The sequence below is a fragment of the Urtica dioica genome, chromosome 4 (genome assembly GCF_054948205.1).
Source record: "Urtica dioica subsp. dioica isolate 48M chromosome 4, U.dioica_male_clone48M_v1_H2, whole genome shotgun sequence".
Lineage (NCBI taxonomy): Eukaryota > Viridiplantae > Streptophyta > Magnoliopsida > Rosales > Urticaceae > Urtica > Urtica dioica.
Window position 1 is genome coordinate 11,146,283 of NC_142759.1, and position 65,248 is coordinate 11,211,530.

Sequence of the window (65,248 nt, forward strand, 5' to 3'; positions counted from 1 at the left end):
AAGATTCATAAGATTGCATCTCAAATAAAATGTACATGCATGTTTGAATTTTTTTTTTTTTTTTTTTTTTTTGCGACAGGATATACTCGTTCGAGCTCATCAGACTCGAATATCATGTAAATATGAATGACGTTCGATCTGATCAGATCAAATAACTGCAAGATGAGCAGTTCACTTATTAAAATTTATTCATAATGCTCATTTACCTTATTAGTGTGATAACTTCAACCTCTCATTCTGTTTTTCTGATGTAATCGAATACCGTATCAATTATATTAAAAATTTAAACACAAATTAAAAAAAAAAAAAAACAATTTGTGGTAATAGAAGATATGACACCAAAATAAGTATGAGACGGAAAGCATGACAACGACTTAATAAATTCACAATCTAACGGATTATTTAATGAATCAAAATGAAGCTTTGTGATTTTTATTTTTTTTATGTTTTTAAAAACTTCCGTTGGGATCAGATGCCAAAAAAAGGGCATGAGAGTGAAAACATAACAAAAACATGTAAAAAGGTAATACAAAATAATGCCAATAATACAATTATGAAACTACAAACACACATGAATAAAAACAATGTGTATACGTATATATGTAATTCACGGCTACACGCTGAAGACTTTACCTTTAAACTTTAAGCAGTATTTTCTCCAGGGAAAAACAATCCCGGAATTAGCCTTGACCAATTTCTGCTCGGACACTTGGCGCGATGTCACAGGCCGAGGGAACTGGGCGGCGACGAATCGCTTAGATCCGCCGAGGAACATCGGAAATACCATGAAGTGTCGCTCGATGAGATGGGTAAGGGACACCAATTCGTACGAGTCGTACAACGGGCTGCCACAATCCCATACGGCCGACTCTACAACCTGCTCTTGATCACCATCGTCCATCTTCTGATCATCGCGATGAAGATCTACGGTGGTTGTTGGCGTCTTTTGTGGTGGTGGTGTTGAACTATTCTCATTGAGTTCAATTTTTTTCTTGATAGACTGGTTCAGCCAAAAACAAGAAACATGCATGTTTCGTTTTGTCTTCGTGTCCCAACTCAACTGACACACATAATTTGTCACTTTTTATTTTATCACTTATATTTGGGTTAGAGGCTGGCATTTCTTATCCTTTTTATTAATTTTATTTTTGTGCCCTTTTTGAAAGGAGGGAAGGAGATACATGCCCAACTCTCAAGCTTGGTCCAAGAAAACGACAGATCCAATTTACTTTTTAATATACATCTGATTCCAACTATCAATTAGTTTTTTTTTTAGACCCCATCTAAGTTAATTATTGGCATTAAAATTTAAAAGTATCTGGTTGATTTGTCTCACAAATATATATATATATATATATATATATATGTATATATTAATATATAATATATAAAAGCTAAGTCACAAATCTACATTTTTAAAAGAAATTATATATGTGCCAAGTTCAGTATTATGATATGACGTAAAATTCAATATCAATACATTTATTTTTACTAACTAATTTATGATTTGGTCTCCTTAAAAAAATTAATAGTTTGGTCAATAATTTTGAAAAATTAATTTATGGACAATTAATTTAATTTTTCTGATAAAAATTCTTTAGTCCAAAAAAATTATCTATGAGGAAATATAAATCTTTGCCCTAAAAAGAGGAAATATAAATCTTATACCTTTGTTTTATTTATTATTGATTTAAAATTAAAAAATTCTTTACATGTTCATATATCAAAATATTTTTTAAATTAAATAAAATTCAACTAATCATCAGGTCATGTAAAATATAGATAATATTTTAAGAAAAATTGAACGAACTAAGCCACAAGTCAACCAACGTCTAGATTGCAATTTAGCCAACGTGTCAAATATGTTTCAAATATAACAACAAAATCTGATGTGCCAAGTTATTTTCTGTTAACTTTTGTTATATTTGGATATTTGTATACTGTTAATTTTTATTGTAAAATTAATCAAATGTTGGCTATTTATCAAAATTTGAGTTTGTATATGGCTAATTAACTATAGAATCCATATTTTAAACCTAAAAATATGATACATTGATAATTTGTGTCGACCTATCATGTCGCGCATCAAACTCCTAGCCAACACGGGAGGGAATGTGGTGGTTCGAGGAAGTCAGTTTGAAGCTTGACCATCCTATATAGAGAAACATGAGTACTCCAACCAAGTCCTATATTTTTCGATGTTTAGTTTTTTTTTTCTTTTGTAACTTCGACGCCCATGCTTAGAGGAAGAATTGTTGCGAATTTTACGCGCGCAAGTGCACGTGTCGCCCAAGTAATATAGTGAATTTAAGTACGAGTGTCGATCCCACGAGGACAAGCTTAATTAACAAACAACTCACTAGCACGAATTGAACGTAAAGTAAAGATGGAAAGATGTCACAAATTAATGACAAGTTTTAAAGCAACTAAATAACAAAATACTTAAGCAGAAGTTGTAAGCAGAAGGAGAGGCTAAGGACCAAGGCTTCACGGGTTTATTCAACGGTTTGGATACATGACTGTCACGCACAAACAATAATCACTCACTACTATTTGCTAATCATACTCACAGAATGATATTGTTAAATCTCTCTCGAGCATCTAACCACCTATGTCAAAATTAGGAAAATCTTCTCTCGATCTCAATCCCTAACAAAAACATGCATTCATAACAAGAGCATTCACACGATTCTATGACATCCTAACTATTTCTAGCCTAGGCATGCAACATAGTAATTCAAACCAAATCGCTAACAACCTAATCTTTCTCAAGCATCAAGTTGAAGTATAAAATCATGAACAAGGTAGCTAAACTTGAACAAGCATTAAAATGGATTTGAATTAAGCAAAGTAGTAGAGAATGAGAATTGAACTTCAATATATTAAATAATATCCCAAAACCGAATCCTAAACCCGCTACGCCATAGTCCTTAATGGAATTAGTTCATGGCGTAGCGAGGAAACAAGAATAAAATAAAATAAAAGGAAGAACGAGAAAACATACTTGAAATACTAAATTGAAAATTAAAATAAGGGAGTTCAAGAGAAAAGAAAAGAATAAAACTGTAATTGGCGCCAAATTGATGAAGAACGGTTCTCCTCTTCTCTGCTATCTCTCCCAACACTAAGAAAAACAATGAAAAAGTGCCAAAAGTCCTTAACAAAAGTTTGAGAAGTGTATTTATAGGCTTAGGTCGAAATTAGGGTGTTTCCTCTAATTTTCGGAGTAGACTGGGTAACAAAACTTGATCTGACGGCCCAGATCGCTCCAGAAAACGCGTTTCCTTTTTTTGGATTCGCGCACCTCGCGGCGCGCGGTACTGGGGTCGCGGCGCGAGGTCGCATTTCTCAGGTGGTCGCGTTCCGCGCTTGACGCTCGGGGATTTTCTACTCTGACGTTCTTCAACCTCGCGGCGCGAGGTGAACAATCCCACACCTTCGCGGACCGCGCTAGACGCTCGGAGACGACTCGAGATGCGTTTTTCAAACCTCGCGGCGCGCGCTAGGTGGGTCGCGGCGCGAGGTCTGACGCCTTGGTGATTCCTTCTTCGTTCTAGCCTCGTTTTCGATCCCGAATGCCTCGATTCGTGCGGCTTTGCCCCAGATATCATAGAATTCCCATTTTTTACCTAAAAACCTTCAAAACACACGAAAAACCTCAAAACTACCCAAGAACAAGCTCGGATTTAGTTGGGATAATAGGAGTTTTCTACGTACGACACGCACCTATCAAGAATCACAAATAAAAACTTTTTATTCCCATGAGAAATCTCGATAGGGTTTTGTAATAAAATCGAAGGCCTTAAGATCTTCGACTAGACGGTCATGCATCCTAATGCGAGCCCTAATTCGACAATGAGTGGAACAAGGTCACGAGCACTACGCGTAGTTGTCCCAAAGGCGAAGACTGGGTCTAGGCGAAAAAAGCGACCAGACAACTAAGGTCGATAACATACACACAAATTCGTTTACCAATATCCGATAAAAATAACAACCAAAGATCACATAGCCTACCTAAAACAAACCTAAACAGAAAAACAAACCTAAAACATCGAAAGAAAGATTTATATATTGAAATCCGGAAAGTACATGTTACAAAAATACAGTAATTAGTCATTTTGAGCAAATTTTATGGATAATAGTTCATATTTTTCAATTTATAGTGAGCTATCTACACGAAAAGGCGACCGAACAACTAAGGTTGATAACATACACACAAATTCATTTACCAAGATCCGATCAAAAAACAACCAAAGATCACATAGCCTACCTAAAACAAACCTAAACAGAAAAACAAATTAACCTAAAACATTGAAAGCAAGATATATATATATATATATATATATATATATATATATATATATATGTATATATATATATATTGAAATCCGGTAAATACATGTTACAAAAAATAGTAAAAAAAATACAGTCATTAGTCATTTTGAGCAAATTTAATAGAAAACGGTTAATATTCTTCAATTTATAGTGAGCTAGCTACTTGGATGTGCTATTTTTAGGCTGATTCTGCGGTATGATAAAAATAAATATATAAAATTTCAGACTGATAATATATTTAAATTAAAGAGATTTATAAATACATTTGGGAGATATCTAATATTATATAATAATTCAAATGCTCCTTTTCTCATTGGAGACGCCCTCATAGAAACCGACATTCTTTGGCAGTATGATAAACAAACAAGAGATTTCGAGATATTTGATATTACTCTTCGATGCAAGTTTTTACACGCCTTTGCTGAGATGTATTAAGAAACGGTCGCTCGAAACTTATCATTTTTTATTGGATTATTAAGTTATATAGCCACACGGTTATAGTGAATTGGGATATAGTCCACTTTTGATTAATTTCTTGTAAATAGTCAAGTTAACTTATTAACAGATTAGTAAAAGACTTATTTAACTCAGTCAACACATATAAAAAAAAGTAGTTAATAGGCTGCCACGTATGCAAGTTGACTATTTATAAAGTATTTATTAAAGGTTGGTTAATTTACAATTCTTATAGTTTAGGTGACTTACGTAGCCAATTTTTTGTTTTTATTTTCACAGTTTGACACCAAATATTACCTTCATGATAGTTTCAGTGAGTATATAAATTTCCTGAACTTAAAAGATCATAAAGAATGCTTCTGATTTAGATAAGAACGAAAGTGAGTCATCAAGTGAGAGACTGAGATGAGAGGAAATCATTGTCACACTCCAATTAATTAGAAAAATACTTTAATCGTCTACCATATCCCCAGTATCCCACTATATATAAAAAGACAATTGACACATCACACATATAGGTTCAAAAAAATGTTAATGTTCGAGAGTTCCCACCAAACACTAGAGATGTGGACGAGCTTTTTAGACTCTCTCAAGTCAAATCCACTTCACTACAGTCTGAAGACATTTAAGTACTCTTTCAATTTTTCTTTTAGGCCCCCCCAACTACACATTTGTCTTCTAGAAACCTGTCACACTCTAAAACAAAACAAAAAATAACAACTCGAGAGATTAATGCTAGTACAGTTTATTTAATTTTTTTCCTTTGTTTGAATGAGCACAAAAGGATCAGATTGAACAACAACAACAACAAAAAAACGACAACAACATGATATGATGAAAGAAAGAAGTTTAATTAATAAGCGGCGCTACGATACGTGTCGACGACGTTAGCGCAGAGGATGTCGAGCACGGCGGCGTTGGCGGGCCCCACGCAGCGGGGCATCTTGAACTGGCTGACGGCGGCGCCGAGGGAGAGGTAGTGGTCCATGATCCTCTGGAACGTGCCGCGCCGTACGACGCGGAGCTCCAGCGGTCCGATGGAGTTGACTTTTCGGGACGAGACGTAGCCGGGGTCCACGAAGGCTGAGTCGAGGATGTCGCAGCACTCGGCGAGGGCTTCGCGGCCCGCGGCCGGGTCGCCGCTCAGCTCCCAGAAGACGACGTAGCGGCCCGGGTCGCACGACAGGTCAGCGCAGCTCGTGAAGTCAACCACCTCGAGCTTCTCGCCCGCCAGGTGGCGGGCCGCGGCGTCCACGGAGGCTTGGAGGTCCTTCTCCGTGTTCTTGTCGATGTTCACCGTCAGAAGGAGGTTTCGCCGGCACACGAACTTGAGCTCCGGCGTCGCGTTGTGGAACCGCTCCACCTTCACCACGTCGCCAAGCCTGTACCGGTACAATCCTGCACGGAAAATCCAGGGGTATTATTGTAATTAGTCAACAAATTGAAGATCCAGGCCTTCGGTATGTGAATAGTCGCAGATTAATCAAAATTATGTTGTGTCATTGATGCTGTATATAAGCAATTAATCACTTTCAAAAAAATTTAGTGATTCTAATGCGCCTGTAAATTTTTACTATTTTACTAATTTTAAGTGTTTAACCACTTTATAAATTCATTAATTTCGACTCTTTAGCAGGTCATAATTTATCAAGAGTCGATATAAAAAATGGGACAGGGCAATAAATCCGAGTGGTCAATACTACGTTTGGTTCCCATGTGTTATTCAACATTTTGGCATGAAATTTACGGTTTTCTGTGACCACCCACAATGATGAAATAAAGAAGACACCTTCTATGTACGAAAATCCTAGGACATATAATCTGATCTAATTATTGATACATGTGAATGCAAGTCATGGGTTTCTAATAAAAGAATACCTAACCTCCTTTTGTTTATTAATAATGTAGGACAAAATACCTTGAAAGTCCACTGGCCAAAAGGCTATATATTACCAGTCACCAATATCTTCCTAACCCTAACCAAGACCAAAAAGGCGAAGGCCTTTACCTAACCATTAACGGGCTTGACCTTAGCTTTAGCCTAACTATATCTCTGTATTAAAAATAATAAAAAAAATTAAAAAAAAAAAAAAGATGGGAGAAATTAAAGAGTGATATAGGACAGTATGGTGGTGGGAAACACTGCCCAAAAAGCACCATTCATAAGTCTTTGAGTTTGATGTTAAATTGTTTGTTGCAGCAGAGTAGTAGAAAAATTAGGATATAAAACGAATTTAGAGCAGAGCTCACATGTATATTCAGATGAAGACAAATAGTAGACGAATCTTCACTAGCACACTAATAAGTGTTTCGGGGGGGAAAAAAAAAAATCAGAGTCTAATAATTGGTTATAATCAATATTATCTTATCCAACAGGCTCAAAACGCGTACAGCTGATTAGTCCCATCAATTAACGAGCCATGAATCGACTTCCAAAAGAAAACAAAGGATGTTTATAAAATCAACAATTCCTTTAGGTTGGTAAGCATAACTCTAAATTAATAGGTAATAATTTATTAATAGAAAGAAAAAAAAAGTTTTAGAAGATTAAAAATACTACAAAATCAATCGTTTTAGGATTAATTTGCTAACAACTAAAAAAATGATCATGTACTAAACGTCACCAGCTGAGAGTAATTCTGCTTTAAAAAAAATTACTAAAACACAGACTTAACTTAGGACATGGAAACTCTTGTCCCCCAAAACTCATGAATCACATGGTTGGCAAAAGTGCAAATCATATCTTTATCCCTTATTTTAATAATAAAATAAAAAGATGAGCAAAGCAAAAGCATACCTGCATAATTGGTGACAAGAATCTCATACTCTTCCCCAACTTTAACCTCGGTGAGCCCCAAAGGCGTGGCATCGCCGGTCAAAGGAATAAACTCGAAATACCCGATATTGGGAAGCACCGCATAGGTGGCCATCTCGGGCGGCATCGTGGGGTCCACATTGGCCCCGACCCAGCCCTCGGAGGACCCGTAATCCGCGGTCACCAGCGGGACGTCCCCGGCGTAGTGCCTCAGCTTCTTCAAATACGGCTCCATCGACCCGGTCATGATCCCGTAGATATACTTGACGTTGGGGAAGAGCTCGGGGACGAGGCCGTACCAGTTGCTGAGCCCCGAGCATATCTTGCGGACGAGGTCGGCGAGGGCGGGGTCGGGACCGGGGACGAGCCTCGAGACCGCGGCCCGCACGGCCGGGGACGGGACCCGCGCGGCGCTGACGTGGCCGGAGCGGATGTCGGCCTCGAGATCCTCCCAGAGGGACTCGAAGGTGCGGAACGAGTGGACGATGCTGTGGGCGAAGGTGGAGGAGATCAGGGTTATCTGGTCGCGCTGCAGGAGGCCGCACAGGAAGTGGCAGTACAGAGACTGGCTGAAGTCCGACCCGAAGATCACCTCGTCCGGGCTGCAGCATGCCGAGCTCATCGACCGCATGCTGCGTTTGTAACGCGGGTTTCGGAATACGTTTGTTGTCGCCGTCCCGGCAGCCAGCCCCCCTTCCGTCTTGAACTGCTTGCTGCTGTATATGAACTGCAGCGCCTTCCCCTTCTCTATCGGAAATTCCCTTCAACAACGACAACAAAAAAGAGCATTTGTTTTAGATGATTTTGGGCTCTGTTTGGACTCTGATACCATGTTAATTAAGATTAAGTAAGGATGTTCTTTTCGGTTACTGGCTCTGTTGGACTCTGATACCATGTTAAATTAAGATTAAGGAGGTTCTTTTCGGTTATTGGGCTATGTTGGACTCTGATACCATGTTAATTAAGATTAAAGGTGTTCTTATCGGTTATTGAGCTGTGTTGGACTCTAATTCCATGTTAATTAACAATCTAGATCGTATGTCCGTCGAGATAGACTATGTCATCATTTTTGTTTTTTGTAATAATAATACATTGATGACCCGGCTTATTTTCGATGGAGGGACACCGAAGGAGACACAAAAAGACGATAGCCGATGAGGGTTCTTTAATTAGTTTTAAAAAGAAATTATTAAAAAAAAAAAAAAAAACTTCAGGACAAAAAATAAATGTTGTGGTGTAATCAAGGAAAAGAAAATTAAAACTTTACCAAATAAGGGCCCCCTAGGATAGGTGGGGAAAATAGTTTGAAAAAAAAATAGAGAGAGGGAGAGAAGAAGAACCTGTTTCTAAAGGCAAAAGAGGTTCTATAAATCTGCAAAGTAGAATCCATCAATTCATCATTGAAAGGAACAAACTTGGGCTTTCCTTGAGTAGTACCAGAGCTGCAATAATTGGAAAGACTTGTTAGTAACCAAGTAAACAAAAACAAACTTAAAATAATGTGATAAAAAAAAAGGTTTAAATTCAAGAGTTATATGAACCTACCTGAGTGAAATAGTGGTGATGGGCTTTCCAGTGAGGATAGGAGATGAATCACCATCAGCAATTCTGTGGATATAAGACTCCAAATCGCTATGGGTGACAATGGGGACACAAGCCTTGTAGCTCTCAGGGTCAGTTCTGCCACCGAGGCCTGACTTCTGCAAATACTCGGCCACGCCGTTGACTTCCAGAATCTCCCTCAGTGTCTCTCTCTGAACCCTCTCAGCGTCTTTAGTCAACGCCTCAAATTCCTCAATCACTCTGTCGCCGTCGAACACTTCCATTTTTTCCAACATCTTCAAAGGCTCTGAAGAGATAACAAAGAAAAAAAAAATTTAGGTGTCCTGTTATTTTTGCTTGAATTGGAAAAACTAAGAAGAAACAGTCAGTCAGAGTGCAAAAGAGTAAAATGAGCTTGAAAACGAAACAACCAGACGAAGTTTCAATGTTTTGTACTATTACTTACTGATCTGATACCAAATAAAGCCCTTTTATTAGTAAAATAAAGACAATCCGTACTTAAAAGGCGTTGTGTTGCAATAAATGAAAGCGCCAACTCATAGACTTGATGGCAGTGAGGTAACAAACGAACAAATTCACTGAATCCAAAGAAGAAGAAGAAGAAAATTTTGATTGAACAAGAGCAGACGATCTTTTTTTTTTTGTTGACGAAGGTCAACGCCGTCAACTTTCGTGAAGTTCCGGGGAAATTCTTCGAGTGAACTGAGTTCATAGAGAGTCAAACTTATTCAATTAAATTCCTCCCAGAGCATATAAGAAGGCTTCGACTTAATTTTTTGAGGAAATAGAGGAAATTAAAATCTACGCGAGAACATATTTTTTCTCTCTAAAAACGGAAATTGAATCATAAAAACGGACAAAGAAAAAAAAAACAAAAACAAAAAAAAAAAAAGCCTCTTTTCGAACGACAGAAAAGATAGTGGGCATAGAAAGAGTAAAAACTTGGTAAAGGAAAAAAAAAAAAAAAAAAAAAAACCCTGATTCAGAATTCGAAAGGGACAACGGAGCCAAGCATAATTGACATTCAAATGAATTACCATTGTTTGAATCGCTCTGAAAACCGACATACACGTAATAAGAAGAAAGAAGAAGATGAAGATGAAGAGCAGAGAGACAATATCATCAGTTACGTACTTGATACTTATAGAGAGAAAAAGAGAAAGAGAGAGCGTTACGATTGTGTGACACTAACTCCAATGCAACTCCAAAATCCAAACAGCAAAGCAAACTTCTTGTTCTCAGAGCAGAGAGAGTTTTTCTTTTTGTGCGTGTGTGTGTGCGTGTTTGTTTGTTTAACATAAATTTTATAATTTTAGGGAATAAAATAGTAGTATTTGGGAAAATGGATGAAGGCAAAAAATAAAGGAGGGAAGTGCGACGCGAAATGGTTGTGAGAGATTCCAGGAGCCAAAATGAGTTATTTATAATTATATGCATAAGTGGACTCTGAAAATCAGATATGTATCTTTGCTAGTGCCGTCCATGCCCATTTAAATTTTCTCGATCTTTAATTTTCTGTTCTTTTCTTTTTTTAAATGACGATTTTAACCCCAGGATTTCGGCTGAGAATTGGCACGGGGTCGGAGCTCGGAGGAGAGAGACTCGCTCGCCAGGGTGTCGGAGGGAAAAATAGAAAATGAGTTTGTGTGGAGGCCGCGAATTTACGCTTTTAGCCCAATTAAGATTTCGGAATTACTAACCAAATGGGTGATGAATCACTTGTTAATAATGTATTTTAATTATTGAAAAGTCTTCGATGTGGAGGAATCTACTTATCTTATTGGTGGATTAATTTTATTGATATATAGGAACCTTGTTTTTGTTTTGTCTCTTTAAGTAAAAAGAAGAAGAAGAAAAAAAAAATAACCCGGATAATTCGTTAGTCTCCAAAGTCTTAATTATTATTTATTATTTAGTTTGTTTTTAGAAATTTTGAAGTAAATAGTCCCCAACCTTTTATGATAGTAGCGTTTTGATCCCTAAATTTTTTTTGAAGTATTTTGATCCTTAACCTATTGATTTTGTAGCATTTTGATCCTTTTTTAAAAAAAGTAATAATCTTTTTATAAAATTCAACACCAAATCAACTTAAAACATATTACAAACTAAAATAATTTGTTTATAATTTTAAAAAGTTTTAAAAAAGTAACATATATAATGCTATAAAAATATAATATTGTAAACTAATTTTTTTAGTGCTTTTAGGATCAAAATATGATGTAATAAATTTATTTTGTAAAATTAACAATTTAATTTAGTATATAAACATGTTTTAAGTTTATAAACAATATAATTGCATAAAATAAAATATATATTTTTGAAAAAGGACCAAAATACTACAAAATCAATAGATTAGAAGTCAAGATGCTTCAAAAAATAAAGAGTTTTAAGACTAAAATACCACTATCATCAAAGTTACGGACTCTTTGAGCCAAAAATTCTTATTTTTATGAACAAATAGATACAATATTATAAAACTTTTATGTTGACAGATATGCTGAATACTTTTTTTAATATATTTAAGTACAATTTGGGTTGAAATATTTTAAAGCTGTCTTACTCAAAACCAGCAGCGGGCCAAGCCATAAATTACAAAGGATGAAGTTGAAAACAATTGTTTAGGTGAGCATATATGAAGAAAAAAAAACATATCATTTTGAGGTGAAAATTAGAATTTTTTAAAAATTTAGGGGGATAGCCTTACCTGCATCCGCCACTGCAAGTAACAATCAAGACTTTTTTTTTCACAAGATCCCACTTTTGTATTATGTTAGATTAGCTTCGAAGGGCTAAATTATAAATAATTTTATTAAATTAAATATAAGTATTTTCCTATATGTTGTAACGTTTAATAGCGTCTTATATATATACATTTATTAACGCGGTTTGAAATGTATTCCAAAATAATCGCTACTCGAGCATCTTTACCCCTGGCCATGAACCTCTTTTGGATCATCATTGACTTAAACGTTATCTTTTTTCCATTTTCAAGGCGTATAAATAAAAAATAAACGTTGCTAAAGTGAAATCCAATTATGAAGTAGCAACTAAACGAGAAAGTACACAAAAAAAAAAGTTCATTTTTATTATATTAGCATTTTATATTAGTTAGTCATCTCGGCTCAGTGAGTCTTTTCTTCTGTGTTGAACTGTTAGCACCAATCATACATTTTGTCTCTATGGACCGAGGGGAAAGGAAGTTCCACGGAAAGACGATTGTAACATGCGAGAAGAAAAGGGTCAACTTCTTTCAAATATACAAAATGGATTTTGTATATATATTTGTTTATGAAAGAATGTGGATGAGAGAACACGGAACAAAAATCAAGATTGTGTTTGGGATTGTAAGCGACTATGATCTAATCATTTGCATTTCATTCTCTATCTATTATTATGTTGAATAAGTTAGTACATTCGCTAACGTTCATAACAGCTTACTAACTAACTAAATAAAGAAACGGTGTCCACGTGTGCTCTACCATTCTGCCTCTAGCGAATCGCATGGCAGACGATGAGCTTAGACTTTAGAGCGAAGTGAGGGACAAAGATTGTATTGGTGAACACGTCAACGAGTTGATCTAATTTGGTACGTGTTGCACTTGAATTTCACTAACCAAAACTTTCTCGTGTACGAAGTCTACAGATCAATGCGAGCATGAAGAACTGAGTTGGAAGAGAGAGAGCTATGACACGGAGATTGTCAACCCCATTAGTCAGATGAGATGACACATCGAGACTTGCATTTTGCCTAAAAGAGAGCGAATCCACATGATATCAGCGATCTGTGTAGGCTAAATTGTCAAACTTAGCTTCAGTGTTGCTATGTGATACAATTTTCTGTTTTTTCTTAAATCACTTTATCGAGTTATCACCTAAGAAGAGACAAGACCCAGATGTGAAACGCTAGTTATTGAGGCTATACGCCCAATCAAAATACGACGAACCAACGAGATTCAGACTGCGACAAGGTTTAAATAAAAACTCACGATGTATCGTTCATGCTAAGTAACGTAAAATCCGACAATTGGTACCAAAAGTAATGTTTGGACTTTGGATGTGTAACACATGCGTATTGTATTGTAGACCACGAATATCGCTTCTTTTGTACAATGTAGGATTGTCTATCAAGTCTCCCACATTAGCAGATAACATGTCAGAACTCAGCATGTACATAGCTTGCATTGTCCACATGTTTGCTTAATGAAGCAACTTAAAAATGTATCTTTGTTGTAGCCATAAGGTGAAGACTTGACGTCAAGCCACGAGTATGTATCTTCTTTGGATTTTGAGGAAACTCTTTCCGTTTTAGTCGTTTTCCAGGGAATCCTTCCACTTTCCGGTTGTAGTTAGGTAAATTCTCACGCATTCCGACTGAAACTTACCGGTAAGTGATCAAATATCGGTAATTCTTAAATTTGCTGATATTTAGTGTTTTTCACGAAATTTGTCGTTAGTTTTTGATGATTTAGTTAAAATTCTTAGTTTCTAACTTCATTATTGTGTTTAATTGGAGTTTGTATCCAATTTTTTTGTTACATCCGAAAATAGGATTTGGATTTGAATGTGTTTTTGGGTTTTTTTGTTAAAGTAGTTGTGGAATATGAAATTTTATGTATAATTAGTTGATTTTTAACATGAATATTATCATTATTTTGATTTTATACTTTATATTGAACTATGTCATTAAGGTTGTGTTGGATTTTTGTGGAACTATTATTGTAGACCTTTTTCCATTTTTATCTTATGTTATGTATGAATTTAAAAAAAAATATATATTAATTCCATACATTCCTCTCGGTAAGTACGGTCTTTGACGGTATTCCTCGACGGTAACGGTATTCTCAACGGTACACTTTTCTTTTTTCTTCTCTTAATTCCACAGTATTCATCTAACTTACTTTCGGATACCAGTAAAATTTGAGTCCCAGAACAATAACGATAACGGTATTCCGATCATTGGTACATATACATATATATGTATATGTCAAAGCCACCCGAGCGGGGCTCGTGAGAGGCAAATGCTCCCTAAACTTTTAGAAATTGTAATTTTTACTCTATAATTTTTAGCATTTTATATATTTTTAGCTCAAATTTATTCCTTCTAAATTCGTTCTTTCAAATTTGCTCATCTATTCTTGACTTAAATTTCTGGCTTTGCATTACTATATATAGTATGTCTACTCTACTTTATTAAGTATGGCAAATTAAATTATGGCACATATTACGTATTTGTGCAGTGACTGATCTACATGGGGTGATTGGGGTCCAACCTCGATTTTTATTTTTATTTTTAACCCATTTTTAAAAATATTTTTAAAAAAGTACCTTAAAAATTTTCAAATAACCCCATTTGAGATTTTCATTTCAAATTAGTCCCTTGATTTTGTTTTGTCAAATTTGCCCCCGGTAAGTTTTCTAGATCCGTCGTCACTGATGTGTGTATTGTATGATACAATCATATATACGTAAACAATCGAAGCTAAAGTAACGTCAGGCGTTGTAATATTATAGAGTTGGTCATAAAAGAACCTTTTTTATTTTAAAAGGTCATAAAAGAACTGGATAACATGATTTTAGAGATATTTATTAAAAAAGTTCCGTATACTTATTAAGATAATTCGTTGTTATAAAATAATATGATTAAATGACTAGAGCGGCGGTAAACCTCCTTAATAATCAGATGGAAGGGATATTATAAAAAGAACGTAACTAATTATGGTATAAACCTGCCTGCAAAATCTGCAAAACTACCACGACTGCGTCCATTCTTATCCTATCGTGCTAATATTATAAAGAGAGGAAATGACAAATCCCCTTCATTTATTATTGAGATTTATAAGCAATTAGCCTACTTATAGGGGACTTTTAAATTATAGCCAAATTATTTATTTATTTAGGGAAATGACTCATATTTCTCATACTTCCAAGATTGCCATTAGTTTCATAAAACTTCGTTCTTATTTGTTTATTAATTCCAAATTTTTTCCGGTTATTCACCATCGGATTTGAAACATGGGATCGTTCGCCAAATTGGAGACAAATATTTTTCTTTTTCGAACGATAAATAATATTTACTATCGAATGGACGGACTGTAAATATTATTTACTATTAAAATTATCTTCCGATTTGCAATCAGGATATTCGACAACTCATTTGGAATAGATGTTTAGGATCGTCGATTTCGTAGATGTTATTCTATTGTTCTTATATTATCTGTTTGTCTAGGTTAGTCATTTAATCATTCGTGGTTTCCGTGTCTAGTGTAGATGTTTAGGTTCGTTGGTTTCATAAAACCTCGTTCTTATTTGTTTGTTAATTCCAAATTTTTTTCCAGTTATTCATCATCGGATTTGAATCATGGAATCGTTCTCCAAATCGGAGACAGATATTTTGCTTTTTCGAATGGTAAATAATATTTATTATCGAATGGCCGAACTGTAAATATTATTTACCATTAAAGTTTCAGAGTTTCGGTTATGGTGTGCTATGAGTTAATCGAATTGGAAATAATATTTACCATATTTTATAGTTAATCTAACAGAGAATTGATCGGAGATGCGGGCTAGGGTTTCGATTATCTTGTTCTATGGGTTAATTGAATTGGAAATAATATTTACTTACCATTTTTCCCAAGTTTGAGAACGGAGACGTCTTCGTCGGCTTCGGAAGAGACGAAATCAGGAGATCGGGGGTAATATCGGAGGGTTGAAGGATTCGAAATTGACGGAGAGTTCGGAGGCAATACGGAGGATTGAAGGATTCAGAGTCAGAGGCGAAAATTTTGGTGTGTATTTGATGATGGGTAAAATAGGAATATAATATTATTTGGTAGTGAATTGGGCTAATTATCTAATTTAAGTGATAGTTGGACTAAAATTTTAAAAGAGATGATCAATTTGAGTTAGATACCTGGTCGACCATTTATTATTCCGATATGTGAAACCAAAAAACATTAATGAAGAAGTAACTAAACAAAAAAAAAAAATCATGGTCTTTGTATAACTTGGGGCCATGCAAAAAAAATAATAATCAGAAACTTATTGTTTTCCTCGTTTTCGTTTTGTTTCTTCTTTTTTTTTTTTTTGAAGAAACGTTTTGTTTCTTCTAGATTCAAAACTTTTGGTCAATATAAATGAATTCGCAATAATTGTCATCTTAGTAAATTCAATGGCCGTTTCTTTGACTACTTGATCGGTTTCTTGAAATATATGAAGCAATTACTATTGCAATTAATATTGTACATAAATTAATTCTACCTTTGAATATAGCACATCTCATATTTAACTCTCTCATAGTATTGGAGATATGTGTTATTTTAGTTCAAATTATTGTCTTAATTATTAGATTATTAAACATTTAATTTTATTATAGAGGGTCTAAGTTAATCATATGTCTAACTCTACCATAACATGGGCCAATATTATTTTATTCTTATAAATTTTTTAAAAAAATCCTAGCGCGCTGCTTCCAGAATAAAAATGAAAACTTAGGGTTTAACTTTCCGACTCTCGATCCGTAGAGATATTATTTTGGGAGATTTGGATACATGCACTATTTATACCTATGCGTTAAAATTTTACTATAACTATCTAATAATTAATAAAAAAAAATATATTCAAATTTTAAACAAGACGCATGTGTTATATAGTATAAGAGAGTTAGTAAGTAGAACTATATTTTTAATAGTTGAATAGCAAGGTAATTTTTTTCTTTTAGTCGGATTTCGACAAATTCGTTGCCAACATGAGATTTTTACTCGTCGTGGCCGTCATCATATTGTTATGCAAATCAGCGTCAATTCATGACATCTCTAATGGAGGAGTTTTTTTTCATCTTGTTGTTCTATTCAATAATCTAAATTTAGATTGGTTTTTATGGGTGTGTCTTTAATTAGTTTCATTCTCGAAGCTCGTATGAGATGGATCGTTTCTTTTTTCTATGGGCATGAAACATATAGTCAAAGCAATATTCCTAAAAACAATACAACATGTGAAGACAGAAGTAATGGTACATATTATATATCCAAAAAAGACCAATAACTATTATATGTAATTATATTTGTGATTCACTTCTTTTAAAAGAATTTTGAATTTTCTTATAAACATCTATCTAATTTAAACCATTTTAATTTTTACCAATATCTGAATGTCAAACAGCCTTTTTATCTAGCGGTTATATAGCCCAATAGAACTTAAGTTTTTGCAAAATAATCATAGTTTGTCAATTATAAACAAACTAGATCAAGTAAGATTAATTTAGACTGGATTAAATTTAATCCTAACGAACTATAAAGATATAATGTAAGTTCTATGAAGGCTGTATTAAAATTAATCGATGCAGGATTAAAAGTCATAGTACTCTCAATTGGCTATTTTGTTATACCTAATGAAACTATGACTATTTTGCAAAAGTCATAGTTTGAATTAGCTACTTTATACCATTTTTCTTTTATTTTATATATATATATATATATATATATATATATATATATGTGTGTGTGTGTGTGTGTGTATTTTGGCCCTTTAGGATATTCCCACTTCAAGTTTCTAAAACAATTTTAAAATGTCCATGTATAAATTTCATACACCTACTTTTGTGTAATTGGTTTTGCTATATTTAGAGTCAAGAAAGTCAATCAAGTCCATATAATTCTTCACACTCTCGGGTATTAAATTTCGAGTGGACTATGATCGTTTTCGATGATATTACAATTTTATATTAAATTTCTATCGGAATTTTATTGTCTTTAGTTTCAGAGAGGAAAGATATATATATATATATATATATATATATATATAGGGAAAACATGGAACACACTAATATGCTTTATATTTTATTAATGGAATGTCGCATTTTATTTGTTTTTACTCCTAACGATGTGGTTATAGTTTATCTCAATCAAGTCCTTTTTGTTTACCACTTTATTTTAATTTTAGCGATAGCTAACTAGTTTTTTTTTTTTTTTTTTCAAAAGTCTAAAGTACCCGTTGTATATTATATAGCATTTAAAATACTTTTGAAATAAAATTGTTTATTTATTTACTTTTTATTCGCTAAAACATGAAGATTAAAAACTATAGCCACTTTATATTAGGAAGAAAGATAATTAAGAAAATAAGATAATTTGTTCATTTTCAGTATATTTGATAAAAATAAATTCTTATTGAATGAACAATATTATATATATATCGATCGGAACAAAATTCTTGTACAAGAGCAAAACGGAATAGAAGATTTCCAATGTTCGTTTTGGTTATCCACAATGATTTCCAATGTAATTAAAGAGAGTTTTTTTTTTTTTTTTTTTTTTTTTTTGTTACTCAATAACTCAGCCACACTTGAGAAATAAATTCGTTAATTTTATTTATTTCTTTTCTTTAGTAATTTTTTTCTTCATGAAACTAAAGCACGAAATAAAGATAGTCGTTTTTATTTTATTGTCAATAATTAGAAATTAGTATCGTTCCTCTTTAAATTAAAAAAAAAAAATTAAAATAACCGGAGAGAAACTTTTTTAACTAGAAGCAATTAAAGTCTTGGGTGTTAAATAATATATTTTCTTTCCAAATGTGTTACAGTAGGACGAGTCTGGATGTGAACGGATAAGCATGAATAAAAACATTTTCTTACCAACCCTATTAATCAACGTTAGGGAAAGTCTAAGGTTTGTACATCCCCTATTATAACCTAGTTTAATCATTCGTTGTATTGTGATTTATTCGAATTGTTTAGTTCATGGGGAAATTAGGAAGAGAATCTTAATCATTAAGAAGAAATTACAACGTACGTTTTTTGTTAATATTACGGTACAGTTTTATTACTATATAATATTTTTGAATTCAGCCCTTCATCAATTAATCTATATTACATATATTTTCCTATTTTAAGGTGAAAAATAATAATAATAATAATAATAATAATAAAAAACTCTTCAAAACAATCTTTAGAGTGAAATTGGAATCTTTGGTTCGTTCCTAGCGCGCAGATCTGACACCTAAAGATAATATATGTGAAAAATGATGCTTATGGATTTTAGGATATTACTTTTTATGTTAAACAATGAAATAATTCTCCAAGGAATTTACAAGTACAAGTAATTAAAAAGAAAAAAAAATATCAACTCATAATCTCATATTGACCCCTGAGAAAAGCGATAAAAAAATGCGACTTTCATTACTAGTATTTGATGATGAAATCACTAACTCGTCAGCCAATATATACTTTAGACTGTAGTTCACTTCAGTTATGTGTTTTCATGCAACAAAACTCAAAATATAATGTAAATTATATTAGAGTACCAAAATAAAATATGATCAAAACTTAAAATCAATAAATCGTACCTGATTCCATGATTACGAAGACGGAAGATTCAAACACACAAATCGTTTGTGTTGGTTAATATCGGGACATCCACAAGTTTAATTTGAGAGAAATAATTTTAATGTTTGAAATTTCAAAGAGACAGTTTGTTTTCACATTTTGTTCTTTATATATAGACTTTGAAACCCTAGACTTAATTGTGGTAAGGTAAAATAATAGGGTAAAAACCCAAAATTTTACACACATTCATAAGCAGTGACGGATCCAAAAAAAACTCATCAAGGGGCAAATTTGAAAAAAAAATCTTAAATTAGACTAATTTGTAAATTTTTAAGATAATTTAAAAAAAATTAAAAATAGGTCAAAAATGTAAAAAAATAATAATAATAATAATAAAAAATAAAAAAAATAATAATAAGGGAGTCACGTGACCCCCTGGTCTTCGTATAAATCCGTCATTGTCCATAAGTACATGGCTTTTTACCTGGTTCATATCAAGGAGGCTTTAAATTTGAAGGACGTAACAAGTGAAGACAAAAAAAAAAAAAAAAAAATTGTTTGTGCCTAATACATCTTATCTGAAGATTACTTACGGTTTTTTTTTTTTTTTTTGTGGGTATTATAAGTGTATATATACAATATGGCACGATGCCAAGGTGAGCTATATAGTCCCTCCTGAAAGAAAAAGAAAAATGCACTTTTTGTCTCTTTTTTATTTTATTTTTTAAATTTTTTTTACCCTAAATATTTATAAATCAGCCACTATTGAACTTTTTTTTTTTGGCATATTAACTCTCCCTAGTTTAGAATCCTGACTTTGTCATGTATACAATTCACTTTTTTTCTATTGTTTTGAATTTTTATATGATATTTTTTTTTAATTTCTATGAGTATGTCATAATCTAAACCGTCTTGACTTATTATTATTATTATTATTATTATTATTATTATTATTATATATATTAAGAAGTGACATTATTGACCAAAATTACATGATGTATTAGCAGTGCAATCACATGTGTAATTTTCGTTAATGACTAAAATACTAAATTAATAGAATTTTAGCTATTTCGCAAAACTTAAATTTGATATTGACTAAGTAGCTACTAACCCTTTTAATTTTTTCAATATCGCACATGAATTATGTGTAATTTGTTTTTAAAGAGCTCCTCAAAGGGATATATTATAAAAGTCAAAGACTTATATAACAAGAATAACGCACAAAAATTCAAAAACTTCTACAGGAAGAAGATGAAACGTAGAACACATATAATCATAAATACAACGAAATAAATTGTGAGTTACTCGTCTATGCAAGTAACAAGTCATAATAAGATTACTATACGAATGATAACCATAAACGTCGGTGTTAGCCTGTTGCAGATTGCGGTTTAAAGGGTTTTGCCCGACTGAGATCCAGGCCCAAAGAAAATCATATCTTAGAGCCGAGATTCAGATCTGAAAAAATATTCAAAACCACTTCGATTAAAGATCGGACGGTACAAAATCCAGATCTAATAAGTCTGAATTATTAAACATAATTAAAAAAACAAAACATGAAAAAGAAAATAAAAAATAAAAACTACCTTCCAGTAAGTCAAGAATACTCTGTTGGTGGAGACCATCGGAGTATTCGTAATCTAGAGAAGGCGACAGTACCAAAAATTGAAAGCTTTTGGGAGAGAAAGCGACAGCTAAGTTTGGAAGAGAGAGATCCATTTTGGCTTCGTTGAATTATGTGTAATTGGTTTTGCTATATTCAATGTCACTGATATACTTTTATCTTCACATCCTCCCGGCCGCATTAAATTTTGAGTTGATGGTCATCATTTACGACCATGTTACAGATTTTTTTTTTATTAAATTTCAAATGGAATAAAGTTTCTAATTAGTCTCTAGTTTTAGGGAGGAAAAGTATATGGAAATCATATCGTACGTTTTAATGGAATTTTGATTGAAATAATGATGGCCGACTGTGTATCTATGATTTTGAAAATCGGAAATTAAAATGATTATTGAAAATTGCGACAAGAACATTGTGAAAAATAAAAAAAAAAATGTATTTACAAAAAGTACGACCGAAATAATATATTGCTGAATAATTTATCGAAATATATATTTTTAAATATATATATATTTAAAATATATATAAAGATAGCTATATATAAACTTGAAATATATAGTTTAATACAATAATAGATATTAAAAATAGGGCGTTTTAAAAATATGGTCAAAAGCAAACCTTTTTTTTTTTAGCCAATGTTTGTCGAACTTTATGAATATAGACAAACGAACTGATAAGCAAAAAAAAAGTCTGATTTGCGCTTATCTATTAACAAATTCGTCACTTTCTCTCTCATACACTTTTTTTTTCATAAAAACTTCAAAAAAAATCATATCTATCTCATATGAACTCGAAATTGAGTGATTCCAAATCCTATAGATTGGTGACGCCGAGATCTTCAAAAATAGATCCATTATGTTTCATGAAAAATCATGTTTAATATCATAGATGTAGAAAAATCACGTTACTGCCTTAGACATGGAAATAACTGAAAATTTTCGGAAATCATCTGGAAATAAATGAAAACGTAAACATGATGCATTAAACATGCATATGTATTTTTGGTACTTTTATTTTTGTTTTTATGTTACAATAAATCGAGATTAAGATCTTGTATCTGTATTACCAAATATGTGATCGGTGAGACTTTTATTTTCATTTTTCATATTGAACCCTAATTTTGAGATATGGTATCTTTTCTTTTGGCATAGATCTATGCCAAGCAAACTCCCTAAGAACTCAATTTGTAAAAGAGGAAGACAAAAGCATATGTAAGAAAGAATTATGGGTCTGCCACTGCTCTCTATGGCATGGCAAACCAACCAGTTTCCAAGCGGCTCCAAAGACCTCGTCGTTGACACACGCTTAAGCTCGTGGACTTTGGCTCTGCGGGTTGGTTCGTCTACTAGGCCTATCCAACGCGCTCACAGTCATTACAATGAGAAGGCCAACATTTTGTGGTGATCCACAAGAACATGTATATACTCAGGGGAGGAATCAGAAATTGAAATCGAGGGTGGCCGAAAATTAATAAAATATATAAAATATCTTATAAATATATCTAAATTAAATTTATCAAGAAAAATTAATATACCCCAAAATGTATCAAAACATAAAATGATTTTATTTCATATAATATAAAAATACAAATCAAATCCCTAAATTAATGTAAGCAAATTCTTCCACTCAAGTCAAAATAATCAAAAGAATTTTTGTATATAAATTAAATTATTAATGCATCCCTATATGCAATGCACTTTACTTACATATATGATATCAAAATATTAAAAAAAAAGGGATTTAAGTGAAGAAACAAAATTGAAGGAACAAAATTAATTCTAAATCCCACACAGACACATTTAATTTAGAAGAAAGAAAAAAAAATAGGGAAAATTAAAAATATACAAAAAAAATTATTAAATACATATCATTGTAATAATTATTTTACGGTTTCATTTAAATTTTTATTAGTAGTTTCTGTTGAAGACTCGAGATAAACGATGACTAACCAGTCTATAAGTTATATGAGCAGAATCCCTGACAGAGGATAAGCTAGCAGGTCAAAATACTATTAAATAATATTAAAACGTGGCCATATATCATCTGAAAAGAACTACATGAAGTCAAATTACTCAACAATTATAATTCACAGAAACCACCGAGGACACGAGTCCAACAATTTTCACGTAAAGCAAGTCAAGGTATACCGTGTACCCGAAAGTTACGATTGAGAAACTTTCCGAGAGCACATAATCAACAGTTATTGCTAAATAGCAATCAGATTGTGGACCTAATCATACTAATTAAAAATTAAGTGGACCTAATCAAACTAATGAAAAATTAAGGGAATTTAGCGCACACACTCGGATGTAGAGATGACAATTTTACCCATATATCTACATACGCACAAAATCTTACTCGCTATGGGTAGGGTCCTATCCAAATAAATGATAATGAGTATGAATATTACCCATTAAAAATATATGTATATGGGTAGGGTATGATATTTAAGAACCCGACTCAGGACTCTATATATACCATACCCGTTTGAAATTATTAATATATTTGTAAATTCTAAGCAAATTTTAGTGTAAGTATTTATTAATTTAAGTTTGTTTTAGATTTGTTTATTTTTTATTAAAAAAATCTAATATTAAATGGGTAAAAAAATAATCATGGGTTTATCCTATATCATTTAGAGTTTTAATCAGACCCAAATCTATTAAAAATAAATAGGTATAAATAATGTATGATTTAAAAAAAACATTCGTAGATAAGGTCATTCATCCTTCCTTGATGAGTTTTGTTTTCTATTATATAACATCATTTACAGTCTACTCTTTTATATATCTTTACTAGATTCTATCTTGCGTTCGGCGCGTACAAATACCGTCTGTTATTAATGGTTGTACATGTAATACTTTTGTTTGTCATTATTCCAGTTTCCAGGAATAAATAAATATATTCAAATCTAGAAAGTCTGAATGAGAGATTTTTCATATTATCATTTGGGATGTACGTATACCAACATTTTTTTTCAACGGGTCTTTTTTACACATATTAGTTGAATATACGCGTTTGCGCACATGGAAAAGAGAAAAAAAAAAAAAGAAAAAAGAGAGAGAAGGAAAAAGATAAAAGAAAAAGAAAAAAAAAATATTAGAGGAAGAGAGAGAGGCGGGAGAGAAAAAGAGAAAGGAAAAAAAATCACATGTCGTCATTTGGTTTAATCACGTGTCACTTCTTAATCAAAGTTGTAAAACTATTGGTACTTAGATGTATTATCTATGCTATGGATAAATAGTTGTTCATATTGTCACAAATTATCACTTTGAGAAAGCAACGTACGTTCCTATTTTATAATTTCATTTATAGCAATTCTCCGTGGGGTTTTTCAGATTTTTTAACATATATACAAATGAAGATATAAGGATGCGTATCCTTTTAGTGCTGGAAGACCTTGGACGGTCGTAAGTTCGTAACGTAAACATAAAAGAGTGCATGCATGTGAAGAGAAATGATGACGTGTGGGTGTGGCAAAAAGAATTTAGAGGCACGTGAAGTGATAATTTTGAATGATATAGTTCCGAATCGTGTGTGTGTGTGTTTTTAGATGAAAACTGGTTATCTCTTTTTTATTGGCATGGCAGAGAAGTCAGATATCATGGGTTTGAGTTTTTGGACCGCTTCGAAAGTTCATCCACGTGGGAAACATTTACCTTATAAAAACATCAAAATTATATGTTATGGCTTACGGTATATATTATCATATCTTAATATCGACGAACAAGCTTTTGGATATAATGGTTAGATAATTAATCAAGAATTATTTTTTTAAAAAAATTGTTCATCGTGTGTGATCAATATTAGGATCTATTAGAGTAATTAGTATCAGTGATTCGTGAAACTAACTCATTACGATTCATATAGTCTATTTGATTTCCTCTTTATTATGGATACTGAGATTTCTCATACTCATTAATCGCTTCTTTTTTAGTCAGTACGGAAGATTCATATACCTCTAATTATTTCTTAATTAGAGCGATGTTACGAAGTTTAATTATATTATATAGACTTTTGCTGTCAATTTCAAATAGAGTTTGAAAATTTTGGTTAGGATATACATTTTATACGGTTTCTGACCGAAACCCACTATTAAAATAATGCTGCAACAATCTATTAATTAGTTTGTTGTTGCATGTGGATCACTTATTTTCCTTTCCAAATTTAATTGAAAAAATATTGGCTATACTAGCATTCGACGGCAAAAGTCTATGTGATATATGCTTATTTGTAGAAAGTAATAATAATTTCTCATTTTGATATTAAAGTATATTTAATAGTATAACTTTTTTAAAATATTACTTTTAGTTGACCTTTCGATATCTTGAAAGTTCATTCTTCCATACTTTTTTTTTCAATAGCTTTATAAGAAAATTGCGGCTGTTGCACTTTAGTTTACTGATGTCAAGTCATTTTCATCGATGGAAAATCTGGACAAATAATGTTATTACCGACTAATATTCTAAAAATATATTTGGTATACTTTCCATATATAAACGTGTCTTTATAAATTAAACATATATATGTTTATTTATACGTTTTTGAAACTTGGCCGCATCTACCCATATATATATATATATATATATATATATAACCTAAATAAACAAATAAACTCCTCCAAAAATAAATAAATAAATAAACTCGAGAGACATTGATCTAAGTTTTATACATGAGCGATGTTTTTATTTGAACAACTTCTACCGTATTTTAGTCATACATATTATAGATACACCGACCAAACTAGCTTGCCAGCATTAAACATCATATTATTTTGTTTATGCATATGCGTCCAAGTATACACTTCCTTCGATTGTTTTTCTATACGCATTCATATGCACTGTTTTGTTTTGTACGTTCCTTGCCTTCGTTGCACTTGTGTGATAAAATACTTATTTTATTATTCAATTGGGTAATATCTACTTCCAATTATAATGTTTTGTTGGTGTAAGAGTGAAAGGGAAAAGAAACATGTAATAAGTCGAGAAGATAGAATAACCAAATTTGCTGGGAAGAACAAGCACTAAAGAAGTTCCGTAGAAATATGCTATATAAAGTACATAAGGTTTAGTTTAGGTTCTAGTAAATGCGAGAGAAAGCGAGGGATATGAAGATATAAGAAGAAAAATCGTAATTATATTTTGTCTTTTAAATGAAATCCAATAGTCGTAATTATATGCTCTTAGACAATTGACTTGCATTTATTTATTAGTAGAAATACGCTATTAGACAAATATATATGCTCTTAAAAAATATATTAAGCACGCTTTTTAAAATCAGATTTTGATATTGCCAAAATTTGCAAATGTTGCTCTCTTCATAATGCATCGACAATACGAAGGTAATTTTCTTGTTGTTTTCATTTGAGTTTGTTATATGTCATTGTTATTTATATTGCACTGTTTTTTTTTTTCTTTTCAAAAACTCTGCTCTTTTTTATTTTTTTAATCATATCTTCTTCCTCTTTGCTTGCTTGCCGTGAATCTGCCTCCACAGTGGTTATATGGGTTATCCAATAATGACGCCTTGAGTACATTCACCGCCGAACCTAAATAGATAAAATTTGAAGCTTGTTATCATCAAAGATAATGCGACACCTACTTTTCCATATTTCATAACCTCTCAACATTTATTGGAATATCATCATTAGAGTAAAGTACTGAATCTCTTCGTAATTTTTCGTAACCTCTCAACATTCATTGGAATATCATCAAAGATAATGCGACACCTGTTTTTCCATATTTTCCACAAAACAATGCAAACCATTTAAATTTTCATTTTGGATTAGACTGTTTTTTACGTTACCTATAATCCAGTTGTTGAAGAGATGATGAATTGTTAATTCCTTGCTTTAATGGCGAAATTCAGCGCGGGCCAAATCCCAAATTTTAGTAGCCATTTCCCCCGTAAAGAACAAGTGGGCGAAAATCTCGGAGATATTATCACTGCATCATTGACACTTAGAAACAATTAGAATGCCCAACTTGCAAATGCGATCATCATTAGGTATACCATCAGACTCCAAAGGTTGTTAATAGTTGTAAATATTCGTTAATTGTAAATAATTATCAGAATCCAAGTGGCATAAGTGTAATGCTAAAAAATTTCAAAACAATGCTACATCCATCATAATGACTATTTACTTAAAATTTATAGCAAGTTGGCTGTTTAGCAAATCTCTAAATTTTTATGGCTTAATTATTTAAATCATTGATATATATATATATATATATATATATATATATATATATATATATTGACTGCTAAGTATAAATGGGAATGGAATGAGAACATGAAATCAAATGTAACATATAGAAAAATGTTTTATTTCCATGGTTTGTTGTATTAAGTATTGATAAATATTCAATATATAATTCAACAAACATAAATGACTAAATTATTCCACATCTTGTTCCCCATACCCACTAAACACAATTCAAAACAAAAATAAATAAATTGAAGTTTGTCAAAGTAATAGAGTCTCGATAATTTTATTAGCCTCACCATTTAAATAAATTTAGTAATCTCAACTTCTCGATCATTGATGATTATGAGTCGATCCCTCTTTGTCGGGGAAGACGGTGCACTACAGTAAAAATGTTGTTTTAGTTATGACTTAGATTAGCGATGACAAATGACGATACAGCCGCGAATAATCACGGTTGTTGCGGAGTTCAACATTTCGTATACACTGCACTTAATATCACTCATATATTTGGGCAAGGGATAAAAAAGATATATAGTCGCGACAATGTCGTGGTTGACTACTGTGTAACGGTCTACAACCGCGACATTAGTCGCAACTTATCGCGGCTCATTACTGTATTTTCATCTTATTTGGTGGACATCATGTAACCGCGGTTAGTTGCGACTAGTCACGGTTATGACATTGGTGTGACTAGGCACGACTGTTTATTAACACCAGTGAGACTACAATTACAACATTTGTCGCGGTTAAAGTGATGATTAAATCTATACTAATTGTTTCAGTGACAAAACAGAAGTGAAAACAAAACAAAATGTGGCGTTTCAAAAATTTCAAAAATATAGACGACAATAATTATACCCAAAAAAAAAAAAAAGTAATGGAGTCGATAACTCATCCCATTTTAGTGAGGAATAGACATTCCATTACATTGGCTATTATGTGTTGGAATCATATTTCTGACATTATATTGGTTGACGAACATTTCATATAAAGATCATTCTCATTTCAATATAATATTTGTTTTGTGGTTCTTAATTTCATCTAGCGATCATTTTAGACCCTTAAATGAGGTCGGGGATTTAAAATGTAGCTTTTTTTTTTTTTTTTTTTTGTATTTTCGACTGATGTTCATTCCATTCGTAATATGGGATAAACAAAAGTGGTGTTTGCACAACAAAGGACATGCTAAACATATAGTGACACTTATATTAGTGACGTGGTTGCTACAGTGGTGATAACATTTATATATATAATTATAAATATATATATATATATATATATATATATATATGTGTGTGTGTGTCGGCTAGCTATATATATATATATGTGTGTGTGTGTGTCGGCTAGCTAAATATATATATATATATATATATATATGTGTGTGTGTGTGTGTGTGTGTGTGTGTGTGTCGGCTAGCTAAATATAAGATGGTGATGCAAATTGTGATCCAAGTGGTGAAACCGTGAAGGAAAAAGATAAATTTTTGTGGGCTATATATTGGGTGACGTCAGACACCAACGTAAGCCCAATTACGTTCACTCCACCAATTAAAGCAAATATCATAGTCCATCAAAATATTGCGATATTTTGAATAAAGCTAAAATATCGACCAAAATTAAAAATAAATCGTTCGAATTTAAATTTAAAATAGTTATAAAAAGTTCAACTTGAGCATATTTGGAGCCGGCCCAGAATGCATCGAAGCCCATTTTGTAAAGCTTTATGCTTTGATATTTGGGAAATGGCCGGATCTACTACTCATTTCATTTCAGTAGTTTGGACCAAAATATAGAGTTTCTTGTTTTGGACACTTTTAATAGTTGTTTAAGTGAGCAAGTACATATTTGCCCTTCTTCTTCATTCTTCACGTTATCTTCTTCTTCTTCTCTCCTCACCCGCACGACATTGGAGAGCAAACAGAACAAGGAAAAAAAAATTCCAGACCACATCATCCAAGCTCTCTTCCCGGCCGGCCACCCAAAATCATCACCGCCACCTTTCCTCGCCTTCCTTCTTCTTTTCCTATTCCCGCGCGCCACCACCGAGTCTCATCCATCGCGCGACTCACAGCCACCGATCCTCCACCGCGCGCGCCGGCCGAGAGAAGGGAGAACGCTGCTGCCGCCGAGGCCCAGCTTGGACGCGCACCTCGACCACTCCGATCATCTTCTCCTTGCTTAGCTCTCTCGCGTGGATCGCTGCCAAGGAACGAGCCCAGGCGCGCGACCACCGAGTCTCCTCGAGCGCTTGACCGCCGTGAAGTGTGCGCCGCCGCGAGCTAGGAGAAACGCCGGGAGGGAGAGAGAGCTTGTAGAGGAGGCTGGATTTCAGGAACATAGAGAGGTGATGAGATTTCTTGAGATTGGAATACATGTTGATTAGGGTTAGGTTTTGATTTGGGGGTTTTGGTTGTGAACGTGTTTTGATGATTTTAGTTGAAGATTTGAATTGCCTTCGGTGATGATTCTTCTGGTTATGGGTCTGTTCTTGGTTTTGGACGAGTGTTGTTTTGGATTGGGTCTTGGCCGTGAGCTTGGTTTGCTTGTGTGTTTTTGGCCGTGAGCTAAGGTTGGCCGTGAGCTTGGTTTGCTTGTTTTTGGCCGTGTTTTACGTTTTGGCCGTGTGGTTCTTTTGGCTGGGAATTCTGAAATGTGTTGTTGTTGATATTGTTGTTTAGTGTCTTGTGATAGAAAATCTGAGCCTCGGGAGTTCTTTGTGTTTTAGTTGATGAATCGCTCAGTTTGATTTGATGATTGATTTGGAAAATGGATTTGGGAGTTGATATTTTAATCGAGATTTGATATTTCGTTCGGGCTCGGGTTTCTGTTAGTTATATTTTTGTATGGGACGTATGAGATTTCAACTATTGTCATTTATGTTTAGGAATTAAAGACGTAAAAAAGACATAAATTACTGAAATTGTAACATATAATTAGTCATTCATCCATTATTAAAATACACTCCAAGTTTCAAAAAGACATATAATTAGTCATTAAACTATAATAACTGAAATTAGTTCCAAAAACACATACAACTATAATAATTCATCCATTCTTCTCGGACAAAGGAACTGGACTGTTGCATGTAGTCCGATTGTGACCAACTTCTCCACATCGCGAACACTTCCTAAGAATAGGCTCTTCCCCTTGAGAATGTATCCGTCTCTTCTTCGGTCTACCGACGACACGTGATCTGTATGTCGGAGGCTTGTCTCTCATTTATACAAAAAATATGTTCACTCTCATACCTGAATAAGAAAATTCAAAAATCTGAATAACTTTAGATTGATATGTATAATTGTAATAAAAACTGTCATAAATTGTAGACTTATAAGTCTACAGTTAACAACAATTGTAGATATCGACGTCTAGAGTTGTAGTAACTGTAGACTTATAATATCTACAATGAGACTATTTGTATATATGTATATCTACAATTACACCAATTGTAGATATACATGTCTACAATTCTTGTAATTGTAGACATATAGGTCTACACTTTCAACAGTTGTAGACTAATAAGTCTACAACTGTTGAAAGTGTAGACCTATATGTCTACAATTACAAGAATTGTAGACATGTATATCTACAATTACAATAACGACGTATGACGGGGACAGTCTACAATTTCAGAGATTGTAGACATGTATATCTACAATTCAAGAACGCGAAAAAAAACTCAAATGTCCAAAAACATGAAGAACAACACACAAACAAACCCAGCAACAAACAACACAGAGACGGCGGGTAATGGCACCAACAAACCCAGAACGACACAGACTCGAGAAGGATTCTCCGATTGGTTGAAATCGCTGAAGCTCTTGGTTCGAGATCGGTCGCCGGATCACCGCCGGATCGCCGGATCAACGCCGGATCGCCGCCATGAACAGCGTCGTGATTTAGAAACAAAGCCATGTGCTGAATCTCAACAAGGTTCATCCTCATGTGCTCACGCGCTCGAGCTCGTCGGTGGTGAGCGAGGACGACCAACATAAAAAGGTAAGCTTTTTTTGTATGTCAAAATGAACGAGAGAGAAAAACAGAGGAGAGAGAGAGAGAGAGAGCTGTGAGAGGTGAGAGCTTTTTTGGCTTTATGAGCAAGTTTTGGATTAAAATGAACAAAATTAAAAATTAAAGGGCAAAGAGGGTAACAAAGATTTATCTCTCCTCAGATTGGTAGTATAATTGTCCAAAAACATGTACCACAACATTTTGGTCCAAACTTTCCAACTCACTACTAGTTGTGGCCATTTCCCTTGATATTTCGAACTTTGTTTCCCTGCTTTTATAAGCGTTCAACATGTACATTCGATTTGGGAATTATTTTGTAAGAATAGGGATTAGCAATGGTTTTGCCTTGTACAGTTGTACTAAATTGTACATCAACTTTTTTGCCATCCACAATTTTATGCTACGTAGTAGAAGTTATACAGTTTTTTTCTTTTATTTCTTTCTTTTACTTATTTATAATTGATATTTCCTTATTTATATGTTAGAACTTAGAACACACACACACACACACACATATATATATATATATATATATATATGTCAATACCGATTTATATGTATATAATTATTACAGATATATCTATATATTTGTAAAAACAAATCGAACTTTTAAATATATATATATATATATATTATAAAATATGTATATATACTTATAATAGTTTGAATTTGTAATAATTTTTAAAATATTTTATAAATTGTATCATAAATCAGTTATAGGATTTGGAGACTTATATATCTTCAGTTTTTTTAATTATATTTTATTATAGAATTTTTGTCGAAATATCTGTCGGTAGTCGATATATTTTCGGTATCATCGATAGTCGATATTGAAATTGTTGTAGGATATCCATTGATATATCCGTCGGTAGTCGATATATCAGAAAAATTAAAACTTCGATATCAATATCGGCATCGAAATTTTAATTTATGGGGATGACCACCATTTTGAGGTTCTTACTCAAACTTATCAGAAAAGAAAAAAGAAATTAACAAAGTTTTAATTTTTCTTTTGGTCGAATGTTGACATCAATCATTACATTACACCTCTCTAAACTTCCAAGAATAAAATTAAATAGATTCATTGTCGTCATCAACTACCAGAGCTTTCTTGATGAGAAAAAAACGAAATAAAAAGGGACAAAAATGAAAATGAAAGTGTTGGTCCTTCGATTATTATGTCTCATAAATAAGTTAAAGGGGAATGACTTCTTATTTGTGTCTGGAGTTGCCGCCCATGAATGGCAAGCCGCCATATCCGGCCAAGAATGGGTCCCACCAATAGAAAATCTTGTTTCAAGAAACAAAAGAAAATAAATAATACAAAATCATGTTCAAGATTAAAGCATGATTTGAAAGTTTGAATACCGGCAAAGAGACACCGAGTCCGCCGAGGAGTTGCATACCGGACCTAAGCGCCGAGACTTGTTCGAGACCTTAATTTGTTTGCGTGTGTTCCCGCCAAAACTCGTGCATGACTTAAATTTTCGTAAGACTTAAGTCAAAGTTTCTTGCTAGTCGAGCTAGGGACCTCCAAGACCCTGTGTTTCTAATGGGACATATGCCGAAATTTCGAACCTATAAGCATATTCCACCACTTGGAGCATGGGCGGAGCCGGTTAAGCTTACACCCCTGAAGATTTTGAAAATTAACATTTGTGACCCAAATTTTGTTTTTATCAAGTTCAAATTTTTAACTTGAAATTTTTTTTTTTTTTTTCATATATGCCCCCTTAATTATTTTTATTCTATATACCCCTATATAATTTAGAATAATGTTTTTGAATACATTTTCGTGACTATAAATCATGGCTCCACAACTGATTATGAGTCTCGGTCCTAACCCACAATGTAGAGAGAATTTCTTATTAAAATAATGGGTTCTTATTTTTAGCTCATGGGAAATATTTCATGCGACATTTTGATTTGAGACTTTAGTATATAGGTCGATTTGGTTTAATGAAGAGTTATTGGAATGAGCATATGTATCAAGCATGTGTAAATACTAAATATCTTTATATCATTACTACACTTTGAATTTTTTTTTTGTTTTGTTGGATCTACTTGAATTTCGCTGAGTTTTAGCCCACTTGTATGTATAAATATATGTTGTTTGTATTACAAGACCTTCGTAAGAGAAATGAGTTTGAGTGTGGATCATGGTGGTGACAAAGAGAAGGGTGGGAACAGATTTTGCTATACTCAAAAGTATTTTTCGTTGTCAAGTTTAATTTCGTAAATTTTAAGTACAAATCTTTATATTTAAACTCTTTTCCAGGTATGATCAAATAAAAGTTTTGGTAAATTTATATACTGATACTTGAGATCTAAGATGTGTCATTTGAAAATAAATGTTTGTTTTAATTACAATTTTGTATTTTAAAAATGATTGCTAACATTTAATGATCATAAGTATTTACGAACATGCAACGACACTTAAATCTGGGAAAAACTCATAGTCTCTCTTTGAAGCTTTTGTCACTTTCCTCCTGAGAGACAGATGCCAGCATCGGCCGGCTCCGGCCCGAGAAAGGGGATTGAAGGATCTCTCGTGCTATCTATTGAAGCTCTCTTTTTTCATCCTCGCCTCTATGGGATTCCGACGCCGGTTCTGGAGTTTGCCGACTTGCTTCGACTTTGCCGGATGTGCTGTACCGGAGACGCTTGATCTCTTTCATCGTTGGTGTGTTGGAGTCTTGGCGACGACGGATTTTGCAGGGCTGCTCAGTTGACGATCAAATCTGAATTTTTTGATCTAGTTATGGATCCTACTTGATCTTCGGCGAATCTGATTCTCGTTGACAGAGCCGTTGTTGTTCATTCTGTCACTCCCGCCGTCCACGAGTTCAAGCACTGGCATGCCAAGATCTGCGGTGTGAGTTTTGTTGTTGTGTGGGTTGGAATTTGGTGTTTCTGCAATGGGTATACGAGAGATCTCATTAACTTACTATATAGTTTTGAGTCTGGGTTTTTTATTATCACGTTTTGGATGTTAAATGTACTTTTTTATTTTGGTGTTTGTCTTATTTTGTTTTTTATTGGAAATAGATTAGCCATTTTCCATCGTCCCATTTTTGGTTTCCTGTTAGAGTTTTGTCTATTGAAGAATTATCTTTTCACGGTCATCGGACCACGGTTTGTTGGACCTCTCCATTAATCATTGTGGGTTTATTGAAAGAGCCAAATGAGTGTTCGAATTTTAATGTGCTTCATATCTCTCATCTTGATGGAAGTATGCACAAAATGAGCGAACACCTGTATTTAGTATTAGTTTCTTTCCGACCGAAATTCGAGTTGTGTTTAAGATATTATTCTCTTGTATCAATGGGTATTTTACCCGTTTTCTAATGGAAGCTTCGTGCAATTATTCAAACAAAAAAATTCAGGTGGGTACATAGCTTATACATCATCTACAGTAATTATAAAAATTTATCTTGAATTTCATAAATTTAAAAAACAAAGAATGGTATTAAATACAACTTGTGCATTGCGTGGATGATGCATTAAACGAAAACCAATAATTCGTTTTTGAAAAATCCAATCTTTATCAATTAAATTGTAGTAACATAATAATAGCCTAATATTACTACCCTCCCCTTATGTCATGTGCTGTAGAAATAGTGCAGCTAAATTCCTTAGCACTGGTAACGAGCAAATTATATACCATTGCAATAAAGAAAGAGAAATTGCCACATCTACTACCAAATCACTAACTTTTTCCAATTTCCCACCAAAACCATAATTTGGCCAAAAATGCCACTAACTCAAATGTGCAACTACCATTTTACCCTCCACTTAAATTTTTCTTACAACCACACAAACTCTCATATCCCGCTCATAATACATGAGACTTAATACATTACCTGACTCTCTCTCTCTCTCTCTCTCTCTCTCTCTCTCTCTCTCTCTCTCTCTCTCTCTCTCTCCGTCGGTCTCTAAAACCCTCGGCGTCTCTACCCCCACGGTCACGCAGAGCCAAACGCCTACGAGACTCAAACGCCCACGAGACCCAAACGCCCACGAGTTCGTAGTCCAAGACCAGCTCACGCCTACGAGACCCAAACGCCCACGAGTTCGTAGTCCAAGACCAGCTTGCCCACAAGGTTTGTCTCGCATTTCTTCATTTCCCATAAATTTCGTGGTTCAAAAAGTTCAAGTTCTATGTCATTTTGATAGTTTAAAGAGATTCAAATGTTATGTTTGGTCTGGGTATGTTCACCAGTTAGTATGAAAACAGAGTTCATCAATTGTTGACTTCAGATGTCAACAGTGGACGTCAACTGTTGACATCTGAAGTCAACAAATAATTAATAACTCTGCCTATGCTTTTTGTACGCAGTGATTGTGGCTATTTATTTATTATTCAAGCACAATGGAACTTGGGTTGAACCTGGTTGTTATCATGAGAATGGATCTTTCGGAATCATGGTGCCGTATGAAGTTAACTTCGCTAGTTTGATGCAAATCATTTACGCGAATTTGGGCAAATCACCATCCACTCATACCATTGGTGTTGCATACGCGATGGCTGGTGCCATGAAACCTGTTGAGATAACCAACGATGCTACGTTAGAAGGTTATTTATATTTGAGGAAGAGGAGAGAATATGACACGGAGAAATTACAATTGATATTGGAAATAAATGAAATTCCATCCGGGCTCGATTCTCCAGGGGTTGGATCCACTCGCAACAGCCGTGATAGTGGAAACCCGCCTAGAAGAGTTTCCGACATGCCATCCATACCCGAGGAGGGGTGTGGTTCGGTTCCAACTCCTGATTCGGTAATTCGTGGTACGTTCGGATTGGATGACTTAAGGTTGTCAAACTATGAGACACAACGACAACAACAACAAAATAGACAATGCACTCCACCACGAAACTCGCCTCCACCTATAAATTCCCGATCCCCTCCTCCACCACGAAACTCTCCTCCTCCACCACGCAACTCCCCTCCTCCACCACGAAACTCTCCTCCTCCACCACGCAACTCCCATCCTCAACCACGAAACTCTCCTCCTCCACCACGCAACTCCCCTCCTCCACCACGATCCCCTCCTCCACCACGCAACTCCCCTCCGTCACCACGATCCCCTCCTCCACCACGCAACTCCCCTCCTCCACCACGATCCTCTCCTCCACCACGCAACTCCCCTCCGTCACCACGATCCCCAACTCCCCTCCTACACCCTCACAAAACTCATGTCCTTCATCAACGTCTACGCCGAATTCACAGAGCGTCCCAAGTTCATCTACTAGGAAAGACGCAAACACGGATGATGCTATTATTTTAGATGGTCATTCCCCCGTATTTATTGAGCGACATGCATTGTACAAGGATAAAAAAGACTTTACAGAAACATTTGATGTTGTTCGCTATAAACAACAACTTCACGTATAAGACAAAGAACTCGGACAAAAACACATTGAATGTTGTTTGTCTGGGAGAGCATTGTAATTGGGCTGTCCGGGGCGTGAGAAAGGCTAACACGCCCATTTTCCAAATTAGAAGGTAAACTCTCTTTGTTGAATTATGTATGAAATTGAAATACTGTAATTAGATCTCTGTTTTTTGACATCTACTGTCATTTGTTGACATGTGATGTCAATTGTTGACATCTGGTGTCAATTGTTGACATCTGGTGTCATTGTTGACATATGATGTCAACAATTGACATTAATGTTGAAACTAAGTTTGTTGTAATTTTCATGTTTTAGGTTCGACAACGACCACAGTTGTGCCCTGAACGTAAGACAAGGACGTCACCTGCAAGCAACGAGTACTTTAATATGAGAGGTTGTGAAGCATAAGTGTATTGATCCAAGCGTGGGTATGTGCAAACCGAAAGAGATAATGAACTACATGCAAATGGATTACGGGGTGTCTATATCTTACAAAAAAGCTTGGCGTTCCAGAGAGCAGGCTCTAAAGTCCCTCTACGGCAATTCCATGGAGTCGTACGCATTCTTACCTAAGCTAAGGTACATGATCGAGACTAAGAATCCAGGTTCTTTATTTGACCTCGTCACTGGTGAGGGCGGCGTATTTATTAGTTTTTTCATGTCTCTCGGCCCATGGAGAACGGGGTGGAAGTATGTAAGACCCGTGATTATCATCGATGATACTCATTTGAAGAACTATTACAAAGGAACGTTGTATACGGCGTGTGGGATGGACGGAAACAAACAAAATTTTCCACTAGCCTACTGTATTGGTCCTTCAGAGTCTAACGAAACTTGGATTTACTTCTTCGCCAAATTGAAAGATGCAATTGGGGAACGAGAAGAGCAAGTATTTGTATCTGATAGGCACGCTGGCATAATCAATGGCATCAAGACTGTATTTCCGAACTGTGATCATGGTTTTTGCATGTACCATCTTCACGGTAATTTGAAGACTACTTTCAAGGGGATTACGAAGGAGGTGAAGTGGAAATTTTACGGTGCCTCGAAGGCATACACTCATCGGGAATTTGAAAGTTTCATGGTCATGTTGGACGCTGAAAATCCCGAAATACGACGATACTTAGCTAATGATGTCGGGTATCAAAGGTGGGCACGATGCATGTTCATGAGAAAGACGTACGGTATCATGACGAACAACAACGCGGAAGCATTGAATGCATTAAATGTAAAAGTCAGACAATTTCCAGTTTCGAAGTTGATGGATTGGCTGAGAGAGAGAAGTATGAAATGGTTTTATGAACGTCGAGACGCTGCGGCAAAAACAAACACGCTCCTGAAAAAAGTATACCAAGCCAAAGCAGACAAGTACATTGCATACGCTGTTCGAATGGAGGTAAAGTCTACAATTGTTGTATGTTTCATGTTTTGTACATGATTTTGATGAAGTTATGTTTTCTACTAGGTGAGGCCATCTTCAGTCGACGAGTTTGAGGTCGTAGACAGAGAGGGGATTGTATATGCTGTTAATTTAGAAGAGAAGACATGCTCATGTCGGCGATGGCAGGCTCATAATTTTATTTGTCCACACGCAATCACAGCATGTCGAGCACGTAACCGTCAAGTTGAGAACTACATTTCCGAGTTCTACTCTACGGAGTATTTGCGGGCAACCTACGCAGGTGTACATCATCCTCATGGCGACATTTCGAGTTGGAATATTCCCCCCGAGGTGGAGAATATCAAAGTTCTTCCGCCTCAACACAAAGCACATGCCGCCGGTAGGCCCAAAAAGAGAAGAATACCCTCTCAAGGTGAGGACATTATTAGGCGCAAGTGTACGCGTTGCGGCCAAATTGGCCACAATCGTCAAACATGCAATAGTGCTACTCCTTTGTCCACGCAATAATTTCAGACTTCTTTGTGATTTCCACCATTTCAGTAGTGACTCTTGTTGATTTCTTAGTTTATTGAGAAATTTATTTGTAATCTCCGACTTGTATGCAGATTTTAGACATCTAAAGTCAACAATAGACGTCAACAGTTGACGTCTATTGTTGACATCCGATGTCAACAATTGTTTGTGATTTCTTATTATTCTCCATTAGTTGTGAGGGAACTAAACAATTGATGTCAATTGTTGACATTAGATGTCAACAATTGATGTCAACTGTTGACATATAGTGGATGAATTTAAATTTAGTTCTTCACTTAGGCATGCAATTCACAACATTACACATATATAAAAGGGACATAGTGTAAATAGACATATTAAGCAGTTTCAAGCATTCAAGTCATACAAAAACCCATACACAAATTTATTAAATATTACGAAGTTTAGATCAATGATGTGGGAATTCATCGTCAGAGTCATTTCTTGTTGATCCTCATCCTCCTATAATAGAGAAGTTCATCTCTCTGAGTTTTCAGCATAAACAGTCGTGTCCCCTTGGGCACGACTTCCATAAAATCTCCTTTTTCCTTCAACTGAGTCCCTCAGTCGTCTCCGATGATTTCTTTCATAACCTTTTCGAGACACATGATCGGGCCCGATTCAGTCTCACTGCAAAAAGTATCCAAGTACCATATGTACTCAGCTTGGCTCATTTGAAACTCCGTGAGTTGTGCATCACCGAGTTCCGATCTGCTTGCCTTATTAACATCAATTGACTACAATTTTAGTAATTGTCTACAATTATAGGTATGAATGTCTACAATCATAAAAAATAATAACCGAAAATCAGCTTTGCTTGGCATCAAAATGTACCTCATTTTTAGAACATTTTCTCTTTCGGGGCTCGAAGTCGTCATAGGTTGTCACCAGAGATTCAATGGAGTGTTTTTTCTGACATTTCTGCATATTAGTATCAACAACGTTCATTATTTGTTGATTTCAGATGTCAACAGTTGACGTCCATTATTGACATCTAATGTCAACAACTGATGAGAGAAATTGACATCTAAACTCTACAGAGTTCATCAGTTGTTGACATTAGATGTCAACAATGGACGTCCATTGTTGACATCTAATGTCAACAACTGATGAGAGAAATTGACATCTAAACTCTACAGAGTTCATCAGTTGTTGACATTAGATGTCAACAATTGACGTTAATTGTTGACATCTAATGTCAACAACTGATGAGAGAAATTGACATCTAAACTCTACAGAGTTCATCAGTTGTTGACATTAGATGTCAACAATTGACGTCCTGTTGACATCTAATGTCAACAACTGGTGAACTCTGTAGAGTTTAGATGTCAATTTCTCTCATCAGTTGTTGACATTAGATGTCAACAATTGACGTCAATTGTTGACATCTAATGTCAACAACTGGTGAACTCTGTAGAGTTTAGATGTCAATTTCTCTCATCAGTTGTTGACATTAGATGTCAACAATGGACGTCCATTGTTGACATCTAATGTCAACAACTGATGAACTCTGTAGATTCTTAACATACCCAAACAATATCCTAAAATCTTAACCACAAAGTTCATCCAAACAATATCCCAAACAATATCCTAAACAACTGATGAACTCTGAAGATTCAACATACCCAAACAATATCATAAAAAGCGAAACAAACCTTGTGCGCGACCTGATCTTGGACTAAATCTGGAGTTTTGAGTTTGTTTGGATCTCGTCGGTGTTTGGGTCTCGTCGGCGTTTGGGTCCTCGGGTTTTAGAGAGCTAGTGCGAGAAAGAGAGCTGAACCTCGGGCTCCTGGGTTTCTTGGGTCTGGTGGCTTTGGGGTAAAGAACGAGAAAGAGAGAGAGAGATCTCGTCGGCGTTTGGGTCCTCGGGTTTTAGAGAGCTGGTGCGAGAAAGAGAGCTGGACCTCGGGCTCCTGGGTTTCTTGGGTCTGGTGGCTTTGGGGTAAAGAAAGAGAAAGAGAGAGAGATCGGGAAGAGAGAAGAAAGAAGAGAGAGTGAGAGGAAGAGATAGATTGACGGGAACGAGAGAATAAGAAGGAGGAGAGATAAGACTGACGCGAAGAGAGAGAGAGAGAGAGAGAGAGAGAGAGAGAGAGAGAGAGAGATAGAGAGAGAGAGATATGTATGAGCGGGATAGAGATATGAGCGGGAATGAGCGAAAATGAGGAGTGAGATGGGATATGAGGGAGAGTTGGTGTGGGTTGTAAGAAAAATTTAAGTGGAGGGTAAAAAGGTAGTTGTACATTTGAGTTAGTGACATTTTTGGCCAAATTATGATTTTGGTGGGAAATTGGAAAAAGTTAGTGATTTGGTAGTAGATAGGACAATTTCTCATAAAAAAAAATCATGATATTACTATGAGTTGTATTTCTATTTACGATTTTAAGGACAAAAAGCTTCTTAATAGTTAACTCATTTCATGTCTCATCATCCACAAAAAAAAAAAAAAAAATTATGAAGTTAGGAAGAGCAATGAATCTTGCTAGCTTATCACGCTATCATTGAGTGTCATACCTTCAATTTTGCATTTCGCCTAACTCTTGAGCGAGATTGTTTGTTGTCGCGAATCTCCCTCTATCTCATGCTTTGAGATGCATGCTTTTATGTTTCAAGTTAATGTACCATCTCTCTAAAACTAAATCCTTTCAATAAATTTATATTTTTGTTGGACCCAACAAAGACACTCGACAATTTTCTATTAATGAAATTTTAGACTGGCTCGAAAATGGTGTGAGTCAATGTTAGTATGACTACGAACTAATATCATTAAAAAATAAATGTCTATTGTGTGAATATCAAAGTAAATTATAATACAAATATGGGGAAGCTTACTTTGGGGCGTCAAGTACTGATTCAAAATATGCTACATAAAAACATTAATTTATGCTCATAACTTTAACGGACATTTGAATGGAATACTATACATACATATCTGAATACAATTTAGGCTCATTTGCAGAAAGTACTATGCTCCTCTCCATAAAATCGAGATTCAACTATATGACTAGAGATTTTTAGTGCAACATATGATTGTGTCATTCTACTATCTTAAGAAGAATAGGTAATACAACATAGGTTTTTATTAAAAAAAAAATGTTTGAGATTTCTCCAATATAACAAAAATGCATAATTATTATTATTAAAACTTCAATATAAAAGAATCAAGTGGATCATACCGAACAAACATATACATAATCTATCTATATTATATACCATGTGCATATAATGTTCATCCATAAATAATATACATGCATAAAATTTTAATCACATGTCACAATATATTCTATGAGGGTAATTAGGTTAAGTTGGTCGTTTTTACCTGTCTCACCGACCTATTCCGAGAAAAGGGTTTGTCATTTTGAAAACTCAAACTGAACTGCACATGGTAAAATAAGAAATCAAATCACGCCAAACCGATATAGACGGTGTTGATTTATATTAATAGTTCATTTGTGACGATTGTAGATGATTTTCTTAGGATTATTAAAAAAAAAAAAAGAGGAATACCAGAGTTGCCACTATTGTATATTAGTGTACCTCATGTTTCTATTGACTAGTAATTTCGTAATAATTTTATCGCTCACTACTCACGAACTCCAAAAAAAAAACGTTAGAAAGTCTCTCATAAGCTTTATTTTTAAATACACAAATTTATTTTTCTTTTTGCCATATAAATCTCCCAACTCAAATCCAAGTTCCTTATAAAATTTCATTTGGAAATTTTCACAAATATCTCGTTTGAAGATGGTAATTTCGTAAACTCATCAAAATTTCAAATATTATATATACACCTTACTTTCTTAATTTTCAAATGATTTTTTTTTAATGAATATGTAAACAACTAAGAAAAGAAAAGTAAATGAAAATGTATAAGTAAAAGAATATGTCAAATAAACGGTAAACAACAAGATTTTTATTTATTGAAATTGATATTATCTATTACTTAATAAGAGTGGCGAAAGAGGCTGAAGCGTTTCGTCCTTTTTGTCTGTGTGCCATGTGGCAAAATTGACGTCATATTTCCATATATTTTTTTATTGCCTAATATGCCTATTTTACTTATCATATTATTTTTTACGCGTGATACCACATCACTGAAATAGCTTATTTGACTTTTGGTTTTCTTATTATTTTCTTTGTGCTACACCTAACGGATATTGTATGTACTTTTTCCCGTAAAAGCAGTAATAATAGTTTACATTGACCAGTCGATATAGGGTTCTAATAAAACCATAGCCGATCTCCCTCCCAAAAAAAAAAAAAAAAGGAAAGTGGGCTTTTAATCTTCGTTGGCATCTCCTCCTTTGGGATAGGAAGACCCCGACAATCTTGATCAACGGAGAACGCTCGATTTAGAAGAATGTAATTTTTATTTATTATTTTATTTTTCATGTTTTGTCTCATGTTTTCATTATATTTTAATAACTCAGACTTATAAAATCTGGTTTTTTTATCGTCCGATTTTTAATTGGAGTGGTTTTGAATTTTTCTTCATATCTAAATCTCAGATCTAAGATATGATTTTCTTTTTTGGATGTGGATCTCAGTCGGATAAGACCCCTAAAATCGTAACTTGCAACAAATGAAGACCGGCGTTTTCGCTCGCGATTCGTATAGTAATATGATAATGACTGATTACTTGTAAAAATGGGCAACTCACAAGTTATTTTGTTGTATTTTTTATTGTTTGTAGTTCACTTTTTATTTTTTTCTTGTAGAAGTTTTTGAATTTTTCTTTGCGTTAATTTAACCCTAAGCGTTTGACTTTTATCAATATATTTTTTTGGGGAACTCTTTATAAAAAAAAAAAAAAAAGTTTACATAGACCATTGCAACTATCTCAGTATATACACATACACATAAAGTTATAAAAAAGGCAAAACTGCTTACGAACTATAACATTATAATATTACCACAATATATATATATATATATATATATATATATATATATATATATATCTATCTTATAAATACAACACTCTACCTGTGTAGTGCTTTAATTTTTAAACAATTCATATAATTTTTAACTTGACTAAAACATTATCCATATTAGTATATAATTGTGAAATAAAAAAAAAGATATGCGTGTATACACAGGGACACGAAGCCAGGAATGTAGATTAGGAGGCTAATTTGTAACGAAAAATTTAGGGGGCTGATTTGTAAATTTTGAGAGTAAAAAAATGTAAAAATAAAATAAAAAATGAGTAAAAAGTACAATTTTTTTTGAAGAAGGGGTTATAGCCCTTTCTCACTCTCACGTGGCTTCGCGTGTGCGTGTATATGTATATGCTATTATAGACCAAATCATCATTAACGTATATTACTGTATAACTATGTAGAGTTTATCATTTATTATATATAATATATTTGTGTAAAGTTTTTATGTATATGAAATAAAATTAAATATAAATTATACGTGTATATATAATTAAAAGTTGAAAATATAAATATTAAATAAGTATTATGAGATATATAATAACATAATAAAGTGTGGTCGATATCTAATTATTAAAAAAACATATTTAAACTTTAATTTGCGACTAAACCCTCAAAAATTTTCTTTAACTTCCTTCTTCTTTGCTTTTCTTACGTTTTTTTGTTTACTTTTTTTTTTCAAAAATAAAAATAAAGGCTTTTATTTAATAGATAATTTCTTTATTTAATGAACAAATCCTCTTGTTCTCTTTTCAAATATAGAAAATTTCTTCCTTTGTAGTTTATGGTTGTATGATATTTTGCAAATTAACCTTGAAAAGAAATCATAAACATCATCTAAAAAAAAAGACAATGTGAACCGACGCCATGCAGGGACTTGACTTTAAAACTATTCACAATGAGAAGCAAGATTTCTCAGAAAGAGATTTAAAAGTCTCGCGGGTAATTTATACTTTGAAAACAAATAGTATTTTAAAAGTACAACATTTCTAAAATTGTGGGTGTTATAAATCTTTTTTAGAATATTATTTTTTCACCTCTGTTTTCTTTATAAAATAGTAAAATTTTGACGAAAAACAGTCAAATAATTTTTTTTTTTTTTTTAAATTTTAGTAAACATAAAAACAAATTATTATAAGAATTTATAAAATACGAACACGGGGTATTCTTGTAATTAATTAAAAAAAACAAGCAATTTCCACAAAATGGCCAATACTTTGCCAAACTACTGAATCCGGCCCAAATATATTGTCAACAACTTTTCGCAAACCACAACGAGTTGGGTTGTGCACCACAAGGTAAAAGCTCACTCACGTTCCTACACGTGTCAACCTTTGACAACGCGTAGTTTACACTCTCAACAAGCCGGCGAGTACGGCTGTGACAAACGATTCTTTCTCACTACTCACAAAAAAACACCACTCTGTGCGCAGATATATAAATACAGTTTCTTCACCTAATTATCACACGCCGTCACATTTTCGCTCTCTCTCTGACTCACAAATCCCCCGCCAACCACAGCCGTCACCGTCACCGCCGGGAAGCGAATGTGGTCACGTCGAGTTTCGTCAAAAATCTCCGGGTAAAGTGGTAACACCGATCGAGATCGATCGCTGAAGAGGCTGTAATCGAGAGACGAGACGAGACGAATCGACCTAGGGTTTAGCGTAAGAGATAGAGAGAAGGAGATTAGCCATGGCTTCGGAGGATGTTAAGCAGAGCGAATCCGCGGTGTCGACCATCGTTAACCTTGCGGAGGAGGCCAAGCTCTCCAGAGCCAGAGAGACCGTTGTCAAGGCTCCGAATTACGCAGTTCTCAGCATTTGCAAGTCTCTCGTTGCCGGAGGAGTCGCCGGAGGAGTGTGAGTTCTTTCTCGCTATTTATCTCTCTCTCTATCGAGAATCGATTTGATCTCTTTTTTATGGAAGCGTGCTCGAATGTTGAGTGTTATTTTAGACTGTGGTTTCTGCTGGGATTTATTTTGGCCGAGAAGAAAGTTTGTTTGGGGAGTAAGAAATAACTATTAATTAGTATGAAATGAATTCACAGTCTTCAGATTTGTTTCATGAGCTTGTTGTGATCTTGTGTTTGGTATATGATTTAGGGTTTAAGGTAATTCAACTAGTTTAATTAATTGTAGCACAATATCAAACCACATCGGGATGGTCTTTATTACGAACATGTTTGGGAGACTAATGGACACCTTTTTTTTTTTTTTTTTTTTTTTTTTTTGCATGAGAAAGAGGTGATTTTGAAGCAAATAGGTAGTAAAAATTGAATTTTTATGACTTTTCGTGGAGTTGGGGTTTGAGGCTACTGAGTTGGAACTGGAAATGTTCCGTTAGTCAAAGAGAGATCTGTCATATGAAATGGATTTTTGAGCAATTAGGATGGTATAAGGGTTAGGGGTTTTAGTTTTAGGCAGTGGAATCGAAATTGGGATTGGAAATATTCTCTTATGTCAAGAGAGAATCTCTCATATGAATCTTTATCTCCTATAGTCTTTATCTCGACTTCCCATCAAAAGTTGACCGAATTTCTATTTACCGGAGCCAATGACGAGTATTTTTGCTAGAGAATGATTGAAATGATAAATTAAATTTCTCTTGTAGGTATATAGGAGAAAGAATGAAGAATTGATTACTTTTTTTTGGGTCTTTTTTTTTTTTTTTAATTTATTCAGAGCATTAGATCTTGCTATTTATTCATTTTGAATGATTCGCAAAGGAAGTTTAAGGTTTGCTATAGGAAGTTATGTTTTATTTGGGGCATAAATCTGACAGCTCTGTACGTGTTTGTCTTCTTTTGGTGTATTTGCTTTCACTGTTTTTGTTGGATAGGTTTCCTTGGCTGTCCTTCACTATATATAAAAAATGCTTACAGTTTCGAGTGATTCTCATGCAGATCACGCACAGCTGTTGCTCCTTTGGAACGCATGAAAATCTTACTACAGGTATTTTTTTGTTTGATAGTCTAAAGTTGCAAAAACCTTTCCATGCTGGGGAAGACAACCCTACACACACACAACATCACTTTCTTCATTTCTTCCATAATGATCTTTCACAGTGCATTGATTTTTCTCTATACTCAGGTCCAGAATCCTCATAACATAAAATATAGTGGAACTATCCAAGGTCTTAAATACATATGGAAGACTGAAGGTTTCCGTGGATTGTTCAAAGGAAATGGTACAAACTGTGCTCGCATTGTTCCAAACTCTGCAGTCAAGTTTTTCAGCTACGAGCAAGCTTCAAAGTATGTGGCCTTCAAATTTCACGTCCTATACATTACCTTCATTGCATGTCAGATGCTTATAACTGCTACCTTATATATATTTTAAAGTACATCTTTTAGTGGAACCAAATTTTCTGTAGATATGGATTTTTTCAACCAAACAGGATGTGTGCTATATTTTTCTAGGCATAAATTCTATACTTTGTCGTGATAGTCTCTGCGAAGTTAGGTTCATGTAAGTTTATCAAACAAGGTCGTGTTTCTTATGCTGTATGGCTTTAATTTATAATATTTGTCTGAACATGAATGTCATGCTATATCGTAAATTAGTCGGGAGTGCAATGTGAACAAGGGTATTGTATCTGTACTAATGTTAGTTATATTTGAAACTCTTTTTAATCTCTTTTCATCCCTATTGTTATACTACAGGTAACAATTTTGTCAATGTTATATTGCACGTTCAACACCCATCCATTAATTTATATTTGTTCCTCTTTCATTTTTTTATATTAATTTTCTGTTGTTTTTACAGGGCTATATTGGGGCTATATCAGGAACAAACTGGTGATGGTATGTATCAATTATCCCCCAATGTGATAAGTATAAAACTACAAATTTATTTCGTTCAAGAATCTTATATTGAATCTACATTACATTAGCTTTGTCCATACTTCCACAAACCACTCACCTTAGGACAGATATAATCTGCTACATGATAATATGTGGAACTGCTCTATCTCCTTGGAAATCTTTTAACCTACTTAAATGTCAGTAAGACATTGGATTCTTATAACCTTTCTCTTTATTATCATTAAAATGAGAAGTGGTTAGTCTGGTATAATTTGATCTCCTCGTTAGTATGTTTGCTTTGTGCTGTAGTATGATTGGTCATGAATTTGCAAAAGCTAAAAGCACATATTAAATGTTGTGTATTTCAACATGAAAAGGGAAAACAAAGATAAATGGAAGATTATCTAAGTCGTTTTAATCTGTCTGCAGCGGATGCTCAACTTACTCCAATCTTAAGGCTTGGAGCTGGAGCATGTGCCGGAATAATTGCCATGTCTGCAACATACCCAATGGATATGGTACGAGGAAGGATCACAGTGCAGGTACATCTCTTATAGCCCCTTCATCTATTTATTATTATTTAACAGGGAGGTTTTTATCGTTCTTGAATATCTTTTCAGCAGAACACATCTTTATGGAGCTTATTTTCTCAATGTTCTTTTATTACTCATGTGTGATGCTTCGTTAACACATGGAAATTAATTTCATTTAGGGTGCTTATAGAAAATATTTTTATGATCTGTTCCTATGTGTTCTTCATTGGGATTTGACATTTTCTTCTTCTTCTTCCTCTTCTAAAACTACAGACTGAGAAGTCTCCATACCAGTACAGGGGAATGTTTCATGCTCTAACAACTGTGCTAAGGGAGGAAGGTCCCCGGGCTCTGTACAAAGGCTGGCTACCCTCAGTTATTGGAGTTGTAAGTTGTTCTTATACGTTATTTGTGCAGTGAACTAACCTAAGATATATGTAAAAAAAACTGTAATAAATAAACAAAGCTTGTCTACAATGAGCGTAAGGTGATCACCCACTCGATAAATATTTAGACATGATGAAATCTGGAGGGCTTAGAAATGGTGCATCTGGTAGTTTATAGTTCATGTGTTGTCTCAGATTAGTGTTCTTGTTGGGTCGTGGTTTAGTTTTTGCTCCATAGAATCCTGCATGAAAGTCAATCAGGTCAATATGTAAGCCCCCACCACTCCTACAAACTGAATTACGCCCCCACAGACTCGAGAACGATACATGACTCACAGATGGCCCACTTTCATTTTCCCAGTTCAAACGGAGGAAGATACACTCGTCTGCTTGTCTTCTTCAGAATGAGAAATCAAAAGTTGGTGCCTCAACCTCGCCCATTATAGTTCAGCCAGAAACTTTCTTCACATGCTCTGGATCAAGGGCATTTTTAGATGCTCTAGAGTTGTTCACTAGAACATCTGGTATGAGTGTCGTTACTGCTACTTCGATAATTGGCCAATTTGTTCGTCGGGGCTGTCATGGAGACGCTGTCCGGCTCTTTTCCAGAATGCTTGCGTCGAACATTAAACCCACCGAGTTCACATTCGGAACTCTTTTCCAATCATCAACTGCTCAACGGGATATTAATGTAGGCAAGCAACTTCATGCATACGCAACGAAAATAGGCGTGGAGAAAAATGTCTTTGTAGGAAGTGCACTCATGGATCTGTACTCTAAGTTGAGTGTGATCGAGGATGCCCATAGAGCTTTTGAAGATACTCGATCGCCAAACGTTGTTTCTTACACAACTTTGATACGAGCTTACCTTAAAAAGGACATGATTGAGGATGCTAATCAGCTTTTTAGAGCAATGCCAGAGAGAAACATTATTTCGTGGAATGCAATGATTAGTGGGTACAGCCAGGGAGGCTACAATGAAGAGGCTCTGAATCTTTTTGTTGATATGCTTAGGGGAGGCTTGATACCAAACCAGACCACTTTTCCTTGTGTTATAAGTGCATCTGCTAATGTTGCAGCCCTTGGAATCGGAAGAAGCTTTCATGCCTGTGCTGTAAAGTTCTTGGGTAAGCCTGATGTGTTTGTTGGCAACGCACTTGTAAGCTTCTATGCAAAATGTGGTTGTATGGAAGACAGCATATTGGTTTTCAAAAAACTAGAGGAGCAAAGTCCTGTATCTTGGAATGCCGTGATTTGCGGTTATGCTCAAAACGGTCGTGGACATGATGCTACAAGGACTTTCGAAAGAATGCAAGCATCGGGTATTCGACCGAATAGTGTCACAATCCTTGGCATATTGTGGGCATGCAATCACGATGGCCTTGTCAAAGAGGGCTACTCACACTTCAACAGAGCAAGACTGGAGAGCCCAAGCTTGCTAAAACCAGAGCACTACGCTTGTATGGTTGATCTTCTATCACGCGCTGGATATTTTAGATTGGCAGAGGAGTTTGTTCATAATCTTCCATTCTGTCCCGGGGTTGGCTTTTGGAAAGCATTACTCGGTGGCTGTTTAATCCATTCAAACATGGATTTGGGGCAATTAGCTGCACAGAAAATTCAAGCTTTAGATCCCGAGGATGTATCATCTTATGTGATGCTGTCTAAGGTACACTCCGCGGCTGGTAGATGGAATAGCGTTTCAACCATTAGAAAAGAAATGAAAGAAAAGGGAATGAAGAGAGTCCCTGGCTGTAGTTGGATCGAAATCAGAAGCAAAGTTCACATCTTCGTGACGATGGATACTAATCATCGCCAGAAGGAAGAAATCTATTTGGTATTGAAGTGGTTCGCTGAGAATACACGAGATGATGAAGCTTCTGAACAACTCGCAGAGTGGTAACCTTTATGCGCACTCGGTCAGGCATACAAGTTAGGTTAAGAACAAGGGCTCTGAGGTCCATATTAAGTGAGTTTTGTCCTGCTGTCCAATTTAGCTTACTAAATAAAACCTCGAACACAATCTTCTTGCACTTGAAGAGACATCAATATTCAAAAGACATGCCTTTTATTTGCCAGAGGCTAACCCCGCTTTGTTTGCTTTTCAGGTACCATATGTGGGTCTCAACTTCGCTGTATACGAGTCTCTAAAGGATTGGTTAGTGAAAGCCAAACCGCTTGGGCTAATCGAAGGCGACGAGCTGAGCGTGACTACACGGCTTGCTTGCGGAGCCGCCGCCGGAACGGTTGGGCAGACCGTGGCATACCCTCTGGACGTGATTCGCCGGAGAATGCAGATGGTTGGGTGGAGCAACGCCTCTTCCGTTCTCACCGGCGAAGGAAGAAGCAAAGCTCCGCTCGAATACACCGGCATGGTCGACGCCTTCAGGAAAACCGTCCGCCACGAAGGATTCGGGGCTCTCTACAAAGGCTTGATCCCGAATTCCGTCAAGGTCGGTCTCGACTCGCTATTTTTTAATCTTTTGCTGGAATTGCATTGCATTGCATTGCATTGCCCTTTGTGTTAATTTAAAACTAATAAAAAAGAGACATCTTTATTTTATTTTATTTCAGGTTGTCCCGTCGATAGCTCTTGCGTTCGTCTCGTACGAGATGGTGAAGGATCTCTTAGGAGTGGAAATCAGGATATCTGATTGAAGCGGGGAAAAAGGAACGAACCCGGTGGTGTTTTTATTACATTGTGTTATTTTTGTAGCAATGGGATTAGAGATGGAAAAACCAGGGGTTATTTTATACTCTTTTTTTTTTTTTGGGTCTCCTCCGGAAGTTATAGAGGCTTTGGCTTTCGGCTTTGGTTCATAAATTGGTTTCCCTTGTTTCCCGTCTTGGAAGTATTTCCCTGAAAAAACACAGAGTGTAGGTTTTTCAGCTCATTTTAGATTAGTATGCCAATAAAATGTTGGAACACTGCATAAAATGCCTTTGCGTGCTTTTATTAATTTTTATTATAAAGCGTTATTAGAAAGGAATCTTCCTTTTTTTGTATTGACATTACGACTCTTCTTTTTTTTTTTATTTATTATAAAGCGTTATTAGAAAGGAATCTTCCATTATCTGTTCACAGCCGTTTCTTTCTAGTTTCCTGTTTCGGACAAAACATATGAACCACGGATCAAAAGTGCACTGATGGTATTAGTATGTGGTAACAGTAAATTGAATAATGTAGGACAGTCTGGTGATAAGTATTAGAAGAGAAAATTTTTAGATCCAATAGTTGTCAAAATATCTTAATTAGACTCACTAAAAAAATATCTAAAATTAGATTTTTATCACACTTTTGGACAAAAATATCTTTAAGTTTAAAATAAATCTTTCATCTCTTGGTGTGTTTAATCGGAACTTGTCGGAGAGTGTCGGAATTGGTCGGAATTTTTGGAAAATCTGATGAAAGATTTATTGGAAAATTTTTAGAACTCGTCGGGGAGTGTCGGAACTTGTCGGAGAGATGAAGGGTTTATTTTAAATTTAAGGGTATTTTCATTAAAAAATGTGATAAAAGTCTAATTTTTGATATTTTGTAAGTAGTAGATCCAAACATAATATTTTGATAACTAGGTCTAGAAAATGAAATTTATCTGACCAATTTGTAATAGTTAAATGATTGATGTCAAGTAAGCCATCGAAAAAAGCGAAACCAAAAGTTTGCCAATCAGGAAAAAGCTCATATCAAAGACCTTGTTTCACATCCGCCACTCGTTCTAACCCAACTACGTGGCCTGATTTTTCTCCTTCCAATTAAACTATTATACTATACCCACCTTCTTTCTTTCTTTCTATCACAATAATTTATTCCTTAATATCACTCTCTTCTTTCTTACAAGCAAGACGTCAGATCAGATTTCATGGACAACATTACTCATATTCTTTTAATTCTGGAGTATGTTTATGTAATAGTATAATATGTAGATTTTTATATTTGTCCAATTTTCTATATTTATATATCAATATATATATGCTTTATTATAGTTGGTTAATAATGCCTTCCTAAAACCCACATTGATTTATTCTTTAAAATAAGGGCAAATTTGGAAATTACAAATCATTTACGTGTTGTGAATTGACCACTTATCTAAAATTCACAAAATGTTCATTAATTAGAAATTTCGTTAGTTTTAATTGGTTAATTTGCTAATTATTTGTTAAAATAAAGAGCAAACAGATCTTAACCTTCGAATCCCACGAGTTCACGGGCACGGAGCTTGAGAGGGTGGGATCACGATTACGTGGCATCAGATCATACCGTTGGCAGCGACACAGTCCAAATTCCTTGTTCGACGTGGAACAAATAGACATGTGGATATAAAAACTCGGGTGAAATATACATATTCTCACGTTAAAAAAAAAAAAAAAAAAGATATGTATACAGAGAGAGTCAAACATAATTTGATTTTGGTTTTTTATTGCAATTTGATTGTCGTTCTGGTTTTTCCCAGTAGTGTAAGCAGAGGAGATATTTTTGCTGTTTTAAAAAAAAAGAGACAAAACTTGTGACTCTCATTGCCTGCCTCGCAGCCTCAGAGTCGGTCCACACAAGAAGAGCTTTCGCAGATTTTCGCTTTCTCTTTCTTTTTTTTCTCGATAACCTCTATTCAGTAACGAGAAAGGTCTCTCTCTCTCTCTCGCTCGCTCGGTGCTTCTCTGTCTGTAAGGTAATCTTCATCATCATCGTCTTTTTTTATATTATTTTTATTTTTTAAGTTTATGTTAGATTGGAATGAGATATTATTTGATCTTGATCTTCTAAACAATTGATTCGACACGATACGGATGGAGAGTGATGATCGAGTTTCAGGTGACGTGTCTTTCATGCACATAACGATGTTGCATAGCTGTTTTTTTTCTTCTTTTCTTTCCTTCTCTTGTTATTTGATCATCTTCAGTTCATTAACTTGTTATATAACCTTATGCCTCAATTCAAGACTATAGTCTAAGTCTCGCTTCGTTGTGAATTGTCTACATTGTTATGTCACCACACACGCTTCCAAAATCTGGGCTTTCTTTTGGAAATCGAACAACGCATGATAATCCTTATTTTTTCAAACCCATCCAAATCATTTCAATTCCATGGCATTTTACTAGTGGCGTCTGATTCAATGTTGTGTTCTAACACAAGGATTTTGCTCTGTCAGTTTTCTTGTGTAAAACAATTGCTGCGATGGAGGACAGAAATCTGAACAGACCCGTCGTCGCATCTCTAGCTAAGCCTGTACCGCTGTACAACATCCCTTGTTCCGTCGACGAAGCTCGGCTTGAACTTTCCATGGAGGTTTCAAGGAACCAGAATTCGGCTCTGATTAGCAGCCCGAGGAGCTCGAGCCAGAACCATCTTTGGGACTGCCAATACGGCCTCGGAAGAAGCAGAGATTCGCAGCGCGGTTTCGAAGACGACCAGATTCTGCTGAGAGCCAGAGAGGATTTCGTGAAGCAGAACATGAAGCACTCCTCGAGCTTTCGCGCCGGGAAAACCCCCGACGGGGTATCTGTAAACTCAAGACCTAACAAAGTGATAATGGCCGGAGAAAGACAATTGAACGCCACATCAAACAAGGGAAAGGGAGTCGCGAGAGAGCAACAAGAAGCTGTGAACCTGAATTCCATTGCTGATGTGAACCCGAGACCCGTGAGCGATAAGAGCGTTTCGCACGGGGTTCTCGGTTCTCGCCAAGTGCCCAACAGCGGCGGAATGATCAGCTTGAGGGAATGGCTCGTATCCGAGTCCATAAAAGTTAACAAAGCTGAGAAGCTCCGGATATTCGGGCACATTGTGCAATTGGTCGACTTCGCTCACTCTCAGGGCTCTTCGTTACAAGACTTGAGACCGTCCCGGTTCGTTGTTTTGCCGTCAAACAAGATTAAATACGTGGGATCTCTTGCCATGAGGGAAAGTAGGAGTGTGGTGATCCGAGACCCGAATAGGAAAGGACCATGGAATCAGATTCCGTTAGAGAACAATATGAACGGTGGTAAGAGACAGAAGCTGAGTGAAGGTTCGCAGATCTCCGGGTGTATCAGAAATCCAGGTTATCAAAACAATTCGATTGGTCAGTTGGAGAAAGAATGGTACACCAGTCCAGAAGCTATCGAAACATGTCCGTCAAATATTTACGGTCTCGGAGTTCTTCTCTTTGAGGTGATCAATTATATATTCGTCATATCCTCTTTAAGTTACTTAACAATACTTCTTTATACTAATGTGGGCTATTTACCATCAGTTGCTTTGTAGTTTTGAATCATTGGAAGCCCATTTGGCAATAATGTCAGATCTGCAACGCCGTGTTCTTCCGGGGAAGTTTCTCTCCGAATATCCAGTAGAATCCGCCTTCTGTCTTCGTCTTCTTCATCCCAACGTTTTGTCTCGTCCAACCACTAGGTACCACAATTCGGAAATTCCTTATTTAGCATGTTTTTTTTCTTATTCTTTTTTATTTAATAAAATTGCCTCGAATCAATCTAATTCAACACTTTCATGTGCCCAACAGAGAGATTTTGCAATCTGAACTGTTGCGTGGTTCCCAAGATTCATTTTCTGCCGATGATGATGTCGATCCTCAATCAGACCTGTTGCTCAGTTTTTTCAGCTCATTGAAAGAAAAAAAGGAGAGCCGTGCCACGAAGCTGCTCAAAGAAATAGGGTGTTTGGAGGAAGATATCAAGGGGGTCGAGAGAAAGTACTCTCTGAGAACAGACGCGGTCTTTTCGACCAGTCACAGCGATGAAATTCCCGTGACAAGCTCGTTTTTAGGGTCGAAAAAAGACGACGGTAGGTTGATGAAGAATATGAGGCAGCTTGAGAGCACCTATTTCTCCACGAGATCACAAATCGGATGCGCGACGAGAATCGCTTCCGTGATACAATCGGATAAAGGTTCACAGAGAAAAGAGCATTACAAGACCTCGGACGAGCTCGTCGAGGCCTTTTTTGATGGCGTATGCAAGTTTTCTCGATACAGCCAGTTCAAAGTTTGTGGGGCGCTGAGAAACGGAGATCTCTTCAAGTCAACGAATGCCATATGTGCTCTAAGCTTTGATCGTGACGAGGAATACATCGCCGCAGCCAAAGTGTCAAAGAAAATCAAGATATTTGAGTACGACGCTCTACTAGACGAGGCCGCGGCGGATATTCACTACCCTGTTGTTGAGATGTCGAACAAGTCTATGCTGAGCAGTATTTCCTGGAACTACTACATCAAGAACTATCTGGCTTCGGCTGATTATGACGGCGTGGTTAAGGTGTATTTTTTGCATTTTTGGATTCTCGGGATTTTTTTAAAACAATTAATAAAAACAATAAAGGTTAATTTTACAATAAAAAGATAGCTGAGGATATGATTGTGAGCGACTTTAAATTGCCGGTTGTGAAAGCAACATTTGCCTAAAACTCGACGAGGGATATGGATGATTTTCTCTTTCGTTTTTGTTTTCCCCTAGCGTGTCACTTACTAATATCGATTTGATGTTTTTGTGATTGGATTTAAGATGTGGGACGCGAGCACAGGGAAAGGCTTTGTGCAGTTCACGGAGCATAAAAAGAGAGCATGGTCCGTTGACTTTTCCCGAGCTGACCCGGTCATGTTTGCCAGCGGGAGCGACGACTGTTCTGTGAGACTCTGGAGCATAAACGATGTATGGAAAAACATGGATCATAAATCATACACAAGTTTATATCGTTTTCTTTAGTAACAAGTTTTTTTTTGGCGTGTTTGTTTTGACAGAAAAGCTCCATTGGAACAATCTGTAGCCCCGCCAACGTGTGCTGTGTCCAGTTCTCTGAGAACTCGAGCCATCAGTTGGTTTTCGGATCCGCCAATTACAAAATCTATGGCTACGATCTCCGCCACATCAGAACCCCTCTATACACCTTAGCCGGTCATAAAAAGGCTGTTAGCTACGTGAAGTTTGTGGACGCCGAAACCCTCGTCTCCGCTTCAACCGACAACACTCTCAAGCTTTGGGATCTCAAGAAAAACGCCCCGACTGGCGTCTCCACTGATTCTTGTAGCCTTACCTTCACCGGCCATGCCAATGAAAAGGTGGGTTGTTCGGGTTCGTCTTGTAAACTTTGTTTTAAGTCCATTCAACATAACGTTTCATCATTTCTTTGCTCAGAACTTCGTAGGCTTGTCTGTTTTAGACGGATACATTGTGTGTGGCTCGGAAACGAACGAGGTAAGCGACATTTTCAAACCCATTTTTTTTTTCCTAAAATCTGTCATCGTGAATACAGGATTCTAAGAACACATTGATATTGTCACAGGTTTATAGTTACTATAGATCGCTACCGATGCCGATAACTTCCCACAAGTTTATAACCGTCGATCCTATTTCCGGGGAGGAGATCAGCGATGATAACAATGCGCAGTTTGTTTCGAGCGTTTGTTGGAGAAGAAAGTCCAACACCGTTGTTGCCGCCAATTCGAGCGGAGCTCTGAAACTATTGCAGATGGTGTGAGAGAAGGAGGGTAAAAAAAAAACGTAGCCATGTCGTTGGGTTGTAAATAAGATTGAGAAGCGAAAATCGATCACTCGAAACCGTTTTCTCTTATTACTCGCTTCGGAGGAATAGTGTTTTTCATGGAAGCAGAAACTCAAGGAGTAAATGAGAGAAACGAACAAGTCTTTTGCAGTTTTGATGTACGTCTTTGTCCCCGGATTCCGAATATCCTGGAAAAGCCTTTGTTCGGGGAATGTATTCAAGACTTTAATGGAGTAGAGAATCTAACTGCTTTGTAACCAGACTTACACGTGTAAATTAACTGTTAATTCATCAGAGAGACTTTGAATTTCTTACATTACATGCCATTTTATACCGTTTCAAATGGTCTGATTAAGGGAGTTCTGAATCAGAGGCGTGGCCGGAGGATGTTCTTCTTATTCTGGGGCTTATGAGAGTTAGATGGCTCTCTGAATTCCTTCGCATACTTCGCCCCATCGGGTTTATCTGAGGAGGCCTAACCGATTTCGACCTCAAAGTCCCTGTTTGTTCTAACTCACACTAATCAGCTCCTAATCATCTTACTGTTTGAATAATTACATAAACCAATTTTGTACAAACCTGGTTTGGTGCTGGTCCCCGCTTTCGCATCTGAAGAAGATGAGGAAGAAGAAGAAGGCCTTTTCATCGACTGAAACGAACCCAGAGCCTTCCTCTCTGAAGGCGATGGGAAAACGTCAACGATCACGACCGCGGAATCGTCTCCGCAGAGAGAAGCTGCATCGCTTCCTGACTCTTCCGAGCTCTCCTTGAAGTTCGAGCCCGTTCTCTCTCGCTCCGCGGCTCTGTAGGCGAACATCTGAAACGGGATCTGCGAAACGGAAGGCCGGTCCGACCACCACGGGAAGGTTCTGAGAAGCCCCAACTCGATGTCGAAGTAGTCGGGAGTTGGGACGGAGGCGTCGGGGTCGGGGTTGAGGGACACGAACCGCTTCGTGTAGCGGAGGACTCTGCAGAGAGACGAGAAGGTCGGGCGTTGGCTCGGGTCGGCGTGCCAGCATTTCTTGGTCAAGCTCGTGAGGTATTTCGGGACCTGGAAAGGGAACAGAGGTCTCTCTCCGGCTCTGATGTTCCGGCTCATCTTCTCCCCTTGGAGATGGCCGTCCTCGAACGGGACTTTCCCGGTCAAAACCTCGAAGCACACCATTCCGAAGCTGTAAATGTCCGACTTCTCAGACCACTTCGGGGACGATTCCGAGCCCGTGTGAGCCTCTCGCTCCTCGAGAACCTCCGGGGCGTGCCAGATGAACGACAGCTTGTCCTCGTTTGGGGATGGAGAGCTCTTTTGGGGGTTGCTTCTGGCGCAAGTCAATCCGAAACCGGATACCTTGGCGTGCAAGTATCCTACCCCGGTTTCTCTCGCCTTGACGAGAACGTTGGAAGGATTCAGATCGCCGTGGCGGATCCCCTTTGAGTGGAGATATTCCATCCCTCTCGCAATCTGAAGCATCAGATCGACCGCGGCCGGGATCGAGAACGGGATTATTCTCTTCCTCGGCCCGCAGATCTCTTTGATGTGGCCGTTGAGGTCTTTGCTCATCAGTTCCATCACCAAGAACCACTCTTTCCTCTCCTCGTCGGCGAAGCCGCAGAGAGCGTTGACTATGTTCGGGTGAGATATCGATAGCACCGAAGAGATCTGCGGCAAAAACGGCTCAAAATCGCCGTACGCGTGCCTCAAAGCGAAACTCTCTCCCAGCCAGAGGATCTCCTTATACTGACCCCCGAACCCTAATCTCCTTCTCACATGGTAGTCTTTCGACGCGAGGAGAATCGAGCTCGGGAACAGATTCCCCTCGAAGATCTCCTTCGACGGGTCGAATCTTTCGCAGAGAAGGTCGATCAATCGCCGCGACGTGTTCTTTTTCTTCGTCTCGACGAAACCCAACCAATCTTCTCTCCAAGCCGAGTCCAACCTCTCGCGAAACTCGCTCCCGACTAGATATTCCCTCCCGAATCTCCACCGAAAAACCCTCGGATCCATGAACTCCTTCCCGTACTTGCCGGAGAGAGCGCGCCTCCGGTTCCTCATCTCCTCCGGGTCCGACCCCGAGACCTCTCCGGCGGCCTCGATCGCCTCCACCACCACCGGAACGCAGGCGAGAAGATTGTGGGCGTGAAACTCGACGCAGTCCCGGTTCCGGAGCAGCGACACGGCCTTTGCCGGTAAAGAAGACTGATCTCCGGCGGAGTCGAGGAGGCATCGCCGGACATAGGCCTCGCCTTCCCGGAAAATCCCGGCAAGGTCTCTCAGGGGTTGCTCGAGAACCCTCCACTTGGGCGTGGCCTTCTCGTCGAACCTCAGGCTGTTCCTCATCTCCTCACCGACCGAGTCGTAAGCGGCTTCGAAGAGATCGAGGAGCAAAAGGCATTGCCGACGGTTGACCTCGATGTTTTCTTGGAACACAAGCAACGCCCTCAAGCTCCCCAACGCCTCGCCCACCTGACGGAATTGTTCCATCCTCGGGGCTACGGCTTTGGATGGAATCTGGGGGTGTTCTGAAATCTAGGCTAATCTTTTCCCGGAAAAGTTTTTGGCTATTTTTTTTTTTTTTTTTCTTGGTTTTATCGGATTTTGTTATTGGGTGATTGTTTGACCCAACACTTGTCCAGTTTGTTTAACGGTTTCAACGGAATTTCAATTTTCAGCACCTTTTAACTATAATTTGCTTTATATTGTTACTCATGGCTGTTTTTATTATTATCTTAGGTTTCTAAACTTTTGGGTCAAAATTACATAATGAGCCTCATTGTCTGACTCTGTGTCGATATAATATTAACATCTCCCATGTATCGAATTAAATGACAAACGAGAACTGATATTTCATTAGATTTACCTTGGATTGCAAAATAATATACATAATATTGCGCATTCAATTGAGTAATTAACATTAACCTTTTGAATTATATTACTTATACATGTCCAATATTTAATATATGATACTAGATTTCCACTCTTTATTTCCCCCCTTGACTCTCTTGAATATGACTTTTTTTTTTTTTATCTAATTAGTTATTTTACATTAAATTAAAATTTTACATACTATGCCTCATAATATAGTTTAATTTTCATATTAGCCCCTCCTAATAAATGCTTCTAGCTCCGTCCCTGTCACCAGGTCTATGATCATCTCGTCGGATTACTGACCAGAAAAACCGTAACTACCATATATATTTGGCTTCCGACTATGACTTGCGTTGCTAGGTGTGAATGTTTTGTTTTTTGTTGTTACAAGTTTAGTGTTTTCATATTACAGACTATCTTTATGTTTTAACTTTGGATAGCATTTGATGTGTGTCTTCGCAAATAACTGTGTTGTTTTTTCGTGCTTGCTCATGCAAAGAATATTGCCATTAAAACTTTATATCTATTGATCTTGAGTGATTGAGTTTATTATAATCTACAAAAAGACTAGACGTCGGAGCTAGGAAAGAAGTCTGATTGGCTGAGAATGAATTCCTAGTTTTTTCTCTATCCTCTAGTAACTTGTTCGAAAAACAGACCTAATACCACATTCGTCTTGTGCATCGCGTGTGATTAGTGGTCAAAGTAGGGAAAGAAGAATGAGAATCCCACAAACTTTTACTGGCTACTTGCGAATCGAAATTGTAGCCTTTCAAGTATAGTTCCTCCGGAAGAAGGTGAACTAAAGAATGAGCTCATTCAAACACTAAATACCAGAAGAAACTTAATTCTTCTAACTTGAGATAACGTTATAGCATTTAATCCCTAAAAAAAAAAAAAAACGTTATAGCATTTAAGCCACACACACACACACAGATATATATGTATATATATAATACAAAAAATTGGCCAAATAAGCCTTACAAACAGTGGCAATTGCGTTTTAGCCAACATTTGGTTAATTTTTTGTAAATAGTCATTGCGCCTACGTGGCAAGATATTAACTGTTTTTTTGTTACTTATTTGCCCTTACTCATTATATGCGGCAGTTTTTTTAAAATTAAAAAAAAAAAACTGAATAGGAAAGTAGTTATATAGGAAAGTAGTCATGTAAATTGACTCATTAAAATCGCATTAATTATGACGCTGGTTTTTTTTTTTAATTTTGGTATAAACTGAATTGAATAGCAGTTATTGTATTCCCGAAATATTTGGACTTGGTTTGAGAAAATTTTGCGAGCTTATTTACACGTTATCTGATGTTAATTGATTTTACAGCTTATTTACAATACAAATAAACTGTAAATAAATTTTGTTTATTGTCTGTTAATTGATTTGACAGCTTCTTGTCTGATGTTAATTGATTTGACAGCTCATTTACAATAGAACCGTCGGCGTCCCGATCGACTCCTTCGTAGAACCTGAGCTCGAGGCCATCGAGCCCCGCCTCGTCGTCCCTCATCCCGTCGGAGATCTCTCCGTCCACGCCATAGTCGTCGTAGAAACCGCCGATCTGGTGCGCTCGATCTGGTTCGCTCGCTCGTGGTCGCGCCCGCCGATCTGGTGCGCTCGATCTGGTGCGTTCGATCTGGTGCGCTTGCTCGTGGTCGCGCCCGTTGATCTGGTGCGCTCGCTCGTGGTCGCGCCCGCCGATTTGTTGCGCTCGATCTGGTGCGCCGATCTGGTGCGCTCGCTCGTGGTCGCGCCCGCCGATCTGGTGCGCTCGATCCAGACTCGTGCGAAGGATCAAACTCCTAGGGTTTTCGTGCGGCTCGCCAGGCTCTCTCGATCTCTCCAGAATCAAACCAGAGGTCGCGTAAATTTTAATGGGTTTCAATTTGGGGATTTCGTGTCTCAATTCTCGTCTGTATCAGAGTGAAGATTTCGTGTATCTTTGGTATTAATTGCAGAGCGTAATTAATACCAAAGAAAGATAACAGCGGTAGTTATTAGAAGAAATATTGCGTTAATTAATTTATTTCGTAGGATGTATGGGCGGGAACGGTTATGTGGGTGTTTTGGTATTTTAATACGTGTAAATAAATTGGGTTGACCATTAACCCGAAATTAACAGAATGTTGGCCAAATCCAAAACTGTATAAATAAGGGAGGCTATTTAGCTATAATACCTTATATAATAAGCTTAAAATACCATCTACTCTCCAGCGAAGAATTCATTATGATCATTATTTCATTTATTAATGGCGATGTTAATTCGGCAAAATAAGTATATATTGATTAGAGGATATATTATTGAATTTGATTGGGATACGTTTGTGGAAGTTGCTCAAAGTGTTGCATAGATTCTATTGCAACAGATCCTGTGACGTATTTGGTCAACATATTTTGTTGACTTCTTGAATTAGATTCTGTTCAAATTTTCAGCTATTTTTTAGCAACTACAAGCTGGAATTTGACTCTGGAAGACTGAATTCGTTGTTATATATATATATATATATATATATATATATATATATATATTGATCTTCACGTTACGAAATCCTCTACGCATTAATAATTTTCATTCGAAAGATTTTTTATTTGGGTACTTTTATTTTTGTTTGAAAGCCTTGAATGTGTTGTTCAGAGGTTTCTTGTTGTGTACATTCTCTAGCTTGGGTATTCCAATACGGGTATCTTGTGCGTATAAGAAGCAGATAATTTATTTTACTTTGAGAGAAAGAGAAACACACAATTCTTATTCTCGGGAGAGATAAGAGTCACTACTACAAATTAACATATTGGGTGCGCAAGGGTATTAGGTGCGACATGTCGCACCTAAGCTAACATTAGATGCGACATGTCGCACCAGATAGTCCTCAAAAAGACTAAAAACTTCGCTGATGTTTAGTGGTATTCGGTGCGACAAAGTCGCACCTGATATCACTTTGTCGCACCTGATAATATTGGGTGCGACAAATGTCGCACCTAATACCTTTAGGTGCGACAAATGTCGCACCTAATGAGTTTAAAAATTTAAAACGGTCAGAAATTCCCCCCGAATATTTTTTGTTCTGTAATTTCACATTAGGTGCGACATTATCGCACCCAATATGACTATTAGGTGGGACAGTGTCGCACCTAATAGTTTAGGGTATTTTAAATACCCGAGCGTCTTCTTCCTCGCCCAAACCGCCTCTCTCTCTCTATCTAACTCTCTCTCTCTCTCCGACGCTCGTTCTTCTTCCTCCGCTGTGACCTCCCCCGCCGCCGTGACCTCCCCGCCACCGTGACCCCTTCGTCGTCCTCCTCCAAGGTACGTCTCTCTCTCTCTCTATCTATCTATCTCTCTCTCTCTTACTTTTGTCCTTCTCCGACCTGTAGGTCGTCCCCGCCGCCCGTGACCACCTGCAGGTTGTCCTAGTGAGTGAGAATCGAGAGGATCTCGAGCTTAAGGGGAGCATAAGTTGCAATTGAAGAAGTTAGATATAGGTTGGGTAGCTAGCGAGAGAGTCATTAAGAACTTTATTGTACCACGTTATCGTAATAAATTGCTTTCCACCGGGCAAAGGCCCTCCAGACGTAGGCATGACTTGCCGAACAGGATCACCAATTCGTGTGTTCATTTATTATTCCGCACTTATTTCATTTAAGTTGATATCTCGTAATATTTAGTAACTATGGCACAAACTGTTGCAACAGTTTCTGAGACAGTTGCACAAATTGAATCATTTCAAATCATACTATCATAATTTGGCTATGATATCAACATATTATGTAAGTCAATATTAACTTTCTTTCATTTCACGAAAGACGGACTCCGTATATGCGAATCTCATTTCTCGGAAATTATTTATCAAGATCTCAAAGTGTAAGTATTATACTAAATTTAGAATTCAATGAACAAACCAAAGAAACTGATAATACCACCTAAAATTTTGTGATCAATTTAGTAATTCTAGCGATATCTCTCGAATAGCACAACTTCTTGAACAATAGTTTTACCAATCCAACAAAACATGCCACAAACAAACCATCATTTTGGATGGCTTTCAGACCACATTGGCATATGCATGCATAAACAAAGCTGATAAGTGACATCTCATCAGATGAAAATGGCATGATCAACCTTGGAAATTGAGAACTCAAAAGACAAGATTGTGTGTTAAGCGTATAAAACCACCTTTTTTGGAGTTGTTTTGAGCCCATACAGTTCAATATTTTGTTGAGGAAAGTTGATTCCAAGAGACTCAGACCACAAATCCAACTTTTAGAGAGTAAAAAAAAAATATAGAAGTTAGTATTCTCTACGCCAATCAGCGTGTAAAACTCAACTAGGATTTTTTTTATTTCCCCTGAACGCGATAGTAAGAGCCTCTAGGTCAATCTCTCGGTCGATAATGTTAGGACTTCGTAAAATTTAGTCGGTCTAACCCGATTAAAAGATTTTGAGTTGGACTAAATCACACCAATCCACTATTTCAAATATATATATATATATATATATTGTTGACCTGTAAAATTAGTACAACAATATCTTACGAAAATACACAGACTCCGAGTACAGTGACTCCGAGTACAGAGACGATTTAGGTAAGACTTTCTCTTTATACAGACGAATCTAATACAAGAGAGCAATGTTTTCTAGAGGTTCTAAGTGAAAGAAAGTAAGTAAAAAAACTTTGTGTTAGTTCAGTGCCGCAGCCTCTATTTATACTCGTCTGGTGTAGCCTCGTGGTCGTGTCTCTGACGGTTATTCTGGGGAACGTGGGGTGATCAATCCCACGTTCTGGACGGTTTTGGGTAACTGCCTCTTCCCTCTCGCTGAGGTGGACGGTTATTACTCTTCGTATGGTTCCTGAACCGTCAAGGTGTGCGTTTTAGGGTTTAGAACATGTTTTCTTTTGGTTTTGACTAGTCTTTGACCCACGTTTTTCTCTTCTCTCCGAAGTTCTGATCGGTGAGTTTCGTTCTTGACTTATGAACGGTTCGTTCCTTTTCAATGGATGGCCCTTGGGTTTACTTAACCTGAGCTCGGTGCTGGATTCTTCTCGCTGCTCAGGAGTCCGATTATCCTGCTCGGTGTCTGACTAATTTATCCCGTAACATATATATATATAGATATATATATATATATATATATATATATATATATATATATATATTTGTCAATACATATTGAGAATCAGCTCCTTCATCATCAGTTTGTTTAGATTTTTTTCACCAACTATATTATGAAAAAGTTAAATAGCTGTTCAAATTTTAATTTGCCTTTTACCATTTCTTATGACATAGTCGTATACAAAATGTGCGAACATTATTACATAGAATCCGATTCGATCCAACCCAAGTTTGTTATATATACCTTGTATAAACACTTATGTTTGTTGGTGTTTTACCTTATTCTAACAAATATTTAACTTCATCTTTCGATGTGCACCAAAGCTAAGGGAGATAATATGAGGTCATATATGTAGGAAATTAATTATCACGTAAATAAGAATGTTAGATTTATATATTTGTTGTAACAAATATATAAATCTATAACTCATCCTCTT

General features: G+C 36.0%; 5 protein-coding genes across 8 annotated transcripts; 3 read left to right on the forward strand and 2 right to left on the reverse strand.

Annotated features, from left to right (window-relative positions):
* Positions 1-5,199: 5,199 nt before the first annotated feature.
* On the reverse strand, positions 5,200-10,663 carry JAR1 (Auxin-responsive GH3 family protein). Of its 4 annotated transcripts, none has more exons than XM_089612685.1 (5): positions 10,345-10,663; positions 9,152-9,455; positions 8,947-9,048; positions 7,589-8,367; positions 5,200-6,189 (listed from the first exon to the last, which is right to left on the reverse strand). In XM_089612685.1, exons 1-5 carry the CDS (start codon positions 10,604-10,606, stop codon positions 5,645-5,647), a joined length of 1,992 nt encoding a protein of 663 aa, XP_089468811.1. In that variant the 5' UTR covers positions 10,607-10,663; the 3' UTR covers positions 5,200-5,644. The 4 variants fall into 4 exon arrangements, with proteins under 4 accessions (XP_089468811.1, XP_089468813.1, XP_089468814.1 ...); XM_089612687.1 differs by having other exon boundaries at positions 10,304-10,663; XM_089612688.1 differs by lacking the exon at positions 10,345-10,663 and adding an exon at positions 10,207-10,272.
* A 34,373-nt stretch (positions 10,664-45,036) lies between these two features.
* Positions 45,037-51,343, forward strand: LOC149400382 (mitochondrial adenine nucleotide transporter ADNT1-like). The gene is made up of 8 exons (XM_089611998.1): positions 45,037-45,471; positions 46,515-46,563; positions 46,702-46,865; positions 47,377-47,414; positions 47,844-47,956; positions 48,221-48,334; positions 50,442-50,786; positions 50,908-51,343. The coding sequence occupies exons 1-8, from the start codon at positions 45,305-45,307 to the stop codon at positions 50,989-50,991; spliced, it is 1,074 nt and encodes a 357-aa protein (XP_089468124.1). The 5' UTR covers positions 45,037-45,304; the 3' UTR covers positions 50,992-51,343.
* On the forward strand, positions 48,343-50,582 carry LOC149400383 (Pentatricopeptide repeat (PPR) superfamily protein). The gene is made up of 2 exons (XM_089611997.1): positions 48,343-50,302; positions 50,442-50,582. The coding sequence occupies exon 1, from the start codon at positions 48,860-48,862 to the stop codon at positions 50,234-50,236; it is 1,377 nt and encodes a 458-aa protein (XP_089468123.1). The 5' UTR covers positions 48,343-48,859; the 3' UTR covers positions 50,237-50,302; positions 50,442-50,582.
* A 1,330-nt stretch (positions 51,344-52,673) lies between the features above and the next one.
* On the forward strand, positions 52,674-57,141 carry LOC149400384 (protein SUPPRESSOR OF PHYA-105 1-like). Its single transcript, XM_089611920.1, has 8 exons — positions 52,674-53,003; positions 53,484-54,484; positions 54,567-54,724; positions 54,834-55,584; positions 55,831-55,977; positions 56,067-56,384; positions 56,461-56,520; positions 56,609-57,141. The coding sequence occupies exons 2-8, from the start codon at positions 53,510-53,512 to the stop codon at positions 56,801-56,803; spliced, it is 2,604 nt and encodes an 867-aa protein (XP_089468046.1). The 5' UTR covers positions 52,674-53,003; positions 53,484-53,509; the 3' UTR covers positions 56,804-57,141.
* Positions 57,142-57,178: 37 nt separating this feature from the next.
* Positions 57,179-59,306, reverse strand: LOC149400385 (uncharacterized). Its single transcript, XM_089611921.1, has 2 exons — positions 57,407-59,306; positions 57,179-57,327 (listed from the first exon to the last, which is right to left on the reverse strand). Exons 1-2 carry the CDS (start codon positions 59,304-59,306, stop codon positions 57,179-57,181), a joined length of 2,049 nt encoding a protein of 682 aa, XP_089468047.1.
* Positions 59,307-65,248: the final 5,942 nt, after the last annotated feature.

Bases quoted from the DNA above. Each gene is read 5' to 3' on its own strand.
- JAR1 (XM_089612685.1), bottom strand. From the start codon at position 10,606: ATGCATATAATTATAAATAACTCATTTTGGCTCCTGGAATCTCTCACA. The intron at 9,456-10,344 runs GTAACGCTCTCT...TTATCTCTTCAG, and splicing joins GGAGTTAGTGTCACACAATC to AGCCTTTGAAGATGTTGGAA. The intron at 9,049-9,151 runs GTAGGTTCATAT...CAATTATTGCAG, and splicing joins ATCACCACTATTTCACTCAG to CTCTGGTACTACTCAAGGAA.
- LOC149400382 (XM_089611998.1), top strand. From the start codon at position 45,305: ATGGCTTCGGAGGATGTTAAGCAGAGCGAATCCGCGGTGTCGACCATC. The intron at 45,472-46,514 runs GTGAGTTCTTTC...ATTCTCATGCAG, and splicing joins GGAGGAGTCGCCGGAGGAGT to ATCACGCACAGCTGTTGCTC. The intron at 46,564-46,701 runs GTATTTTTTTGT...CTCTATACTCAG, and splicing joins GCATGAAAATCTTACTACAG to GTCCAGAATCCTCATAACAT.
- LOC149400383 (XM_089611997.1), top strand. From the start codon at position 48,860: ATGAGTGTCGTTACTGCTACTTCGATAATTGGCCAATTTGTTCGTCGG.
- LOC149400384 (XM_089611920.1), top strand. From the start codon at position 53,510: ATGGAGGACAGAAATCTGAACAGACCCGTCGTCGCATCTCTAGCTAAG. The intron at 54,725-54,833 runs GTACCACAATTC...TGTGCCCAACAG, and splicing joins TTGTCTCGTCCAACCACTAG to AGAGATTTTGCAATCTGAAC. The intron at 55,585-55,830 runs GTGTATTTTTTG...ATTGGATTTAAG, and splicing joins ATTATGACGGCGTGGTTAAG to ATGTGGGACGCGAGCACAGG.
- LOC149400385 (XM_089611921.1), bottom strand. From the start codon at position 59,306: ATGGAACAATTCCGTCAGGTGGGCGAGGCGTTGGGGAGCTTGAGGGCG. The intron at 57,328-57,406 runs GTTTGTACAAAA...TAGAACAAACAG, and splicing joins GGGGACCAGCACCAAACCAG to GGACTTTGAGGTCGAAATCG.